Source organism: Equus caballus, chromosome 19 (assembly GCF_041296265.1).
Source record: "Equus caballus isolate H_3958 breed thoroughbred chromosome 19, TB-T2T, whole genome shotgun sequence".
Classification (NCBI taxonomy): Eukaryota; Metazoa; Chordata; class Mammalia; order Perissodactyla; family Equidae; genus Equus; species Equus caballus.
Window position 1 is genome coordinate 10,669,436 of NC_091702.1, and position 72,089 is coordinate 10,741,524.

General features: G+C 44.8%; 1 long non-coding RNA gene across 1 annotated transcript; it reads left to right on the plus strand.

Moving 5' to 3' along the window:
• Positions 1–2,217: 2,217 nt before the first annotated feature.
• Positions 2,218–29,726, plus strand: LOC138918951 (uncharacterized). Its single transcript, XR_011428730.1, has 5 exons — positions 2,218–4,752; positions 5,089–5,280; positions 5,576–5,668; positions 19,992–20,088; positions 29,363–29,726. It is a non-coding gene; the product is annotated as an uncharacterized lncRNA (long non-coding RNA).
• Positions 29,727–72,089: the final 42,363 nt, after the last annotated feature.

The window sequence follows — 72,089 nt, forward strand, 5'->3', positions numbered from 1 at the left end:
GGGAACCTATAAAGTGTTATACCTGTCTAGAAAAGTCATCTGTTTATAAAGTATTGTAGAAAGGTACAGAACATAGTCAGTCCTCAGATGCATTGGAAATCTGAAACACAAGAAAATGCATTTTGAAGATCACGTTATTCTACCATTCACCACCGCCTCCTGGAGGAACGCCTCAGCTCTGGGGTTCACGGTCTCAGACCTGGGTGCCGGGGACATCCACTCTCGGGCAGTTCACGTGGTACTGAAAGACAGCGGGAGGCGGGAGACCGGGGCCGACGGCCAGCTCTACCACTAGCTTGTGATTGTCATCATTTAATCTGACTTTTTAGATGCTGAGGTTCCGAGAGGTGAAGTGTCTGATTTCCCATAGGTGAAAGTCATGGTTTTTGGTCTTTCAGACCCCAGAGCCCCAGCTTTTGTTTTACTATTCTGGGTCAAACGGATTTTCACATTTATTTCCCTAATTATGCCAGTGCACACGGGCAATTTGATTAGAAGTGATTTTGTTTAGAAAAGATGCTGGTTTACAATCTAACCACTGGTAAAAATTTGAACCCGTGATCTTATTTATGTTTCAGTGATATGTCTAGTTTGTCTAATTACCTGGCTTAACATCTTCCCCCACTATGAGGCCAAGAAAACATAGCACATACTGAGGACACGTATATGAATTTCCATTCAAATGGTTAAAGAAAAGCAGAGAGAATAGGCAAATTAATGTTTTAGGATTGCCACGGTGCTTCCTTTAGCTCTTAAATCTGTTAGCTGCTTGCCGTAAATGAAGGTCAAAGAACAGTCCTAGAGCCTCGGCTGGGGTGAACGGGATGTTCGCTGCTGTCCGGCATCCGCTTTGTTTGTAGTTGGTACTGAGTTGCCTCATTAAGTTCTGTACTCTGCGTGTTTATTTGTTACATAGCTTTGCAGCTGTTTCTACGTGGCCTACAGAAATGGACAAGTGGAGGAAGCACTTTCTCTGGGCTTTCTGCTGTGCTGTGTCGGTGGGGACCTGACAGATTTCATAGGCTGCTACTTGACTAGGCAACTGCCTATTCGGGTGAAACTTCTCGGGATTTATCTTCAAAGAGTGAAGGTTCTGTGATAGGTATGCATGGAGGGCTTCACGGGTAGGCTTGCCAGATTCAGCAAATGAAAACACAGGATACCCAGTTAAATGTGACTTTCAGATAAGCAGTGACTAACTTCTTAGTATAGGCATGAACATGATGTGTAGCCATGAGGGGCTGGCTTAGCCTCTTCTGCACCGAGGCTGAAGAATGACCCAGCAATACTGACGGACGGTCACAATGAGAGTAATCATTAAAAATAGAACAGTGGCTATAGACAAACATCTCTGGGTCAGTATTCAAATGGAAAAAAAATAAAGTGAAGATTTGCAAGCTTTTAAGATGTTTTGTTGTATTTAATCATGTAAATGACTTCGTCACCTTCATCCAACATATTGTAGATATATCTAATATCATATAGCTATATAATATGAAGGTGGCTTTGGATTTACATTCGCGGATGTCCATCTCTAGGTACCTCTCCAATTTTTACAGCTGTCTTCTACAGGAACATGGATATCACCAACTCTCACAATTCACGTACCACAAGTTAAAAAATCAGAAGAAAAATGTAAGATCAGGGACAGTTCAGTCTAATATTTCTACTTGTAATTGACATTTTCTCATTTAACGACCAATAGAACACTTTAGAGTTATTGTCAATGAGATAAGCCTTATCATTGTAAGTCATAACATTTCCTTGATCATCCCAACGAGTCCTTTGAGAATTTTTGGATGGGGCACATTTAGATTCCATGTTACTACTTTTTATTTTAGTTGGTCTGTGTGATTGAAAAATAAACAGAAATCATAAATCAGAGAAACTTTTGTCTCTCTAGATAAGAGAGATTGGCAAGAAAAGTCAAATACCCTTAAGAGATTTCTGTAGATGGTAAACAGCACCACTTTTTCTCTCTTGGCCGCTCTGAAAACAGGTCCTCCCCAAAGTCATAACTGCCAGTAGCTCTAAGTGCCGACTGTCGTCAGCGCTGCCATGACTCACACCTCCACCCCACCCCAGAGGGCACCCGCTATTTTTGTCTTGAGAGGCTGGCACAGAATAGGCGCTCGGCATACGATTGATGACTGAATACCAGTTTTACTTTTCTTTGATTACTGTTTTTTTAAATGACTGTTTAATTTGTTTCTCCAGGAGCCAGCACAAAAATGGGAATTGGTTTCAGCTCTATATGGATGAAAGTGGCCCCATTTCCCCCTCCAGACCAATCGGGCACGTTCCCTGCTGCCCCCTGGCTGCTGTCACGAGTACAGGGCGAGTCCAGCTCTTAGATCCGCAGAATCGACCGCAGAGCCCACTACGGATGTGGTGAGGAAGGTGGGGACGCCTCCTCGCTGTGTGCCAGGCACTGTGCTGGGCCTGTCACATGTGCTCTTCGCTCTCATTTATTCCTCATAGCAACCTCCATTTTACAGATGAGGAAACTGAGGCGTCAATGCATTGGACCAAGCTCACACTGCTAGTAAGTGGAGGCATTAGATTTCAAAATCCACATCTGGTGATGTCAGGACTTTATCTGATGGATTCACAGTTTAAATGGTGTCACGTGCATCATAACCGTCATAAGAGGTTATAACCTGCCTCTGTTCAGTATTGAGTCCTGAGCACCCAGCCTCTAGCAGGCTTTGGTGAACAGTGGTGGATGGGGTGAATCATAAAATATGTTTTATGTCCCCAGGAATGCCCGTGGTGCTTAGAGGGCACTCAATCGGTTTCCTCCCCTGTACTCCCGTCCCCCCGACACCAAATCCACTTTAGATATATTAAATGAAGCATGGCATCCAGAACTAAGTTAAAGGGACTACTGGGTTAAAAAATCACTAAAATAGTGAGATATGTGTGTGTGGATGTGTATATATGTATATGCATAGTCACCACGAGAACTAGTTTAGTCATTCTAGAACTAATCTTGAGTTTCTGCAGCCAGCAGTCTAAAATGCTATGTCAGGCTAGCTCTCTTCAGTTTACTCCCTCAGGCCTAAATTGAGCAGCTCATACAATTTATGAGGTTTCCGGAACAGAGTTTTGCTTAGCTGCAATATCTTGTGTGGGCAAAATAGACTGAATTTGGAGTGATGTTAAACATAGGGTCAGTGCAGGGTTCAAAAGAAAATTAAGTTTTGCAGAGGAACATGTGCTCGATAGTCTCCCTCACTGGAGTGTTATGGGATGGAGCCAATCCTCCAAGTACGCAATGCGTTTTCAAGGTAATTTTTTATTGATGTCTGTTGTCTTAACATGTGGCTGTAATATGGAAAAAAACGTGCATTCTACCTTTGCAGTTATAACTCCACAAACGTTTTTAAATGTTTCATCAGTTTGATGTTAAACAAGTGGGAATGATTTACTCAGAATCTTGCAATCAGATGTCTGTGTGTCTGGTGTCTCTGGATGCTGACCCTAAGTTAAAAATGGAATGCAGAGGTTAAAACCGCATGGACTTACTCACGGTGGACAGTGGTCTGACTTACAAGGGACCGAGTTTTCTACTTAAACGTAAGTTTCTGTATGTTTGTGTTTGCTTTTTGGCTTTGCCTTTCACATTTGCTGAGTCCACATCCCAGCATTTCCTGGGCCCGTAAATCAGAGTGTTCAATTTGATCATCACTCATGGAAGTTCTCGTGCTTTTATTGTCACCTGATGGAGTAAGAACGTAGCCAGCCAGTGCCCGTGGAGAAGGAGTCCTTCTGTCCTGTGTATTTAATGGTTTATGGACAGCTGCTTTTTGTTTTTGCCTTGGAGAGCTTTCCAAAGTATACTTTGACTGGCACTGCTGACAGTTTGAGCGATGCAGATGCAGATGCAGATATAGGAGACGTGGTCCTTAGGATGCAATGACTTAATTTATGGCATCTTGGAGCACTAGCATGAATTATTCAGTTTTACATTCCTGTCCCCTAGAAATGTAGGTTTTATTAAAATTTGTTGTTTGGCGACTTCTCTTTCCCCATTGAAGGACTGCCGTTCGACATGTTCCACTGGGGCCTGGGTTTCTCTTCGTCACGTTGCTCTTTATCTGTCTCAAGTGCAGGGCTCTTTGCTGCCTCTCTGCTTCTCTCAGAGGCCTGGATCACCCTCCCTGGTACTGCTTTTAATTTCTGTTGGCTACTGCTGCCACTAACACCACTTGTCATCTCCTCTGTCCTATTCTGCACTGTCTTTCTACTTCCTCTCTGTAGTGTTCGTCTTTCTTGTCTGCTATCTCCTCCCAAGGGCTGTCAGCGCTAGTGTGGAGGCACTGAGCTTAAAAATGTGTAGCTAGGCAATTGAAACAGCACTTTCTTTTCCTCTGATTGATCCAGGCAATCACCACAGTCCATCCATCGCTCCCTGTGGCTGTCCTCTCCTCAGATGCACTTAGAGATACTGACTTCTGAGGAAAGGACATATTTTTTTTCTGGATACCTTTTCTTGTCGAGCCGTTCCAGAAACACAAGTAATCTGGAGATTAAATACCTGCTAAGTGCTCTTCCGCTGCAGTACCTCCTTTCGGCAGTCTGTGGCGCTAGTTCTCTGTTGCCTTGTCTGTTTTTAAGCACTAGGGAGCGAAGCCTGCAGCAGGTGTGTGTGACGGGGGCAGGGACAACTGGTGCTCACTGTGGCGTCAGTGGCAACACCCAGTCTCTTATTGATGAAGAATCAACGTGACTTCAACAGAAGTGAAAAAGGTAATTTCATTTGAAAGCCATAAGCTCTTTCTTTTAGACCCATTTTTTGGGTTACTTGAGAAATATTTTTGCAGAGCTTTTCATTGTTGTTAATCTCATAACCTCCACAAAGGTATTATTGATGTACAGAGCTAGTGTGGGAAATATTTTATTTCAAAAAAGAAATGAGAATGTGCTGGGAACGATTCCCACCCCTCCATGGTCTCCCAATAAAAAAATTTCAGAAAGAATTTTTACTAACTTTTTGAAATACCCCCAAGAAACTTCAAGCCTTTGGGATTGCATAGATAGTGAATGTTGGTATCCCACAATTGATCAGGGCTTGGTATGATGCAGATATGTGAAAATCCAGAGAACAACTTCTCCCCCAACCGGACAGAGGCTGGCATGTATGAGGGCCTGACACAACACGAAGAGACCCATCCTGCTGGGGAACTGCCCACGTGGCCCCTCCTACTGGCAGAGGACTTTATATTGATCAGAGAAGGGGTTCTGTGGGGCTGAACCACAAATCCAGATGGAAATCAGGTAAATACATTTATGTTGAAGTTATTTTTTAAAAAATCTTAAGTTGCCGTTATTCAAAACAACTTAGCACATCCAAGTGGATAGATAAGTGATTTTGCTACCGGATTAGGAAATACTACTCATCCTAGAAAGAGATACTTAATATTCTTTGGTCCAAAATAATAAGGACACAGAGAAAAAAGCTCCCATCTCAGTTTTCTCTAATGGCTCCCAGTTTCCCATAAAATATTGAGATCCTAATGTATGTGTAGATTGCCTCTTCATGCTACTGTTCTTTCTGCGTTACTGCTTTTAGGATCCTCTTGGCATGACCCAAGTGTCAGGCTTTATTTGTGGCCATATGTCTTGTACATTCTACTGGGGATCTCCATCCTCAACTACAGGAAATGTAAGTACATCGTTTGCTCAGTGGGCTCTGATCAGTCAAACATGCTGCTTCTCTCTTTTTTCCACCTTTGGAAGTTGCCTTGGAATTCTGAGGCGTGCTTTTGGGACCGACAACGTGGGAGTCACAGTGCTGAATTGATTCTTGCTCGGATTTTTGTTGTTGTTTATTAAGCTCCTTTCAACTTGCGCAGCAGAATATAGATCAGCCAGAATTGTAGCCTAACTCTGTTTTGCTGGGCTTGCGTATTAACACCGAGGTAATGAAGTCACAATAAATTGTACGAAGCATTTGTGTATGGATATGGACATCGTGGTTGTTTCACCTAGTGAAAAAGTCACCACTCCCTTGCACTTTGCCCCTAGTATACTTCACTGTGGCCACTTAGAAAGGACCCAATTTGGAGATGTGCACTTTATCTTGTTGATTTTTTAACCATCCATGGTTTATTTGAATTTCCAGTTGTGCATTCTCTCATTCTGTCAGGTCCTGGAAATTGAAACTGCTAAGTTTCTGAATGCTTAATGGGAGTAAAATAATATTTTTCTCTAAGTAATGCGTTTGATGTCCACATCGTCCACATTTCTTAGATATTTGCCAGTATCTTGAAACGAAGTATTGCAAAAGGTTGAATGTGTGTCTGTGTGTATATATATGTATATATATATATACATATACATCAAGAGGAATAAATAAACCAGTAATCTGCAACAAGGAAGCACATGGCAGGCTCTGAACAAAGAAGCTTCATGGAAACAGCGCTTTCTTCAGGGGCGATTATGATGGTCCCTCCCTCAGAATTGCCTAGCGAATGAGCCCAGGAGGCAGCCGTAGGTGAGCGTTCCCAGCCGGTAAGCGTTGACTGACCACAGGCCCATATTGAAGCTAAGCGACAGGTGCTAAATGATGCTTAAATGGGCATTAACTGACACCAGTATCAAACATAGAAGGCATTTTAAATGTTGAAATCTTAGCACTTTCTAATCTCGAAAGAAATGGATGAGAAGGGAAAAGATTTATAGAATTAATGTAAATATTTGACATGTCTGGACATGAGATACATATAAAACATGCAAATACAGACAATACAACCAAAACGTAAAGGACACGTTAGGAATTACATGTGGTGAATAAGAAGGCTGTTAATAAGAATCTCCATAAACTGAGAGGGAAAAAGTCAAATAGAAAAATGTACTAGGACTAAAAACAGATAATTAAAGAAGAAATAGAAATAATTAGAAAATACATGAAAAATAATTTAACCTCTCTAGAAACTGAATAAATGCAAAATGAACAGACTAAAACAAAATTGACCTTTTTAGTCCATCAAATTAGCAAATATAAGGAAATTGTGGGAGTCAGAGCGGATGAGAGCAGGGCTCGTTTGCACAGGCGTACGATGGGCGCCGAGGAGATGTGTGAGCTGCTACAGCCTTTCTGGAAGACGTTCTGGCAGCTTGCATCAAGAGACTTGAAAGTAGGAATCTCATGTCTAGATATCTATGCCAAGGATACTACCAGGAAAACATAAAAAAGATGTATGTACTCAGACATTTGACACAACGCTGTCTGTAAGATTGGGGACAACCTGAATGCCCAATACAATGAAATATTCTGAAACAATTTAAAAATGTGGATGAAGAATCTTTAATGACATGAAGAAATTCTTACAATATATAATAATGGAGAAAAGAGCAGGATAAAATATTATATCTGCTGTATATATAGTCATGTACCTTGCATTAAAAGACAGAAAGGAATAAACCAGAACGTTATCCCTAAGTATTGAGATTATGGGTGATATTTTAGGCTTCATGGTTTCTACACCTCCCAACATTTCCATGATGACCATGTATTATTTTTATAATCAGAAGATGTCATAAATGCTAAAGAAATACAATTTGAAACTTTGGTGATCTGTGAAGATATGTATTGTGTAATGAAAAGAAAGGATCGTCCCTGCTTCTCTTGTTAGTCCCACAGAAGGTCTCCCGGAGGGCCTCAATTTTGCTATCTGCACTGGTCATGACGGGAGCTGCACGTGTGCACCTGGTGTGGTTTTCAAGGCACCAGCGGCCGCGCGGCCCTGGAGCAGCTACTCTGTGCATTGTCTTCCTCGGCTTATGGGAAGTTGTGGCATCTTACTTCTTGACTCTGTTGTCTCCTTCGCCATCAGAATGCCATTTTGGGGATAAACATGTGCTTCATATTGCCTCTTCCAATAAGTGTAAATAGCTAATGGTATAGCCATTTCCTTATTGTATTGAGACACATTTATAAGGAAAGCTCTCTCTTTTCCAAAATCTCCTAGGTTGTGAGCATTCAGCAGGGGATCAAATTCAAACACAGCTTCCTCGGTCATCTTTGGTTCACCAGATAAAAAATTTTGAGCCAAAATTAAATACTCAAATGGATGTATCTTAGATGTTAAGTTCTAGTTAGATTATAAAGGCACGTTTTAAGAAGAAGAGCTGCACCATCTCTGAAAATCTCTGCAGGGAACACTTGAAACATTTGCTAAAACGGTAACTGGACTCTGCCTTGCGTCAATAAAAGTGAATCTTACGAATTAATAGTTTATGGTGAATAAACCATATGGAATAACTGGCTAATGAATTTAATGAAAATTAACAGCAGTGTTTAAACCTACAACCCTTGGATATGGGGAACACAGGAGGGCGCTCTGTTCTCAGCATCTTAGCTTATTAAATTTATAATCGTTATGCAGGCAAGTGAAATATTATCTTTCTTTGTTCTTTTACTCATTGGTACTTTGAGTTTCCAAAAACACAGTGGTGCTTCTTGTTGATGAGCTTGATAAAATTGTTACCGGCTGTCGTTCAGAATTGCACAGTGACAGGTCTCAGGCTCATGTTCTGGATTGTCACGGTATCAGATAATCACTTAAGAGTTCTCGGCAGGAATTTTACTTTTATTCTTTGGACTCAGCCATTAAGGAAAATCCAAACAACTTCTTGCACTTTAGCAGCTCTTTTATGATTTAAAAATCATACTTTGCCATCGATCAGTGAGTATTCCCAAAACGTTTTTGTGAAGCAGAAAAATAAGAGCTTCATTTAAAATTGGATGCTTAGAGGCAGAGAGCCTAGGAAGATACCATGAGTGGGTGGCAAGGTTGGGACCATCTCCCGAGCCCGTGTCCTCAGCAGTCCCAGAGTGTGGATGGCAGTCCCAGGCCCCATACGAAGGGGGTTCCTGCACTGCCCTCCTTTGTCGCCCTCCTAGAAGGCAGATGGCAGAGAAGAGCTCCGTGCCACTGCGAGACTGTTGCAGGGAAATAGTGGTTAAGTGACAGTGTATTTGTTTCAATTTCTTTCAAATTAGGAGGGTAGGGTGAATTTATGATCTCCAATGAACAATGAAAAGTACTGTTTTTATTTTGATTTGATCATATGAATGCTTAATCTCCTGTTCCATGTGTTGGAATGCACGGGAGGGTATTGTCCTCCAACTGACCTTTCCCCAAATCGAATCCTGAGTCTAAAAGCTGTAACCTAAAACCCAAAATCACTGGCCTTAAGGAAATTTCCCTGAGAGAATTAGGCCATTCCTTTTTCATTGCTAAATGTATGTGCCCCGTGCATGCATTCAGAAAGTCTGGTATCCTTGGCCTCAAGCCTCTTGGAATTTTGGGATGCTTGGGGAAGCAATAATCTCTTAGTTCCAACTTGATTGGAGCCTGAACCAAATCTGACCCAAAATTAGTTTTCAAATCCAAATGCAATTAAAAACAGATGTTTCTATGTAGACTGAAAAAGACTGTGAAAAAAAAAATCAGGGTCACTGCCTTTAGAATTGGTTGCATTTTCCAGGTCTCTGTGATCAACAGAAGGGAGAAGAAACAAGAGTTGTTCCCAGAGGGTTTTCTCTCCTTTCCTTCCTCCACGCTGAACCCTGTGAGCGCTCAGAGTCAGTGCCTCTCAAGGAGGTGTGTTAGGATTTGCCAGGCTGGGCTGTTCTGCCTGATCCACTTTCTAATCTCTTCCCGGTCAGGACAAATATGCATCTTGGGTTAGGCCCCTAATAATTCTTATTGCTGAGACTTAATTGCTACCAATAAAGGAAAGAACACATGAAAAATAACTTGTTCTCCAAAGTACTAGGATATTAAAGACTCTTACACAGAAAGTTTCATTTAGCACATGCTTTCAAACTCCTAAAGCTAGCATAGTGGGAATTCAAGAAACGTTAGTGAGTTTTGGAAGGTTTTGTTCCCCGTTGAATCAAAACCCCATTAAATTGTGCATGGTGGGGAGGGGAGGAGAAAGCTTACTTGTGGACAAATAGTACCCATGAACTCGAATGCATTAAAATGGATTCATAAGTTCCTGTAAGATGAGAAACATGTGTCCAATTACTGTGAGATTCTCCACTCCCTACAAGTTCAGAGCAGACAGGCCTCATCTCCTTGTCTCAAAGCGAGTATGTCTATTTTCAGAATAACTTTCAGCATGGAGTCTGGTCCACCATTTGATTTTTAATCTCTTCTTTTATCCCTGGAATTTTGCATTCCTGATGCATTTCATCTTTTTTGTGTGGAATAATATCCTTCAGAAATCTTTGATGCATTGGTGAATTAAAAGAAAAAAATGAGATGTAAGTGCTTGCTCTATTTGTCATTTTTAATATGTTTGGAGCCACGTGATTTATGACGAAGCATTTCTTGGGAGAAGCGAACGTTTAAGGTGGTGTTTTGAGCTCCATTTAAGGCAATTTAGTTGTCATCAGGCCTCCTCACCCCATAACCTTCGTAAGACCTTGCTTCATAAATTGGACCCAAACAATTGGCTTGTGTTTCGAGTAGACAAAGCCTTATGGAAATGATACTCGCTAAGTGTTTTTATTGGACATCTGGGTAAGAGTCAGCCTTTGTTAGACCAGTCACAGCCTGTAGCTAGCCCAACTCCTACACCCTTGGCAGCAGTTTCTACTCTTAGAAAACTCTTTTAAAATTCTTTTAAATTGAGAGGGAATGAGATTTGGATCCATTTTTCCCCCAGCTTTCTGCTTTGATTCCAGATTCAGTGGCTGGGATTAAGGATGCTCACCCCATTCCTCTCTCATCTTCAGGTCAGATCTCTGCATTGAGCGCCTCTCTTGGCCTCCATCCATTCTGTGGCAGTGTGCCCTCCCAGCGGTGGAATCTATGTAGCCCATGTTGTGCCCGTGTCATAGCAGGATGCTGTGGCTCTGCTAAGGAATGGCAGAGCGATTTCAGGCCCTGGAGGGGCTAAGTTGAGTTCAGCCAGCTTGAAGGAGTGACTGGGAGTGTCTCTACCCTCACTTCTTCCTCTCAATGAGTCGTCTTCATCCATCGGAACTAACGTTGGATGCCAGTGGCATAGAATCTCCTCATTGTCTATTTGACCCTAGATGAGAGAGAAAAAGTTAGTACAATTTCACTCCATTTCTTAATAGCAAAATTTATCCTTTACTTAAAAGAAATAAAAGCAATAAATATAGTATCCCTTAAGAGTGATTACCAGTTAAAAAAGATTGAGGCGCTCTCTGTAGTATTTTTCGTTGTTTGTACCATAATATAGAATTTTATGTTTAGGAAACACTTCACAACCGTGAAATTAATTCTAGAAATTCCTAGGCCAAAGGAAGAATATCTCTTAGATGAGAAATTCAGAGACAAAGGCAGGAGATGATTTGGCCACATAGGAAGCAAAAACGAATGAATAAATAGAGGAGGAGAAATGTTCAGAGTATTCAAAAGATGAATTTTATTCTTGTTTAAACAATAATTCTCAAAAGAGAATGGGTTTGCGCACGATTCAGTGTGCTGACAAGAGTAACACATAGTCCTGGGGGTACTCTCCATCTTTTTATTGTTGCTCTCCTGAGAGTTGTGGGGCTATTCTGAATGTGAGAATTTAAGAAGTATGCATCCTATGGAGGTGTTCCTCTAACCCCTCCCAGTGAGGAAACGCAACAGAGAGCTTACTAAATGAAGTCTTCACACAAGCCCTCGCTGTGCCTAGGTGTGACTTCAGCTTTGAGGAGATGTAAATTGCAGGAGGTGTAAGTGCAGTATACCAATGATAAACAGTGTTTGTGGAATGTTTTCCAGTTGACGGAGCCATCTCACACATGGCGTCTCAGACTTGCCGTTCTTTGGAGGGAGGGCTCTCAGCAAAGTCAAAGAGCACAATGTGGTCTTCGCTTTACCAAGTCCCTGTACTAGTACCAACTGGAGGGCTGCAGCCATGACCGCCTAGAGCCAGAGAATTCTGCCCTAGCCAGCTTTTGTCTCTTTGCACCTCAGTCTGCTTGTCAAAAATGGAAGGGATCAAATTACATCCTTAATGGCCTTTCCAGCTTTGGAGTTCTTTGTCTCTTCTCTATAGTGAACTCCAGAGTTTTACTCGTTGGTTCATTTTAATTCCTCTGGGTGTACGACATAAAGGAAAGCAGCCAAGCCAGAGAAGGAGACGAGGGAGGCAAAGATCAGGAAAGGGAAACAGGAGTGAGAAAGAACTTGGAGAAGAATGAAAGGAAATAGGCTTATAGATAAGTAATGGGGCGAGAGATCTGTGGGAGGCAGGTTAATTTCCTGTATCTCAGATTTAATATGCGGGGGAAATAGCTGATGATTTGCAGTATAATTCTGTAAGTAGTGTCAGAGTTAATAATCCTTTAACTTTTTCCATAAGAAAAAAAAAGTTATACCGGGTGACTGCGCAGTTCATTCTGTACTGCAGGCAGAGAGCATGGCAGCCCAGTTCGGCGGTGCTAGAAGGGGAGCCGTTACTGGTTACTGAAGAGGAGTGCTGGAGCCTCTGCCCACAGAGTGGGGAGGACCTTCGTTCTGCTGATGCTCTTTGGGTGCAGGGAGGAGCTGCTGCCTTGTGCTCCCTGCAGTATGTCCATCCCATCACATTCTGCCCCAGCCAGGTCCATGGAGCATCCAACACAAAGTAAATAATGTGTTTCCCATCAAGGTCTTGTGCAACTGGCTACATTGTAGCTGAACTGAAAACCTGCAGGAACTACCATCTCTGTTTCCAACTTTATTCAGTTGTCAGCAGGGGTTCTTATTTTCTTATGTACAGAATAACAAAAACACCGAGGTGTGTGCTGTGTGGCACCCTGGGGTCCTAAAGCAGACAGGGGTTGAGTGGGGATTAGGTGTCCCTTCTCCTGTGGGTAAATGTAAAATGTTTCATTTCCTAGAGAGCTGTTAGTGACGTTGACAAACTGTGGAGTCACTGGTTCTGGAAAAGATCGCAAAGCATCCTCCAGGTGCAGTTGCCTCTTGTGAGCAGGTGTCCATAAACATTGGATCAGATGCTGCAGAGTGGACTGACCTGTGCGTGTGGGTGGGGCTGGCAGAGGACCCCTGTGCAGAAGTCCCTCTCCAGGCCAATGAGGTGATGGGGCTGTGACGACAATTGCAGCCACTCTCCAGACAGTGTTTCCCTGTTTAGAGCCCGGCTTCTGAGCCAGTTGCCCTGAGCTCTTTGTTTGGAAAGAAACCATTTCCTCAAGCCTTAGGTCTGGCAGCTGCTGCCCAGAGCTTAGCAAATCCTACAGGCGGCTCTTGTGCCTTCTTTGTTTATGAAAACCACCCCTCAGGGCAATCCTTCCTTGACGTGGCAGCTGATTCGGGGTTCCTCTGAGCTTATGCAAGAGCGCTGGGCAGTTGGATCATCAAGTGGAAAAGGTAAATAAAATGAAGAGTCGTTTTTAAAAAAACTAATACATACATACCATAAACACTTTCTTTTAACTTAAAACATAAAATTGTGTATCCATGCAAGAATCATCTGATGTAGGAGGGCAAAAGTCTTTTCTTTGAATCTGGGTTTGATTTTCCTGTCGCCTTTCACAAACCACATTTATAATGCATCATCTACAAATCCCAGTTTTTGGTTTCTTTAAAGTTATGGCTTAATTAGAGGAGAGCAAGAACTTAAAGACACCTGTAGAGTAATCTGAGAGCAGAGGCCTCCAAGTCATAATTGTGGTTTTTTCCCTGACTTTTCCCGTTGTCTCATTTGCACATAATCTAGCAATACTTTGGGAGCTCCCTTTTGGCAAGACTTTCCATCTTCACTTCCATGTAAATGGTCCTTCCTTTTGCACTCATATTTCATTGCTTCATATAATAGTTAAATTGTGTAAGTACATAAAGTCCAACAAATTATAGACAAGTGTGGGATCAAGAACAACCGATTCTTGGTGAACTTACAACTCCGCTGGTCAGAGCAGGGAGGGGCCTGCTCTCAGTTTGCCCCCAGCTTTAGGGGCGAGGAGAAGGGAGGCTTACGGAGGGCCCGAGGGACCACTCCTGCAGAATTTGTGGGTGGGAGTCATTAAGCAGTTTCTCCTCTAATACATTGTTCCCACATAGAGTGCAATGTGGCAGTCCTACTGGGGAACAAAGACAGAAGGCCAGTTGCAGCTGTGCTCTGTGCGGCGGAGGCACCAGCACAGAGAAGAGATCACTTGTGGCTGAGATGAGCAACCGGAAGGCAGCTGCTATGGGCTGAATTGTATCCCCCAAAAGTTCGTGTGTTGAAGTCCTAACCCCTAGTACCTTTGAATGTAACCGTATTTGGAGATAGGGTGAGTAAGGAGGTAATTAAATGAAAACAAGGTCATTAGGGTGGGCTCTAATCCAATATGGCTGGTCTTCTTATAAGAAGAGGAGATCTGGACACAGATACAGCAGAGGGAGGATGATGTGAAGACACAGGGAGAAAATAGCCATCTGCAAGCCAAGGAGAGCGGCCTTGCGTAGAACCTCTCCTCACAGCCCTTAGAAGGAACCAACTCTGCTGACACCTTGCTCTTGGACTTACAACCTCCAGAACTGTGAGAAAATAGTTATCTGTTGTTTAAGCCCCACAGTCCATGGTACTTTGTTACGGCTGCGCTAGCAGATTAAAACAGAAGGCCGTATGAAGGAGGGAGCATTTGATGTGGGCTTGAAAGGATGGGTAGGTTATCAGTAGGCCAAGAGAGACGAAGGAAATTCCAGGCAGATGGAAGAGCAAGGCTTAGAGGTGGGTAAGGGCTTGAGATGGAAGAGGACTGTCTGGCTGGAGGAGAGTTGCTGTGGGGCAGGAGTAGTAGAAAAGGCTAGAAGAGGCCAGGGGGCCGTCTGTGGGTAGGGGACCACTGAAGGCTTTGGAACAGTGACATGGTCAAAGCAGCATTCTAGAAGTGTTATCGTGTGTGGAGTTGTCAGAGAAGGCTGCTTGCTGAAGTCCCTCGTGGCTGTCCCCACCGTGAGCGTGACTGGGTCCCAGGAGGCTGACAACACTGCTCGCGAGTCGGGTGAACAGAATTGGGAGAGTCAGGACTCACTGCTAAGTAAGGGTAAGGAAGCGTCACCACCTTACTAAGCTTCCATCCCTTACGAGCACACCCTCCTCACGAGAAACAGGAGACTTGTCGGGCTTCTTGATGTGGTGTGCTGCTTCTAGTTGAGCAGGGAGTGGACGATGTGAGTGGCAGGATTCGGGGCGCGTGCTTAGCTCTGGGCTTCTGATCAAAGCCCCAGCTCAGCTCAAGGGGGAGGAACTAGGCTGTAGGTCGTCTTTGGGTTTATGTGACGCCTCTCACATTGAGGTGTTGAAGCTGAAACAGCATTTTATCTCTCATGCAAGTCTTAAAAGGCTATTTATCTGTATATAGTAACTCCTAGAGAGCCCATCAAATCATTGGTGCTTAGTATTTTTGAATAAATGCAGTAACAACCATTTCCATGGCTTTTAATAATGCCCGTAGCCTGTTGCATTAGAAGAGGTTTCTCAGACCTCTGTCAACACCAGCTGTTCCAGGGCCTTGTAACATTTAAAAAAATGATTGCCGGGGGCCGGCCGCATGGCTGAGTGGTTAAAGTTCCACGTGCTTTCTTTCTAAGTTCCAGTTCCACAGGTTCGGATCCTGGGTGCAGACCTGCTCCACTCATCAGCCATGTTGTGGTGGTGTCCCAGATACAAAGCAGAGGAAGATTGGCACAGATGTTAGCTCAGGGCTAATCTTCCTCACAAAAAAAAAAAGAAAAAGAAAAAAATGATTGCCCAGAAATGGCTGTTCAGAACAAGGCCCCACCAGGAGAGATTCGATTGGGTAGGTTGGGCATAAGCCTGGGTATATCTATCCACAAAAAGTTCTGCAGATGATTTGACATATAGCCAGGGCTGAAAAATCACTGATTACATTAAGCTTTTCAAACATTTTTTTTTTTATGTTCTTTTTTTGAGGAAGATTAGTCCTGAGCTAACTACTGCCAATCCTTCTCTTTTTGCTGAGGAAGACTGGCCCTGAGCTAACATCCATGCCCATCTTCCTCTACTTTATATGTGGGACGCCTACCACAGCATGGCTTTTGCCAAGCAGTGCCGTGTCCTTACCCAGGATCTGAACCGGCGAACCCGTGGCCACTGAGAAGCGGAACATGTGAACTTAATCGCTGCGCCACGGGGCCGGCCCAGCTTTTCAAACTTTTATACCAGCTTTGAGAGCAAGGTTAAATTTGATACCAAGGAATTTTAATCCTGATGCTTCTAAGTTTATCACACTTTATTAACTTATCTAGAAAAAGTCTTTGCCGGTCCAAGACTCAAACTAGTGACTTCAAATCAACCACTTCTGCTTTCCACTCTAATTTGAGGGGATCGCCTTCTCTTCCTCCTGACTCCCTCAAACCAAAGAACAAAACCAAACCACCTGAACGAAAGACAGAATCTCTGTGTACCTGAACAAGCTCCTGCCCAGGACCACCCCAACTAACCTCGGTTACGCTGCAAAACCAGACTCTTCACACAAACAAAGCAGGTGGGAATATTGTCCATAAACTTAGGTGTGCAAGAAATGGAAATTTATTTTTCTATAACTCAGCTTAATTTCTACTTCAAGCTCCTTCCTACCCCATAGGAGGCAAAAATCTTAGTTTTGGTCAATAAAGAGTATCTCCTGCCTCCTTCCCAGGGGCTGCACTAAGTTACTGGGAATTTAAGTGATAGCGAGGCACAAGGGTGCAGGGGTAGTGGAGAGGTGGTCCTTCTGATCTGAGCCGGCACCTGTTCCTGCTGGCATCCCTGAAATGTCCTCCATTCTCTCTGGTCCCTACTATCTGTCAAGCCTTTAGGTCTCCTCTAATTCTCAGGAATCTCCTGGGGGCAAGAAGATGAGTCTGCGGTTTCTGCCCCACCCTGGCAGAGGGAAACTGTATGGTTGCCTCTGGCAAATTTATCTTGCTACAAGAGCTAGCCGTTTCTACCCTGGCATCTTGCCTCTCCCCACAGCCTGCCCAGGAAAGAAGGGTGAGTTCTCCCAGTCCACTGTGTTTGCAGTTGCAGGCCCTGGCCCTCGAGCCCCCCAGCACCTGCTCCTCACTGCCCCTCCCTCTGCCCTGGGGAATCCTCTCTAATCTCCGGGGCCGCAAGCCGTGCACTCCCGTGATCAAGCTTGCTCACAAATCTGTTATGCTGTTTCTGCACAAGCATCCTTTCAGTTTTCCTTAGAGGATTGGACTTTTGAACAAATGAGAGGAAATGCCTTGTTTCCTCTTTAGGCCCCATCACTGTTCCCCGAGGCGGGAAGCACCCAGCATCAGGTGGTACTAAGGACTCATGGAAACAGAGAGTTAGACCTTCTTGGAATCGTGTTTGGTTCAGCCTTGGCTGACGCTGTGAACAAAGCTTCAGTGATCAGTTTAATGAAGAACTTTGAGGAATGTTGGCATGGAGCTTGGTGAGTACAAAGCACTGAGTTCGCCCGAACATCTTAATGTATAAGAGCTGGAAAATATAAGATGTTCACTTTAAACACACTAAGAATATAAACAGAAAGTTTGAGGTGAAGGTCTTTTTTCCCCCGTGTTTATATTTATTCTGTATCTTGTTGTCATTAAATCATACTCTGACTAGTTTGCAGGAATTTCCTTGGAGAAATACTGACTCTAAACTTTATTGTTGTGTCCTATGGACTATATCCTTAATCTTAGAGACATGCTCGCTTGGAATGGGAAATTGCATTTACTCACTATAAGTTTCTGAAAGTAAACTGAATTTGATGGAATGTTTATTGCTGGAAATCAAGTTCACTCACCTGAAGTTGTGGTGCACACACCAGCTCTGTGGCCTCTCTAACTTCATTCTGTGCTTCACTCTTAGGTAAGGGCCTTGCCTGCATTTAGTTAAGAAGCATCAAGCCCTTTACTTAGCTTTCTCCCTATAAGCCTGTTTGAGAAACTCCAAGACTCTAACAGAGGTAATTTTAACGAATAATATGAATTTAGCTTTTTCTCTACTAGTATAAGAAGGAAATAGCAAGGGAGGAAAACATTGATTAATACTTGGCACTATTATTCTGCCACAAAAGTTTAAACATCTTTCTAGCATGTCTTAGTGGCAGATACACAGCTTTAGAGTGATACTATTGAAGAGGAAATAGAGAGATCGGAGCGAAGTCTAGAAGTTAGGACACAGATAGATTCAGTCTCCCAGGTCAAGTGCCCAGTTCTGTCTTGGTACCCAAGGTGCTGATACCAAGAAGAAATTAACTTGGTAAAACTCACTCACGTGAATGCATTGGTTATGTCCCATACTACCTTTGTCTCCCCCATTGTCATATAAGTTTCATGAGGGCAGAAACACTGTCTATTTATGGTATCCCCAGGACATTCTACTAGGAGAATGGTAGGCAGTCAGTAAATATTTGTTGAAATAAAAAGTGAATGAGTGAATGGATTCTCCCAGGATTCTGGGCAGACTTTCATCCTCTATTTTTGAAGGTACTGTTAGAAAAATGTCATTTTAGTCCATAGGCGTTAATATGGTTGGCGTGCCCACATTAGCCATGGCCACCCTCAGAGCAAGAGTGCTTCTCAGATCCCTCAAACTCAACCCCTGACTGGTCTGAAATGATAATTCTATGGAAAGCGTGCTCTGCGTCTGCCCATCTTTGAGTAGATGGGCACAATCCCTCTGTCTGGTAGGACACACTTGCATATTTGCAAATAGCTATTTTCCATGAACAGTTGATGTAGTTTTAGTGTGTGGATGGGCAATGAATGATGTGGGTGGGTCCTCAAGGAAAGGAGCGAGAAAACACCCTATCCACTTGTATTCCTTTTGTAGTGTATCTCTGCAAGGTCACCTGTCGGCCAGGGGCTGAAGAAGATGAGGACACAGCTGTATCGGGTCATGATAAAATGACCCACTTCTACCTTAATATCTTTCCTTCCTTACTCCATCATTGCCCTGAGACTTTCAGGCCTCAATATGAATTGACAAGTTTAAAATTTATTCTTTAGATTTTCAAATGTTTAAAAGTAATGGAAAGAATAACAGTAACTCTAGCCTTTTTCCTTTTCATTATACCACAACTTTGAACCTAGGTAGTTAAGCTTAATGTTTGCTGGGGGAGGCACCTGAGCACTCCTGCATTATGTGGGCATTGCTTTTGGCTTAATAAAATTTTGAAATTAAATTAACACTGATGATCTAAAATGCCTTCTCTAAGTATGGAACTTCGCATCTTTCCATGACTAAGAAGTTGAGCTCCACAATCTTTAGTTTTTGTTTTGTTCTGTTTCTTTAGTGTAAAAAGTAGTTACAATTTGGAGTGGAACTTTCAAATTTTTTAACGTACTGTATCTACAACACATTTTTTTAATTCATGGTGAAAATTTGGGTTGAAATCATCATATGAGTTTATAATTCTTTATAACTTGTTATTCAATTTACCTTTTAAGGATCAAAAAGTTTCCATTACAACATGTTGGCTACCATAAATACCTCAAATGTGCACAGTTATCTGGTCTTGTCTAGCTGTGTGCTGGTTGCCTCAAGCACACATTATAAGTGGATAGAGTGCAGATGCCAAAAAGGTCACAAAAGGGTGAGATCTTTTGGACTTCAGCAAATTTAGTTCATCAAATTTTCCATGGAATATTTGCAAGATGGTATTCTGTTCTGGGATGGAAACCAGCATTCACTGAAATTGAAATGTAGACATTGGGTAATATTTTATTATCAATGTTCCCTTTCTCAGGATGTTCTAATCTTATTTATACAAAGATCCCAGCACTAGGAAGAAGGTTGGACTGCCACTCCTGGGGGCCCTGTGCCCTTTGTATGTCTCATATTCCTTCAGGTAACTGAAATTAGCATATCTGGGTATTACCTGTGTTTATACCCTGTTACAATGAATATGTCTAAAAGGATATTTTCCTTATAAGTCACTTCAAAGATTTGTTTTGATCCTTGACACTTGCAATCTTGCTAACTTGATGTATCAATTCTCTATGACCATAACACAACTGTGATTTCTATATTGGCAGAGTCAAGCAGTGTATATGAAAGAAATTGCAGCTTCTGGGGCATTCTACACTGAAGTGTGCAGATATGAAAAAGAACTTCCTGTTTTCCAGTAGTGTGGTGAGTATAAAGTACTTAGCGTTTTGCTTGGCACATTGTGTATCCTCAATGAAAGTTTGCTGTTATCGTTATAAACCACAGAAGCTCCTGCTGTTTGGAGGTTTGTGTCTTTCTCCTGACTAGTGGAAGCACTCTGCCGGTGCTACATCACACAATCTAGAAAGCTAGAGCTGAAAGGAATGAACCAATCTCCCACATTTTATAGACGAGGACGCTGAGGCCCCAGGGAGTTAGATGACTTAGACAAAGTTATACGGGTAAAGTGGAGGGTCTGAGAGGAACCCCCAGGCCCTCAGCCTTGCTGTGATTCCTGCCAGCCAAGGTCGAGAACTTTTCAGACAGGTAGAGCCTCCAGGTGTGTCTGAGCGGAGCCTCTAGCACTGCTCTATCATCTCCAGACACCAGGGAAGAGCAAGATTGGGTGAAACAGCTTAAACGAAGAGGGAAGCATCTCATCCCATGAGACCCAGAGAAAGCTCCACATTCATTTGGAGCTCAATTTTAAAGCCTGAATGAAAGTACAGTCTTTGTGAGTCACTTAGTTTGGGGTGGTGTCAGATAGGAACAATTCATTGATTTAGATGTATGAATTGCCAAAGGTCTGTTTTGTCTGTAACTTCAAGTAAATTGAATAACAAGTCATTGTGAAATGTAAACACAAAATAATGTCCCCTGTTGTATTTTCTTTTTTCCTGAAAACGTAGGTGACAGAGATCTTTACATCCAGCGTTACTTTTGGAAAAAAAATTAAATTAGCCAGCGTTTCTTGTGAAGAGACCTATTTCTCCCACTCTGTCGATCTGATCTAGGGAAATCGAGGGCCAGGGAGATTATGTCCTGAGGTTGATTTTTCTTCCACTTTTGTTCCTGCTGTGGTTCACGCTGAAAACTGTAAATCTGTTTAAGTTTTGATACTCATCAGGTGCTCTATTTTTAAACCAGCATCTCTTCAGAATATCCTTTCACATCGAGGGAAATGAAAATGTATGTTGCCTTTGCTCCTTACCCTGGGATTTGGAGTTTGGCTGGGAGCTTTTCTTTTCAGAATATGTGGTTGGTCCTAATCTGACTCCTCACTTGGGCAGAATAAATTGAGACAGAACCCAGCAGATGACCAGCGAACATGTCTCTGCCATTTCAGGGGACAGCAACACGTCCAGGCTTTAGACAGGGCCTTGTCGGAAGAGCACGGTCAGGACGGCTCTGGAATGTTTTGATTTTTTAATTATTTTTGTTTTGAAATTAGAACTACGTAGGTGTTTGGTTTAGAATGGTTTGCCTTGGCTTTTAGATGAGATTTTTATAAAAAAGTAATCAAATTTACTTTTGCTCACCAAACTTCTAAGTGGCTCAGTTTTGGGCCGTACAATAATTTGATTATGAGGTCACATATGACAAATGGATTTCCAGGAGGAATTTCTGGAAAACAATGGGTAAAAACCTTCAGCAGGCCACTAATGCCAGGAGAAGTTATAATAATTGGTGAAGAACTTGTCTGATGCCCTATAATGACTTGTAGAGCAAATCACCAAGTCCTCTGTTATGCTTTTTTTTTTTTGCTCACAAACTGTTGACAGATGTTGGAGAAACATATGCTTCCTATGGTTTTCCTCGTCTTTAAAAATTTTGGTGTAAGTGTAAAAATAATGACTGTCACAAAAACCAGCAGAAGAACCCTACTTTATTTTATATTTTAAAAGGCTATCCTAGATTTCCCAGACTATCAGATTCCAATTTCTGTCACCTATATTCTGCTTGGGAGGTCTCATTATTGCAAAAATGACTGTTGGGTTTCTTTTGAATTTGGATTCTATGAATCTTTCTAATCAATTCTTTTTTGACGTTGCAAATACTAAAGGCCTCTATATTATCCAGAAAGGGAAATCCAATGTTTCCTTTTAAGCTGTTTTTTGTTGTTGTTGTTAGAAGTACCTACAAGTGGATTATTATCTTAGTCTACCTTTCAATCTATTTCTTAACAGTTAACGTAAAATGTTTATGAAACGTTGCTGATGCTTTTCTAAACCAGATTGCTGATTAAACAACCTCTCCTTTAACACACAACTTTTCAATCCTCAAAAAAAACTAAGATCAATGTCTGAGAAAGATGGCATTAAGATTCGATACCAGTATCATTAAGAATGATACCAATCATTAAAATAAGCCTAACCTGAAGGAGTCATGAAAATTTCCAAATACTGTATGTTTGCAGTAGAACGATAGAGGTGGCCTTAATTTTCCCTCAGCAGACACTTACCAAGTGCTGTCATTCACAAGAAACTGGGAAGGGTTGAAGAACATACATCATTGCTTCTGAGCATCTCAAAGTGGGGTCTGCAGAACACGTTCAACAAGGCTTCATTGAAAATCAAGGTCCCTACCCAGACCTATTGACTCAGAACATCTAGGGTGAAGCCCAGGAACCTGCATTTAGCAATAGTCGCATGCATTAAAATTTTAGAATGAGTAAGCGAGGGTTCACGTTTTCTACATGGGGAAACAGACTTGTGGTCAAATAATGCAGATTCTCTAAAGGCAGGCAGATGAACTGAGGAATAATAAAGTTACAGAACTCTTTAGGACAGAACAACTCAAGAGAAGAGAGAGCATGGTTCCACATAAACCGCTCTCGGAGAACTGAAAGGTGAGGCTTTATCCAGGTGGAGGTAGGTTATCACAGTCAATGTTAAGCTGTATCTGGAAGTGAGTATTGTAGACCCAGGAGGATGGTAGATCTCCAAAATCATCCGGCCGGGGTACCTACATGAACTCTGAGCCACACAATTCTCCTTTCTATCAGTGACACTGGCAGCCCACTGCTTCCAGGCTGAGGCTTCACACCACCAGAATCTCCCCTTCCCAGTCCAGACCCGTGGCAGTAAGAGGGTGGAGAATGGGAAAGGGAAAAGCGGTTCATTGGGGATAATTTAGGCACATGTGATATACGTGTTATCTGCGTGTGACCTGTACCATGGTGCAGGCGGATGGAGACCTGGTTTCTGGGTCCAGCAGTAGCTGTGTGCTCGTTGGTGCAGCAGCTTCTCGGGGCCTCTGCTCCCTCCCCTGTGGAGGCAAAAGTTCTCCGTGATTCCTCTGCTGCATTTCAGCTCTGAGACTGATTGGATTTGTGAGCGTCAGTGTCTTATCTAATTGCACAGTTGTTTAGACAAGCAAAATCTAGAATCTCGCTGGCCTTAAGCCTCCCCTGTGACCTACTCAGGAATTGAAATGTCAGCATCAGCGTCCCCTTTTTTGATGGCGCCGCAGTTAAGAGACAAGCTTTAGGACCAGGAATCCAGCGTTAGCCCCAGCTCTGCCACGCACTAGCTGTGTGACCTGGAGCAAACTTCTCCAGCCTTGGCTTCTTCATCCTTTAAATCAGGGTAATACCCATCTCATTGTATTGTTGAGGCTACTAAATAATGTTTGTAAGATGCAAGCTCCATGCCTGATACATACTGTTAAAAAATGATTAAGGAAGACAATTTAGGTGAGAAAAGAAACTAACACTTCTTGAAGAGGTCTCCCTTCGGAGAACTACAAAATGAGGCAGAAGCCAGGAAGCTTTTATAGGATAAAGAATAAGGAACAAGGACGCAAAGAACAGAAAATATTTGATTGGCTGGGCCACATGTCAACCTTGTTTGGAGTGAGAAGGGACAAGGCAATAAGCAGAGAGCCCAGGCTTGGCTTGGCGTTTGGGGATTGGCTGAGCGGACGTTCTGCAGTTCTGGTTAAACGGAGCGTTGACAGAGACTCGGAAGCTGCCTACGCTTCAGTTTGCTGACGTGGCAGCCCCAGCAGGAGCCTCTCCATCTTGGGCCTAGAAAGTTGTTTCAACAACATGAACGGCCCAATAAGAGCAGCTACTATTATTTTTTAAAGCCGCAGAATCAGATCTTCAGAAAGACTACAGACAGTTCTATATTAACTTCTGCTTAGTCAGAGGAGTGCCGTGTATGTCAATCACATTTATGTCAATCACAGTTTTTCAAAAACATATCGTGTCATCCATTGCAGTGACCTATCTCAAATTTTTGACATCATTTTTTAACATTTCCTCTGCTATATGATAAAACTATTTTCACTAACTATCACATAATAATCGGTAATAGTCATTATTTTTTGGATCCATCCTTTAGTTTTAAAACAAATAATTAACAATTTAAAAAGCAGTGCAAATTGTAACTTTAAAGATATTCAAATTCAGTAAAACATTTCACATATGAACTAAAATGTGCACCTGCCAAACAAAAATTATACCCTGCAGTTCGGTTTCAAACTTGTTTTAAATTTGAAACACAAAACCTCCAAGCTGTTACCCAGAAATGACAGAATCCAAGATGTAATTTCAAGATCATTCAAGATCGTTGTGTCTTTGTTTTTACAATCGCTGAGCCACTCTTGTTTATTTTGAATCTACTGTTTAAACGCAAGAAGAAGTGGTCCCACCAGGGCTAGAGGCAAAACCCGTACCAGAACCAACTGCTCTGAAGATTTCCACTGCGTGCAAACTTGCTCTCCAACAAACTCCTGTGGCTGCCTCTGCGCCAGCTGGAGGAGGGGGCGGCAGGCCCGTTGTATAGCGGAGAAGTCTTCAGTGTAAGTGTAGAACTTAAACCAATAAGAGATTTTTTGGGGAAGAGTATTTTAACACTGACATAGTTCAGAATTGTTGGCATATATTGATGATAAAAAGCAAGTCAACTTTTAGTCAGTTTTATTGTTTCTAAATCCTCTACAGGCAATGCCCCCTACTGCCTGAGCTGGGTGGGCGCTCCCTGTCTCACCCTGGCAGACTATTGATCCGTTTGCTTCCTTCACCTATGAGTTTCCAGAACCCTCTGCATCCCTGGCACCCAGTGCCGCCTTTCCACATAGTAGGTGCATAATAATTATTTGTTGAATTATGAGTGCTCTTTATTTTAAAAATGCCCAGGGGCAAGTTTTATTATCTCCCTTTTACAATCAGGCTTTCAGGAATTATACAACCAGTTCAAGTTCATGCAGCTTGTTAGTGGCTGAGCTCGGATTCGAACCCAGGGCTCTCTGGCTCCTGTGCATTCAGCACACCACCATGTACACAGCTTCCTTTCTGTGCCATAATTTGCTGACACCTGACTACTGACTTTAAAATTTATAGTGCATAATTAGGGAAGTAAACTTTGTAGGTACTCTTCTTGTTTTCATCCTAAATGCAAGTTGCAAAAATATTTGGCACTGGTGACTGTTGCCTTCATTAGGAGCCTTAAACCCATCCACAGCTCCATTGATATTCATCAGCCCTGCTAAATCATTTACACCATCAGGAAATTAGTCTAGAAGGACACTCCCTTTCAGAGAAAGGAACCAGGAAAAGCCAGAGAAAAGAAACTGATGGCTGGTGAAACATAGCAGGTACCTGCGCCAGGCCCGACAGCCACGGGGACCAGGGAGCCGCTGCCTTCCGTGAGTGGAGAAATAAAAACCCAGCCGGGGTGGGATTTGCATTCCTATGCCAACAGGATCCAGGGCCGGGCAAGTTACTGAGCCAGCACAGCCAAGCATCTGTTTCAAAGCCTCCTGCATTTTCCCATTCATGTAGCCATTAAATCTGCCCATGGCTGGATTGAAAATAAAATTGGGGCGACTCGCTGAGAAACGTATGGCCCAGGGAAACCCTGACTGAGATAAATTCAGGCCTAGCACGCTGGGACCACTGCAGTAAGCAGCACAAAGCCCACCTGGCACGTGCTTCCTTCTCTAATCAGAAATTATCCCATGTGCCGTCACCAGGGGGAGCTCTCACAGGAAACAGCTGGCCTGCAACAGTCCCCAGAGATGGTTCCAGGACCTCCCAGAACTTCTGGTTCAGTGATTTGTTTTGCTGTTGTGATTGGAAAGGGAAGGGAGATGTGAACGTTTTCTTGTTTGGGCTGGAAGTGGTATCAAGGAGGGGAAATCAGCTTGCACCACTGAGTTCCCTTACCGCATCTTCTGTTTGAGGGCTCAAGAGTTAAGAGAACACCAGATTGGGAATTTAGAGCATGACGTCTGTTTCATAATTTCCACTCATCAACCAAGAATCTTTTTTTTTTTTAACAACAACTTAAAAACATCAAAATATCTCTAGAAATGCTGTCATCATTAAATTTCCTTGTAGCAGAGCACAAACCCTCACGCCCCCTACATAGTTATAAATCAAAAGATTCAACCTTTCATAAATTCTCTGAAATCGCTGGTTCCCAGATCCTGAGGCGCATCCAAGTGACCTATGGGACCTTAAAAAAATATGTAGATATAGCTAAGTGAGTGGAAGTTGAGGTCTGGGAAACTGTGAGAAAGATAGATAAATGAGGTGATTCTAATGATCAGCCAGGTTTCAGAGGAGCTGCTTGAAAACAGCCCCCACAGCACGATTGTATCTGCCTAAACCACAGGGCCCTGAGTTCCATTTTGCTGATGATAAATAAATAAAGCACTTGGTTCTCCTAATTAGGCTTTTCTCCCTGAACCTGTATTCCCCAGACTTGCCTGATTTACAAATTACCTAGGCATTGGGTCTCAAACTTGACTGCACGTTGGCATCACCTGCGCTCTTTGGGAAAGCCCAGTGCCTGGCTCCCAAACCCGGTGACTGATTTCTTTGTTCTGGGCTGGGGCCTGGACTTCAGGGTACTTGCAAGCTCCTGGCTGACTCTAATGCACAGCGTGACGTGAGAACCATTGACCAAAGGAAGCTGTGAAAGCACAGACACCCAGGCTCCAAGCTGGAGCCTTTAGGGCAGGAGCTAGGCCGTCCGAAGTGCTAACACACGACCAGGAGGCCATATGGCCTGGCAAGTCTGCAAACTGGAAGGACCGCCCCTTTCTTTTTCCCAGTAGTCTGTGGCCCTTGCCTGTCCCTGCGGTAGAGGGACAGCCGTCGTTCTGCTATGAGCTGTGGCTGAGGCAGCCAGTGACTGGTCAGAGCAGAGATGTGCAGAGTCGTGGCGAGGTCTGGGGCCAACCCGAGGCTCCCTCCCTCCGTCTGCCACCATCCACACATGTGGATGTTTCTATAAATCACTGCTGCTATGTGGTTCGTACTCAGGAAGCGTTCTGACTGCTTACCCGTGTAATGATGGAGTGGAGGAAAGGTCTAATTTTGGAATGACTGTGGCTGAGGCAGCGCCGTGTTCCCTGCAAGTCTGAGTTTGCTCAGCACAGTGGCTCCGCCGTGCCGCCTGCTCACAACAATTACACAGGCAGTTGGAGGCACACTATCCATCACAGCAAATTACTGGTGTGATCCACTCAAGAATAAGGCTGGACGGCCTTGCTGATGGCAATCTTTGCAAAACCTTCTTGATAACCAAGGGAAAGACAAAGCCGGAGGAAGAGCTTAAGCAGGTCAAGGCTGCCGGATCAATTAAGATCTCCGCCAACTTACAGCCTGTGAGAGACGGGCCGTGAAAGCTACTAGTACACAGACGGCACTATGCCAGGTGCACGTCCTTGTCCCCTTGGTTTGGCTGGTACATTACAAGCGGGAAGGGGAATTAGCATTCGTGGAGTGGTCTACCTACTGCCACACACAGGGCTAGGCCTAATATTACTGCATGTCATTCACTCAATGGCCCCGTGGGGCAGCATTGCTCTGTTTTCCAGGTGAGGAAACCAAGGCTCAGTCTGTCCAGGATCACATAGGTAGGCGGAGGCAGAGCAGGCTTAAGACCAGATTACTCTGGCTTCAAAGCCCTTACCTTCCCAATATCTTAGGCCAGGTGAAACCCCACAGGCCCTGAGATGCAGCTCCTCGGAGGTCAGCTCCCAGAGAGCCAGTAAGGTCAGTGCTGACGCATTGGCAGTGATAACCTGTGAGTGGATGCAGGGTTGCCTTCCAGAAGGACGGGACAGGAAGTGGAATTCCATTCTCCTCTATGAACTCAGAGCACTGGCTCGTCCAGTCAGGGCTCCTGGCCTGGTAAACTGGTAACAGAGGACAGCAGTGCTGAGCACTTCTCCCAGGAGGGTCTCCTTGGCTTCAAAGGGCTTTCTCTTTCTGCTGCTGGGTCTTCACAGATCTCAGCAGCCAGCGTGTTAGGACTCCTGACCTCACCTCTGGGTTCCTTGTTCTATATCTTCTGGGAGGTGCCCTCCAAGTTTAACCCTGATGATTTGTGGGGGCTGAGGTGGCTGGAGAGACTGTAGTGAGAGAAAGGACATTGAGCTCTGTCTTAGGTGGGGACGCCATGGAAGCCGACCACGGCTCAGGGATCTGGGTACAGAGAGTTTATTTGGGAGGAGGCCCAGGAAGCACTGGTAGGAGAGTGGGAAAGTGAGACAGAGAAGGGAAGAGAAGCCAGTACAGGTGCATTGTTACCCATTACCACCAGGGGCGCTGGGGGCTCAGTCTCACTGTGGAACCCGGGACAGTGCAGAAGAGAACACGCACCTCTGATTTCTCACCTCCTCCCCCAGGGGTGAGAGAGCTGAGGTATTGATCCTCTAACTCCCACTCATCACTGGCTGAGGGCTGTTCTTGGGGGGCGGGGAGCCAACTCACTGCATGATAGGAGCCCACGGGATGAGAGGCAGCCCTCAGCTGTTGGCATGTCCTAACCAGGGGACGAATAATAGAGGAGGTCTGAGCAAGGCCTCCCAACATCTGTGACAAACCCTGAACCTGCTCAGGGTTGGGGAGAGTTTTACCATTCATTGGCTCCCATGGCACTGTCCTTGTCCTGAGGACGTCTGACCCATCACCTACATGATGCGGACACACTGTGTGCCTAGGGGCGACATGGAATAGACGACGCCCAGTTAAGACTGAATTTCAGATGAGCAATGAGTCATTTTTAATTATAAGAATGTCCCAGGCAATTATTTATTATTCATCTGAAATTCAGATTGAACTGGGTGTCCTGTATTTGTATTTGCTAAATGTGACAACACTCCCTATGTGTCCTCTGTGAGTCGGGGTAGGTGTGGGGAGAGGCCACTCTGGGCTCCAGTGCACTAGTGTCTCTGGCACAAAGCAAAGCGTGTAAGACTTAAGGCAGCAGGAACATTCCTCAGTTATGTGAGGAGGAGCAGGGGATGTCTAAAGGTGAGAGAGAGGCTTTGAATGGGGAAAGATAACGGTCTTTGGAAAGAGGAAGAGAGTAATTGCAGAGCTGCACTCCCAATAGATAACCTTTGGAGCTCCCAGCATCACTTCCTATTCCTTCTGGAATTCATATTCAACTAACAGTTCTTGAATACCTGCTACAATGAGGTTCTTTCCAATGATTGTGTCACTTCATCTTCCCAGCCATTCTCTTTCTACACTTGATGAAAACGGAGTCTCCCAGAGGACGGCAGTGTCCAAGGTGGACCAACCAACAGTGGAACCCAGACTTCTGGTCCCAAGACCCAGCATCCTCTTTGCCGTGGCATGGCTGCAGGTGACAAGGGCGTATCTGACCCACAGCCCTACACAGCCAGCAGTTGTTTATACCAAGCATAAGGCAGAGGCTTGGCTCAGCCAGTAGGAAGTTTGGGCCCACGTACAAAACTGGATTGCAGACAGCTTTCAGCCCACTAATGGATTGCCATTTAGACCATTCCACAGATATCCTACTATATAGCTGAACTATATTCCTCATATTAATAAACACCACACATTCTTTTGAAAACATTGCCTCTCTGAGAGACCTGGGAGTGCAGGCCCACTGGCTCCTTACCTCCTCCTGTAAGATAAGACTATCTCATCTCACAAGGCAGGCTCATCCAGGGATTCCTGCAGGCAAGAGGTGAGGAACTGGGCCCTTGCCTGATAAAGGCTCCTGCAGTAGGGCTGGAGGTGTGTGGGCTGGAGGCCCCAGGGTGTGAAGTTTCGGGAGGCAGGGACATGGGCAAGAATGTTGGTGACTCTAGACTCAGCGTCTGTGGGATGACAAGGGCTGGGGAAAGCACAGACCTGGCGTCCAGGCTCTGCCAATGACAAGGAAGTCATCATTGCTGTGGGCCTGCGGGTTCTCACCTGGAACCTTCAGAATTCTGTGGCTTTCTGTGGGAAGGGGCAAGGAGAGAGAGCTGAGACAGATGAAGGACCCTCTGGCAATGGCTGTTCCTGCTAAGAGTAGAGGGATGGACATTTCCAGAAAGGAAAGGGAGCAACAGCCTTGCGACAGCCCCCAGACACACAGCAGCCTGACCCTGTGAAGGGGAGGTGGGAGCGCTGGTTTGGAGGCGCAGTGGCCATGTTCATGGCTCATTCCCAGGCCACTGCTGTTCCCCCAGGAATTTGCAAGGACTGACTATACCTAATGTTGAGGGTCGTTCCTGGATCCTGGATAAACTGATGGGCTCAAAGAGCCTGATGTCAAAAAAAATTTTGCAACCATTCCTATGACCCTAAACCAAAACCTGAAATTAACCAACCAGTCAATGATGTGGTGCCTAATGGGGACAAGGGCAGCCCTGTGTCAGGTACTGATGAATTCAGAGAGTCACTTTGTATCAGAGAAGGATGAGTCATGAGCTCAGCCTTCCAAGAAGGTTTGTGAAGGGGGAGCCTGGGAGGGCGAATGTAATTATCTAATGCAATGGCAGTCTCAATAAAAGATGACAAGGGGTGAGCAATAAAAGAAAGATGCCGGAGCAGCTGATTAAGCCCCCAAATGTAAAAACAATAGTGATCACTCTCTGGAGAGCAGAGACAGTGCCTTCTTCCAGGGGATTGGAGTGACACTCCCTATGCCTGTCTCACTGTCCTGACTGAGGCCTCTATGAACTCACCCCAAAAGAAGCTATGCTGAACTTTAAATCCAGTATCAGGCTTGCATGAAGGACAGACACTGGCTCAAAGTCATGTGATTAAGGGGTCAAGATTTTGATTTGGCAAATCAGGTAGAATATTTATCCTGAAGGAGGAAATAGCACCAGATGTCTTTCTTCTTGAGGGCAATCCAGGTAAGGCTGGTGACAGCTTCTTGTTCAATGAGCCATCCTTGAAGGAGAAAGAAAAGCGAAAGGAAGCTCTCCTAATCTTCCTGGCACCCTCTCAGGTCTGATACTTGGAAAACAGGCTTATTTGCAGAAGCGGATCAATACCCGAAAGGAGCATGAGTAGCAGGGGCCTTCTGCTCATCCGGGCCCAGGCTGCGTGTGGACGGCTGACACAGCCTCCTCTCTGCCTGTCACAGCCCATGGACTTGGCTGCGTCTGCTCTGTGCTGCAAGGAGCAACAGTGCCCCAGGGAGCCTTTCCCCCATCTCTCACTTAGGCCTGCTGAGGGCTCGGAGCATGGGCCACGGTTCCAGGCCAGGACGGGCCCAAAAGCTGAGGGGCTGCTGCAGAGTCAGTGGGAGGGCCTGCGGGACATTCACCCGGCCAGCTCCCCCATGGGCTCAGGCAGGGTGGCAGGTGCTCAGTGGGCGCTGTGTGGGCTGTGGAAGGACCGTGGCTATTTTGACGAGTGTGGATTTGAATCCTCCTTGTTGAAGGGCAGGAGTGAGTGCCTTTGCTAGTGAGTGGGCCTAGCTGGCTGCCCAGCATTGTGTCCCAATGGGTGGTTTTCTCTGCTGAGGTGCAGGGCGGGCGGTATGGAAATGTATGTCCGGGAATGTGCCATGTTCTGGGAAAGCATCCCTCAGGCCAAGCGCCCACTGCAATTCCCTAAGGATTCTAAGACTGAGGCCTGGTTCCCACCGCTTCAGAGGCGACCAGCTAAGGGTGTCGAGGCACAGACGCCTCTGTTCTCAGCCCCCATAAAGAGCTCCTGGCACCACCGTCCACATATTCACGTAAGTCTAATGAGACAGAGATTTGAAAAAATGGTCTCTTTATTTAATAAAGATGTTGATGATGATGATAATTGTCCTTGAAAACAATTTTCCAAAGAGTCTTAAGGTTTATTTTTTCTGTGGTTTGGGGACCAAGCAGAGAGAAATCACATCTGACCAAGAGCTGCCCCCATGGGGTGTCAGCCCCAGACGGGCTGAGGGGCAGCTCCTGGCTCCAAGCCAGCCTGGTCTCTTGCCTCGTGATTTTCTTTCTCCTAGCCCCAAATTTGTTCTCCTATCAGTGAGGGAAAAGAATTGGTTAATGAAACTAAAACTGACTATATGACTATTCTGACATTTGCTTTGTCTAAGACTGGAATTGAATTTTAGACTGTAAGGGGCTCCTGACCCCGTCATCATGCAAATGAGGAAATGAGAACTAGGGAGGTAAAATGGCTTGACGAGGGGCACGCATCACCTTACTCCCAGCTCTGTGTCCAGTGGCCCCTCCGTGGCTACACCAGGTGGTGGTGCATTTCTCTTATTTGATTCTACTGGACAGAAACCAGGGGAGGAGGGAATTAAGGTAGTCACTGACCGTCATTTTTCATATCTAGGATCCCAAGACTCTAAAAGGAGGAATTGATGCTCTTCCAAGTGAAAATAACGTGAAGGTGGATATTTGGGCTTTAGGTGTTTCCTACCCTACTCCATTCCTGAGCCACATTAGAATCATTGAGCATCTACCCAAGCATTGTAACAGATCCTGTCAAGAGACTCATCCCCTATGTCGTAGCCATATTAGGGTTAGGGGGAGACCTGTAGACTTTCCAGAGGAGAAGATGGTCGGGCAACTGGGAGGGGAGACAGCTCTGGGGCTGGCCTCTCCTGAAGTCCCTCTCCAGCCCCCCATGATGGGGTTGGAAGGTTGCTTGTCCAACCAGCCATGTCTCAGGCTGCACCCACCCATCACAAGCCTGGTGAAAGGAGAGAAGGGGGGTCTCCTAAGACAGGCTGCCCACAAACCAGGTCCTGGTTTATACTGCAATCCTCGTTGCATTTGGAAAGGTCACCAGTGCTCTACAAACTTTCATCCAAACTTGCCTCTAGGAAAGACTAAGAGGCACCATCTGAGAGGGAATGGACTTGGGTTTTCATTCAGTTTCTCCTGTGTGGAGCCTTGGGCGATGGGCACATGAATCCAGCTTCTGATGATGAGGGCTCCTGTTGCTCCATTTCAGTGGAAGCCACACTGAATTCCCTGGATTTTCTCTTCCCTGTCCTCCTGACACAAGGGCCAACTTCATTTCACCCCATCGAAAGGCTTCAGTGTGGGTCTCCGCTGCTTACCACTTCCTTCAAACTCCTTGCCTCAGAACTGCGGGCCCCCACCCGCGGGCTCGCACCCCTCCACAGACCTGCCCTCCTGCCATATTCTTAGAGTTCCCTGAACGTCCCCTTCCTCTTTTGAGCTTTCTCAGCTCCCTGCTTTTTTTTTTTCCAGATGAGCTCCCTCACCTGGATTGCCACTCCGCTCTCCCCTGAATCTCTACTTGCCAAATCCAGCCATCAAAGCTCACCCCAAATGTCACCCAGAGTCCAACACTTTCATTTTCCAAGTGACAGTGAGGAGGATGTTGGTGTGTAGCGTTTGTTCTTACGGCCGGGTTGTGTGTCAGGTGTGTGAGTGTTTCTGCTGGACCTTCAAAACCACCCGACGAGGCGGATGGCATTATTATCGCCATTTTACAGAGAAGAAAAAGATGAAGATGCAAAGCGGTGACATGACGCCTTGCTCCACCTTGTATTGTAGGAAGTCGGATCCATTTCCCTAGTGGGTCTTGAGAGCAGCAAGAGGGTCCTATTCATCTTTTTCTGCCCACCCTGCCAGCACAGTGCCTCATGCACAGTACCCACTTAGTATGGAGGGCATCATTTCACGAGAATCCAGCTGCTCGTCATGCTGTCTTGCACTTGGCTATTCTCACCTGGTGGCTTATTTTTATATTTCATAGCTCAGGTCTGAAGTCAAGGGAGGACACCCAGCTGCCCTTGCAAAAGGAAGCGTCATGGAGGGTCCTAAGGGAGACAGGGCAGAAGGGGCGAGACCCATTCTTCTCCTTATGGGATGTGGGGCAGTCCCCCATGTGTCCATCTGTGACCTAGGACAGCATGTAATTGAGTGGCCCCAGCTCCTTGAGCCTAGGCAGGACTGGCCACCTTTCTGATGGGAGTGAGCGGGCAGAGGTGGGTCAGGAGGAGGAAAACGAAAGGTGGTAGTTTACACATCTGGGCATCACAGCAGGAATACTAGAGACCGCGGGCTGATGAAAAGACCATCAGGCAGAATCAGGACCGAGTAGCTTCAGCAGTCATCCCCCAGAGAAGTGAAAAGACATCCTCTCGGGACCCCAGTGCCTCTGTCTGTCATGGAGAAGACAGGGAGGCACAGCTCCCCTGTGGAGCCCAGGCCTCCTGTGCCAGCTGGCGGTGGACTCAATGTTCCCAGGATCACAGACAGACCTGCACTCAGACTTGGTGTTGCCACTCATAATCCAGGTGACCTCTGGCAAAGAACTTACTGGTTCTGAGTCCCAGTTTCCACCTCTGTTAACACAAGGTAACATACTTGCATTGCAGGGCTGGTGTCAGCCCTGGACAAGATGGTGGACGTAGACCAGGAACCTAGGACCCGGCCCCCAGTGCTCGGTCGACCCCGGCCTGCTGGCAGCTCAGTGAAGGGAGAAGGAGCCCCGTCTCAGACCCCAGAAGCCCTTGTGAACACCCCTGGGTACTTCCCTGCTCACACGTGCTTCTCTGCCGTGAAGGCCTCAAGCTCCTGGGCTCAGACCCAGCTGGTCCCCTCAGACCCAGCTCTCCCCAGCACGGTCTCGCTCTGCACCAAGAAAGGCCGCCTGAAGGGGCGGGATGGTGCATGCCATTCCCACTGGACAGTCTCTCGCATGCCTGTAAGGGGCAGGATATTGCTCCTTTCCTGATACCCTATAATAAGAAATAATATATTTTGATAGTTCTTTGATCTGATGGGTCTTTAGTGTGCATGAGCTAGAATCTGGAGAACATGACTGTGATTTGGGGCTCGTGGCTCAGATGTTGGATGTGATTCACCACCACTCTGTCCTCTCGGCTCCTCCCTGTGCCCGCCTCGTTCCTTCATGAAGGTTTTCTTAGGATGTTGTTTCCTTCCTTATCTCCCTACCCATCTTCTGAAGTCGGGCAAGGAAGAATCCCACTTTAAAAATTGCTCTCAAAAGCTCTAGTTTGATTGGCGTCTTTGAGCTCATCTAAACCCAAAGCTTCACTCTCCAGGGGAGGAGAATGGAGGTCAAAGAGATCAAGTGACACACCTAGGTAACTAGAAAGGGCAGGTGGCAGATCCAGATGAGACAACAGGCCCAGGGTTCCCAGAACACCGTCTGTGCTCATGCTGTGTTCCAGTCTTCCTGCATCCATGTCCATCTTCAGGATTTTTCCTATATCCTTATGCCTCCTATACTATTGTTTATCCAATGCATTTTCTTTAAATTGACTCACATTTTTATTTAAATACATTTATTTTGAAGGAAAACTTTATATCATTACCTAATGAAACAGCAGTATCACTTGCCATTGATAGAAATTTATAACTAAAGTCAATGTGGAATATAATTACATGCAATTCTAACTAGATGTTATTGCCTGGACACAGAAAACAAGCTGGAAGCCTGTTCTCTTTGATTATAAAGGACAACTGGCAAGTTTCAGATGTATTACAGACCTGGTAGGACTAAGTGAAGATGGATTCTGGACCTGATTCCAAAGTTACCCAAGGCATCTTTGTATCATTGAGAAGAATTTTCCTCAAATATGATCAGTAGGGCATTCTCACACTGTGAGACCACCGCAGTCCACCACGCTACCACACCAGGTCCCTGTGTGTCCTTGGAGGCCAACAGACTCCTCCTCCTGTACAGCAAAACCTTCCAAAGACATGACACTGAAAGAGCTTCACACACATTTGATTTGGTCACCAGACGCCAGATGAGTGCCCGACTCGCCTTCATTTTCACATTAGAATACATGTTGAATTTAAGCATTAATTTTAGTAAATTTTCTGAGGGACTATCTTGTTCACCCCAGAAACAATGTCAAGATAATTAAATGTTAGATACTAATGAATCAGGGAAGTTGATCTCAGCAGTGGAAGAATGCTGTGATTTTAATTGCCAATATACAGATACTTTTAGTTCTTGGAAGCCACTGCCAACTGTTCCTGCTGGAAGTTAAATTCTCAATAGCTTGCTATGATTGATGCAGGCATTAGCCTTTTAAAAAAAATCTTGAACTAAATAATTTGCATCCAAAGGATGACATCGGTAACACCATGAGCTTGTCGTTTCAGAAAGTGACCACTAGATGGAGCACTTGCGATTCAAAAGTAAAAGTCTCAGCCCCTGAGGTCCAGGCACTTCACGAGAAGACCTATTGTACTTAGGAACCTGCAGCGACGCCGGCGAGAACACGGCTGGCCCTGAAGATGGCCTTCGCTTCTTCCCTCCCAGACTGTGGTGTGCCTCTCCCTCTTTCCTCCGGACGGGTCACTTCTCCCTACAGGCTGTCTCTCTAAAGAGTTCACCTTTTAAAACTTCCGGCATGTCATTATTCTATTCCTAGCGCTGTGACTGAGTAGAAAAATGTGTTCCTTAAGATGTGGTTTCTTTCTTTCTCCTCCTTTGACACTACTCACTCCTGAGCCCCGAGGCACCGCCTCCTCAAGTCCCGGGCCTGGGCGCTAATCCGAGGCAGCCAGCAAAGCACCGTGGTTTCTAGGACCTTCATTCTTCTCCACAAACTACACTCCACCTTTATTCTCCCCATGATGACAGCAATAAATTTTCTTTAAAGTTTTTTTTTTTTTTTTTTTTAAGAAAGCTCATATCAATGGAGCGTTGTTCCTGCACCAACTCTTTAAATACGGCCACAATGAGGTCTAGGAGCCCAGGGCTCCGAGTGAGGACCAGGACGAGGGACACCTCCCAGCCACAGCGTCTAAACAATAGAATTGTTTTAACAGTGCAACACATTGAGGCCATTCAGCAAATCAGGGAGTGTATTTGCAAGTTCTCATCCAGGCTCTCCTTTCCCCCCAGGCTAATAGCGTTGTGCGTGCCTGCCTGCGTGCGTGTGTGTGTGTGTGTGTGTGTGTGTGTGTGTGTGTTGGTGTGGCACAAAGAGCAGAAGAGCTGAAACGTTTACTTATTCTCTGCACAAATAGGTATGTCAACAAAATCAAGCCCCAAGGGCGTCCTTGCGGCCGGGGTTTCCTGGCTGCAGCCCCCGACCTGAGGCCCCGAGCTCGGTCCGGGCATCCTCCCCTCGCGCTCAGTAACCTCGGCAAGACCCAGTCGCTTCGCCGTCTCAAAGCTCGGCCGCTGCCGGCGCAGAAGGAGGGTGCCCAGAGCTGTCTCCTCTCTTCTCTGGGAAGCTGTGTGCATTAACAACGAGAGAAAGGCAGTCAAGGCCTGGAGTTTCTTTAAGAAGGGTGCTGCTTACCCTTGGAGTGGAGTCATAAAAATAAATCGAATAAATCCACACCGGCAATCCAGGCCAGAGTCCTGAGGCCTCTGTGTCCTGTGGGTTTCCACATTTTCCATTCCTCAAAGAGGGTTGGCAGGAACAGAACAAAACAAAAATACCGAACACAGCCTTTGTTTGAGAAAATTCTCGCTGGATTTGTATCTGATTAGTCTGTGTCTATACATGAGAGGATTTTAAACATCCTGAAAGAACTGAAAGGAAAAAATGGTTCTGCCAGAAGATGCCGGCCCTCCCACCCAGCCCTTGGTCAGAGGGGACCATCTTGCCGCCCAGAGAGGACAGAACTCCTCTGACAATTAGCCTTCTGGTTTGGTGACAGTAATTATCACCATTAGGGGCCTCTCCTTCCCTCTTATGATGAAATATGCATTCACGCTGCAGAGGCCCCAGTCTGAGGACTGGTTGGGCAGAACCCAAAATGCGAGGAAAGGATCGATTTTAACCTATTTTAAAACATTTGATCTAATTTGATATTTCTAGTTTTCAGCAGCTTACAGCAAATAGATGAAAATAAATGTCTTGTCACATGTTGTGCTGCGGACTATGTCTGTTGGTTTTCAAAGACTCCTGAAAACAGGCAGAGAATCCGCTATTAGCTGTGTCTGATGCTGCAGGATTTTCCAGCTGTCATTGTTCAAAGGTCTATTTTCTGGAGCCTTGAGGAATGACCAAGTGGATTATTTGCTCTAAAATGCTGTGAGTGATCTGTTTCTCTGAGCCCTTCGGCTCTCAAAATGGAAAGGGACAGGGCAGAGGGCGAGGAGCAGGGCCTCTCAACCGTATGCGGAGCATTATGCATTTCTGTGTGTATTTTCAGGGCTAGAAATCTACTTCTGGGATTTGAAGAGGAAGAAGGACAAAGAATCATGGATTGTGTTGGCTGTCTCTTCTGAAGTTTGGTTACTGTAGTGGCTCGCTACCTCGATTAAACCTTTCCTCCCTAAATAATCAACTTGCCTTTATGCAAGTGTATTTGCCTTGTACAAATCTTAACACATAACACTGAGCACTCAGGTTCGGCAAACCCACTTTCAAGCCGTAAATAATTGCCTTGGAGTAATGGACAGTTAACTTTGGGAAAGGAGGGCTAGACATTAGTAAACTATATTAATTCAATGCAGATATTAGCTGGTTGGTGTTAGAAAATGTCAAAAACACATAGGCATTTATAAACTGCATGGTTGATAAGTTTAGTTAGCTGGAATATGTTAACTAGTTCAAAGGAATAGTTTGAATGTAAATATTTAACCAATTTGTTTCAACCTATTTCATAAGCATCTATGCCAACCAGACATTTTTTTTAAAATGAAGGCCCCAGAATCAAGAAGAGCTGGAATTGAGAGTATAAATGGATAATGGGGGTTTCTTGCCCCATCTGTAGCAAAAACTCAACACACATGGTCTGTAGGCAGTGGCTGGGTAGCATCTTCTTCATCTGTCAAGCATTTGGGTGTGAAATACACAAGAGCACAATCCCACCCACTGGGCTGCTGGATTCCTGACGAGTAGGGCTTTTGTGAAGGAATATACTGAGAGGAATCTTTAATTTCCTAGCACTTGTCTTTCTCTGCCACCATTCTCAACGGGAAACAGAATCTTAGATGTTGTGTGCACCCTCCTTACTGTGCGGATGGAGATGGGGATGGGGTTCCCTCCTCAACCTCATTCTCACTCCTGTGTCTCCTCCATTTTCATATATCACTTCATTCCCTTTCAACTCAGTCAAGTAAGTTTGGGATGGAGTGGGAAAGGGCAAGAGTGCGCTCCCACCAAGGGGGTTAGGAAGTGTCCTTCCATCTGGGGTGTCCCCAAGCCCATGGCCAGGGTCCTAAGACTGACTCTTCACACCAACTCTCTCTGACCAGGAGTTTGACTGCAACATCTTCTGATACTGGGTTGTTTTTTTTTTTTTTTGATTTATTTTTTGAGGAAGATTAGTTCTGAGCTAACATCTGCTGCCAATCCTCTTCTTTTTGCTGAGGAAGACTGGTTCTGAGCTAACATTCATGCCCATCTTCCCCTACTTTCTATGTGGGATGCCTGCCACAGCGTGACTTGACAAGTGGTGCATAGGTCCACACCTGTGATCCAAACTGGCGAACCCTGGGCCACCAAAGCAGAGCATGCGAACTTAACTGCTGTGCCACCAGGCTGGCCCCTGATACTGTTCTTTTAATCCTCATAGGTTTTCTGATGTCTTGGGGTTCAGCTTTGTCAGGACCTTGTTGTCAGCTCCGATTTGAGGGTATGGTACCCGAAAGGCTGTATCTGCTGGAATTGTTCTATGCCGTACATTCAAGGGAGAGAAGTTTCCAGTCACAGCTGGGGCAGCTGATCAAGGCCAGTCCCTTCCCAACGAGTTGCTGAACAGCTGGCCTCAGATGAGCTGTCCTGCTGTTTGGGATTTCTACTCTTGTCTAGAAGAGACTCATTTTTCCTGCCTGTACAAAGTCAGGTGATGCCTCTGTGCATGCCACATTTTTTTTGTGGTGGTGGATTTGGTCTGTTCTTTTCTCCTTCTGTTCTGTCGTTGTTGATGTTGTCCTTATGAACTGAAATCCCAGAGCAGTGTGTACCAGGCAGAGTCACGGACCAGTGCCTTCAAAAAGCCCACATGGGCCTTTTTTCTGCAGAATTTCCTTTCTGCCATTGCATTCAACCCTTAAAGACAAGGACGGGAGCATCAGGGTAAACCATGACGCGGACCAACTTCTCGTGTTGGCTATATTTCCTATACTCCAAAATTTTTCAACAGGTCGGCTCTCAGGAAGCCCTTGTCTTAGAATGCCTGGTAAACTCACCACTATTCTTAAATTGATTTTAGCTGGTCTTTGTCAAGAGCGGGGCAAGGAGAGAGGCCGAATAAATTTCCCCTGGATGGACTGTATCCTGAAGCAGTGTCCCCAGCAAGAGAAAAGGACAAACAGGAAGAGTCAGGAGTCACCAGGATTGATAAGTGGTATTGATTGTGTGTCTACCTGGTGCTGGACAGCGAAGGAACAGGGTGAAGATCAGAATGCAAAGGGATTGGTTAGTTTGGAAACTTTATAAATGGTTGTGTTAAATGGAGGTAGCTCGTGAGCCTGGAGAATGGTGGAAGGGGCAGGTGGACTCTCCCAGGCCCATAATTTCAAGGTGTGCCTTGAATAACTGGACTGATGGAGGAAGGAAGGAGTTGGAGAGTGTGGAATAAGAGTGTATTTGCTGCTAGTTTGCCTACTGTAAGAGAGAGCAGTCTTTTTGTTGTTTATTTGCTTCCTTTTTTTTTTTTTCCAGATCGCATGTTTGAAATTTTCTTCTTTGATCTTTAAATAGTCCTGGGGGAAACACTTATAAGGCAGACAAGATGTTTGCAAACTTTTGGTGTATTTCATTAAAAATAAATATTACTGACACGATTGTAGACCGGCTCAGTTGTTGTAGTGTAATTAGCTAAGCAAATCCACTGCCCTCTGCGTGATTAGAGTGAGGTCATTCACCTTAGTTTTTCTGTCAGTAAATTGCAGATGCTACATTTTACCAACTAGCTGAGTTGGTATTTAAAAGAATTTTAAGCATTTCTGGAAGTCTCTGTTATATTATAATAAGATTTATAGCTCTGTACATTTTGTGCGGTGATAGAAAGTTACTTCTCTATATCATAATTATTCTGAAATCTTGAGGTCTTTGCAATAATTCAAGACTTTGACAATGAAGGATTTAGCGAAAGAATCTGGCATATTGCTCTATTCTCATTCTGGGTAAGGTTTTGAATTAATCCAATTGAAATTTTAAGAAAAGATGCCTATATTTTTCCAATATCAAGTGTGATTATTACATTTTTAAACTTCTGCTATATCTCTTAACCCTTTCTGAACATTTAAAAGTCTACTTTTTCTGTGGTTTCTCCTCAGTAGGTTTTTGTGACTATTATTAAGGCACCATTGGTCTCATTGACTAACTGCCATTCAATATTTACCAATAAGTAGGCAGACATGAAAGGCCAGATTTGTTCCACCACACAGATGGTTGTGTGATAAACACTTGTAGCACATTGTGTTTTCAGGTTGAAAGCAATTTCACTTCCACTAGAAGGAATAGCTGAGTCTGAGATATTTCTTTAAATCTTAGTGTAGTGGTCCCATTACGTCCTTAAATAAGATGAAAAAATACTTTGGAAATCCATAGATTTCCACTCAAATAATGGTTTTATGGCTGTGATTTGGAAACACAATCTGCTGGCTATGCTGATTACTGAACAGATCAAAGAAGCACTTTTTAAAAAACATCGTATTATTAGGGGAAGGGAAGTAGCATTTATTGAATACTTATTATAAGCCAGGCACTGTGTTAAATGCTTCCCTAAATCATCAAATAAAATGCTAATTACAAGTCTATAGCATGGTGTAGTGGGTTAAATTGCATCCCCACCCCCCAACCCCCGCCCAAAAGATATGTTCAAGTCCTAACCCCCCTGTCCCTGTGAATATGACCTAATTTGGCAATAGGCTCTTTGCAGATGTAATCAAGTAAAGATGGGGCCATACCGGATTAGGGTGGGCCCTAAATCCAATGACCGGTGTCCTTATAAGAACAAAGAGAGGGAGATTGGATACAGAGACACCAAAGACACACACAGGGAAGAAGGTCCTGGGATGACAGAGGCAGAGAGCGGAAGCCGTGGCTACAAGCCCAGGAACGCCAGAGATTACCAGCAACCGCGAAAAGCTGGGAGAGAGGCATGGAACTGTCTACCTCAGAGCCTCGGGAAGGCGCCAGCTCTGCCTACACCTTGATTTTGGACACTTGGCTTCCTGAACGGTGGGAGACTACGCTTCTGCTGTTTTACGCCCCCCAGTTTGTGGTGCTTTGTTACAGCAGCCCTAGGAAGCGAATGCACGTGGGTGCCATGAGAGTACCTCTACTTCATACAAGACACTTGCCCGTGATCATCTCATTAGTAACGATGAGATGGGGGTGGGTTCAAACCCAGGCCCGATGCCAGGGCCCTCATGCTTTTCCCACACTTGCCAGATCACAGCACACGTGACTTCGCAAACTTGATTTCTTCTCCTTTAGTCGAAACTCTGCGGGGATAAATGTTGTAGCCTCATGTCCATGGGTGGGAGACCATGCTGTAACACACTGAGCTGGTTTCAGTTCTTGAAATAACAGACCCCACGTAGTGCAGGCGATTCCTGGCATATCATAGATTGTCCCTGATGTCAGCACAGTGAAGTGAAATTATGCATGAATCGGTTAAATATTTGAAACATGCCAGCCAGCCTAATTGAATTCCATCTTTGATAAGGTCTATAAAGATGTTTGTTACTGTCATTAATCCAGATACCCATTGAGTTCCTACAACAAATAGCAGACCTGGGGAAAACTACTCCTATATAGATGTCAGATTTTTTGTTTTCAGTGTATACTGCCTCTCCCAAAAGATTTAGTTCTTGTTCCTACGGCATATGGTAGACAGTTAATGTGCAATTAAGGCCTCTGAACTTGTGCATGATATTAGTTTATTTAGAAGCAGCTATACATAAAATAATAAATTAGTGTGGACCTTTTTGATATTATCATTCACTTTTCCAAATTTGATTAAATTCAGAGCATTTGATCTTGACAAATAGGACTAAGTTTCTGGTTTCTGGAGGTGTTGCTACAGGCAGCTGTTTTTGCTCTAAATGAGTGGACCGTACATAGTGCCACGAGCTCAGACCCACAGGGCATGAGGAAAGCACATGCAGACTTCAGGGCCAGTGGAGACAGAAGAGGGCGACCTGGCACCAAACCACTCTTGCAGGTGTGCTTTCTCTCCACCTGGGCAGGGGGACAGGCATGATGTAGGAGGGCAGGTGAGGTGGAGCCCTGCCTGCAGCTTCATGACCTCCCAGAATACCAGGTCCTTCCTTTCCCGCTAGCGAGGCTCAGAGGGAACCAGGATTCTTAGGCCAAAATGAATCCCAGTCCTTCAAAAGATAACTAACTTGTCAAGCATGACAACTAGCTTCAAACTAGTGTATTATAATCAGGTTGTATCAGCAAGTTACTTCTTTTAGGTCCCTAAGTTTCAGTCACTTTAGGAGACAGGCAAGTTACCAAAAGAGAAAGTCTTGGAACAGAATGGCACTTGCTTGGAGAATCTGAGGTTCCAGGAAAGGAGCTTCCTGAAGGTCCCCCCAGAACCCTGGAGGGATGGGGCTTTCATCTTCTAGTCCCCAGACCCAGCTCATCCTTAGGTGCCCCATGACTCCCTGCCACTGCGCACTGGACCAGATGGTCTCTCTTTTCAGATAGCTTCCCCTGTGGCACCATTTCCTCGTGCTCCCCCATGTTCCCCAGCAGGAGGGCAGGCAGACTGTCCTTTTCTCCAGCAGTCTGTGGACCAGTCTTTGGCATTCTGAGCTGAGGGTCACTGAAGTGTCGCTCTAGATCAGGGACACTCCATGGGGCAGAGGTGGGAATGGTGATGTCAGAGTTCCCAGGAAGAGCATTTGTGGGGCACCTCGGAATCCCGGCAGGAGGGGGCAGTGAACGTGTGACTGCAGCAGCACCTTCCAGGTGCTTCGGACCCACTTTCCCCTCTCCTGCCAGCTGAGAAGGACTCCCACTCCCGTCATAGCAAACCTTGTCAGACAAGGAGCTCCAGAAAACAGACCCTAGCTGCTTAGCGCCTTTCCAGTCCAAGGAAAAAGCCAAGGAGAAATACAGCCTTTCTTGGTCAATATTTTCTTCCCTTACCGTTTCGAGATAAACATTGCGTGAGCAAACGGTTTGCTTAAAGACGCACATGCATTTCCAGTGCAGCAAGGGGAAAACACTGCTGTTGGAGTTCCCTCATCTTGAATGTTTATTTACATTCTCTTTCTGATATCATTCTCCCCCCATGCGCTTCTTGTCCTCTGTTTTTTGATTTAGAAAAATGTTTTTGAACATTTAGACAAGTACAGAGAACACAAAAACAAACACTTCTTATACCCATTTCCAAGGATTAATAAACATTTTGCCATATTTCCTTCAGGTCTTTCTTCAAAACTTTTACTGGGCTATAATTCACATACCATATAATTCACTCATTTAAAGTGTACAATTCAATTGTACTTGGTACATTATGTTATTAATTTTTTTAAATTGTGGTAAAATATGTAACATAAAATTTGCCATTTTAACTATTTTTTTTTAAGATTTTATTTTTTTCCTTTTTCTCCCCAAAGCCCCCAGGTACATAGTTGTGTATTCTTAGTTGCGGGTCCTTCTAGTTGTGGCATGTGGGACGCCGCCTCAGCGTGGCTTGATGAGTGGTGCCATGTCCTCACCCAGGATTCAAACCAGTGAAACCCTGGGCCACCTGCAGCGGAATGTGCGAACTTAACCCTCAGCCACGGGGCCAGCCCCCCTTAACCATTTTTAAGTGTACAATTCAGTGGCATTAATGACATTCACACTGTTGTACAATTGTCACCGCTATCTATATCCAAAACTCTTTCATTGCCCTGAAAAGAAACTCCGTACGCATTGAACGAGAACTCTCATTTCCCAGGTCCCCAGACCCTGTCACTTCTAATCTACTTCCTGTCTCCATGAATTTGCCTAGTCTGGACGTTTCATATAAGTGAATTATATAATGTTTGTTCTTTTTGTGTCTGGTTTATTTCACTTAGGAAAATGTTTCCAAGGTTCATCCATGTTGTAGCATGTATAGGAACTTCATTCCTTTTAATGGCTAAACAATATTTCCACCTATGTATATACCCTATTTTTTTGATCCATTCATCTGTTGCTGGACTCTTAGGGTGTTTCTATCTTCTGCTGTTGTGAGCAATGCTGTAACAAACATTGACATATAGTTATCTCCTCAAATCCCTGCTTTCAGTTCTTTTCAGTGTATAACTAGGAATGGAATTGTTGGGTTACACGGTGAAGTCTATGTATAGCTTTTTGAGGAACTGCCCAAACCATTTTCCATAGTAGATATACCATTTTACATTCCCGTGAGCAATGTATGGGAGTGCCAATTTCTCCACATCGTTGCCAACACTTGTCATTTTCCTTTTTTTAAAAAACAGTAGTGTGAAGTGAAGTATCTCATTGTGGTCTTTGTTTGCATTTCTCTAATGACTGGTGATGTTGAGCATCTTTTCCTGTGTCTATTGGTCATTTGCATATCTTCTTTGGAGAAATGTTTATTCAAGTTCTTTGCCTGTTTAAAGTTGAGTTGTTTGTCTATTTATTGTTGAGTTGTGGAAGTTCTTTGTATATTATGGACGTCAAACCTTTATTAGATACATGCTTTCCAAGTATTTTCTCTCATTCTCTAGGGATGTTTTTTCCACTTTCTTGATAATATTCTTTAAAGCACAAGAGTTTTTAATTTTGATGAAGTCTACTTTATCTATTTTTCTTTTGTTGTTCTTACTTCTGGCATCCAGATCTTTTTTAAGATAAGAAATAGAAGATAACTGATAAAGATGCTGCCTCCTCTCTACTCTTCCCCAGTCCAGCTTCCCTCCCTCCCCAGAGACTACCACCATCATGAATTTGGTGTTCCATTTCCTATCCATGTTTTATACCATATATACAATAAATAGCATTCTTCTGTGTGCTTTCAAAATTGTATATAAAAGGCATCGTTTTTCTTTGTGTATTTTTCCCTTGAGCCTACATTTACGATCTATCCGTGCTGCTCCATGCTTACCTAGTTCATTCATTTTCATTGCAATGATTGTATTCAATCAAATGATCAGGGAATGATATTCACAATATTTAACAAGTGGAATGGCTGCATCACCAACCAACACACATGGGTGCTCTTGATAAACAGCAGCACCTCTGGGCACCTGTGCATACCTAAGTGTGCCTGTGCACACCGGGCTGAACACCCAACCAGTTTCCACATTTTATTTACCCATTCCATTATTGTGCAATTTAGATTGTTTTCGATTTGTCACTATTATAAACAATACTGCTAGAAATATTCTTGTAGCTGTCTCTTCACGCACATCTGTGAGAACTTGTCTAGGATACAAACTTAGGAGTAGAATTGATGGGTGGTCTGCTACACATATGTTCTGTTTTATTTTTCCTGTTGTATCAGAATTGTGGGTAAGGCCTACAGCTGAGGACAAAAGATGTTAAGTGCTCACATTCCATATAACCACCGTGATATCATAGCAGTTGTGACCAGCGACCTCCCAGGAAGGCATATTGAGGGGCACCAATGCTGAGAACAGGTCTTTTCTTCAACCATCCCCACCCCAGCCAACCTAAGGGGGGAATAGGAACAAGGGGGTGGGTCTTTTGGAGAATGCCAACTTCGCAAAAAAAGGATATTCTCTCTCTTCACACTTCCGCAATATCCACCATGAAAGCCAAGGAAAGAAGAACAAAGACAATCAATGATAAAGGTTTTCTGGGCATCTATCAGAATTGTTCTCCTTCCTTTCCATACATAAACTAAGTCAGAGTCTGGTGGTCTTCTCTTACAGAAATTGGGTGAGAGCTTGGATTCAGAGAGTACCTAATGCTGCCAGGGTATAGAGAAAGAGGCATCCGGCATTCCCAGCATGTGGCATGACAAATATACCACTGTTGGTCACATGGATTGAAGGGACATCATAGAGGGTAGTAGTGCTTGTGCCATCTCGGTGGTACTTCCACAAAAGTGCCATCCTCTGGCAGAAGGTCATGTTCTGTGGAGGCACTGAGGCAGGGTGGAAGAAGTTCAGGCAGATTAAATCTCACCTCAGGCAACTACTCAGGACACGGGGCCCCATGGAGCCCTTCAGGGAATCCACACGTGTGCCCTATGAGAGCCCAGAGTTTGGATCTTGCTCTGTGAAAGAGGAGATCAACAGCCCATCAGTGCGGGCCAGAGAAGGAGCGGAAACCACAGGGAGAAGTCTGCAGAGAGAAGACTGCACCCTCGCCCAACGACATGGGAAAGAACGTCACTGTCTTCCTTTTCCTCTTCCCACCCACCTCAAGAGGAGGAAGAAGAGAGGGGGAAGGTGGCGTCTGAGTCTCCGTGACCCCACCTCCCTAACAGGAGCTTCTGCTGAAACAGAGGAGGAAAAGAGCTTTGGCTCAGATAAGAGATCGAAACTTTAAAACAGCAGAACTGAGTTTTTAACACATCAATGAGACTGTCTTAATAAGTAAAAGTGGCCAAAAGCTGTAGAAACTGGGCCACAGGCTATTAAGGGAGTCTGTTCCTCAGCTGGCAGGCAGGCTCAACAGGGGGCGTTGGTTGGGTGGAGTGCAGTCTCATCATGTTTATAACCCAGTGAGACTAGACTGCTGAATAAACTGGTGAAAGTCCACGAACTAGCGGTAATGGGAACTGCCAACGTGCCCTCCCCGTGAGGAGCTCATTCTGTTCCCTGAGCAGGGGTGAGAGCTCCACTGCCAATCTGATGGGTCTTCAGTGAGAGCTGTGTTGTTTCTATGTGTTCGTGTCTTCTTTTCATTCAGAAAAGTGATCACTTTTGAGCAAAAAAACAAGAAAACAAAGCCATTTTGACCAAAACCTAAGAAAATTGCCAAGAGTCCTCACTATATAAATGGGTCCATTTTCATTTTCACGACAAGAAATGAGCTAGCTCCCAAATATCAGCATTGAAGCAGCCAAGAAAGCTCAGTTCGGTATTTTCCCTGCCTCAGAATCCTAGCTTCCCCAGGGCCCTTCAAAGCTCTCCCTCCCTCACTTTCTGCCTCTTTCCTCTCAGTGGTGGTCAGAGGCATTGGTGATATGAGGCTATGGCCCTGGGGGTCTCAGAGGCTCAGGAAACTAGACCAGGCTCTACCTTTGGCCTTTTGTTCAGAACCTTCTTGCTCAGGTCTCCAGCTCTCAATTTTCCATCCTTTGCCTCACCCAGTCCAGGTGTCTCGGCCGGCGCTTAGTTTCTTCATGGACAGCCGCCTGGTGTGTCAGCCTGGCATTCAACTGCAGATCTGCCTCCATGTGGATGGCTCATAGCTGCAGCCCATAGGCTGGGTCTGCATTCTGCCTCTTCCCCTCCACCACCAAACCCCAAAGTCCAGCCTCCTGGGATCCTGTGTTTGGGAATGGTTGGGTGGGGGCCGGACACACCCTCAATCCACCAGAAGGGAGTTTGAACACAGCCTGCATGCATTCCCCCTGCATTTTATTTTTAATTTAAGTGGATAGACTTGCAGGCTAATTGCTATCCTGCCACCCTTAGCTGACAGAATGTATAAGAGGAATGGCCCTTGAAAGAAAAGAGCATTACAGCTGGATTTAAGTAATAATGCCTCTCTCACAAACCTGCACGAGTTGCAGTTTGATGAAAATTACAGTCAAACCTTGTGTTGTAAACTGCTATTTATTGGAGAAAAGAAAAAAAATCCTGTAAGATATAGAAATAGTGTCTGAGACAACCCGGCAGGGCGCTTAGAATCGTTATGATGTGTAAAGAATTCTTGACAATGACGGATAACCACAGAACGTCGAGCTGGCCTTTCGTTGATCTGCACTTGCCTTTGCATCTATGTCATGTCTTTCCCTGGGGGGTGAGATTTTGTCTTTGAAAGTTGAAACGATTTTTAACTCAAGAAAGAGGTTTACTGGGTTTTTCATGGACGTGTTTCTCCTGTTCCCCTCCACATTTCTCCTCCCTCCCTCCCAGCCTGTCTCCTCCCTTCCAGCTGGGCTGTGTCAGTCCTGGGTGCCAGATGCAAAATGATCAAGCCGGTGCAGTTCCCGAAGTGGAACTCATTATTGATTAGCACTTCCTAAATCAAACAGAATTGCTGATCGCTATTGCGGGGCAGCCGCCGATGGCTGGGAATCCAAGGGCTTCTAGAGTGTTCGTGCCTGGGCAGGCGGAGGGGTGTCATCCCACTTAATCACTGCTGTTGCCTGCAAGGAAGAATAGCAACTTCCATCGCCAATTCGTGTTTCTTAAGCACCGGCTGGGTCTGTGGAAGTGTGCAGAGAGGGGAATTTGACAATTAGCAGGAGCTGCTGTCGCTACTCTCCTTTGCTGTGATAATTAGTGCCTTAGGACACTTTTATGGGTGGGTATGTGCCTGGCACATGACACATGGTACTGAGAGCATCAATTGATCTGACCCTTTAAAAAAAAGGGGAATTCAACAAACAGGCCATTTTGTCTGTTTGGTTCATAGATATTCTAGCAGGTAATTTGAAATATTAGTGACATAAAATTAGAGGAGAGGGTCCATTTGCAAATCAGCCACTACCCAGTCATCCATCTAAGGCATGAGGAGCAACTTCACTCTTGTGCTACCTCCCCGTAATGCCTTCTCTTGCTGATGTGTCAAGACGCAAGTCAGTGGTTTCCAGGTGTACACGTGTCTTTTCATCTCCCCACACAATCCACCCTCCTTCCCTCTATATGCATATATGCGCGCGCACACGCACACACACGCAGAATTGCTTTGCTTCACCATTTGAGAGTAAGTTGTGTACCCCAAGCCCTTTTGTCCCTAAATACTTCAACAGGTATTACCTCCGAAGAATATTCTTTTCCATCATCATAGTATGATTAATAAATTTAAGACATTTAACATTGATACAATACTATTATGTAATCTTAGCTTACATTAAAATTTCATCAATTGTCCCAATAATGTCCTTTATAGTATTGTTCAGCCCAAGATCTAATCATGAATCATGGATTACTTAGTTACCATGTCTCTTTAGTCTTTTAATTTGGAACAATTCCTCAGCCTTTTAATATTTTGTCTTTTATGACATTGGAATTTTTGAAAACTACAGGTCAGTTGTTTCATATATTATTCCTCAATTTGGGTTTATCTGATGTTTCTTCATGATTAGATTCAGGTTATGCATTTGGGGCAGGAATTCTATGGCATAGCATAGAATTACGTCCATCTGAGGGCATCAATCAGGAGACACCATGGGTTTGTCTTATTTTTACAATGTTATCTAAGACAAGTTTTTAAAAGAGTTTGTAAACCTACCTTTTAAAAGGGTTAAAGAGCAATTAGCAATATGTGGTGTTGGGCCTGCACTTGAGATTGACACAAAGTGCTGGAAAGTGACCTCTTTGGCTCCTAACTGCAGCGCAAATCCAATAACTCACAAATCGGACCACTGAGTGTGACCAATGGTTCCTCAGCATAGGGAAAGCCTGAGCAGAGAATAGCAGTCATCTTTCTGTCAACATGTACTGAGTATTATTATTGCTGTTGTTATTAAATCTGGGCTTCAGCTTCCTCGTCTTTAAGGTAATGGGGCTGGACTCAGTGATTCAGAAAGGTCTCCCAGGGTCTATGTTTTAATAACTCAGGCAAAGCACCTGGAATTTGCAAAACATAGAGCAGAGGATTTGGGAAATAAAAAATATGCTTGCAAGAAATAAACGATAGAGAAGAACTTTCCCCCAGTGTTTATCAGCCAGGCAGGGAGGGCTCCAAGTCAAAGGTGCCCCTGACACGATTTGGAATGTTCTTATCTGTTTCTCTGCTTTCTTGGCCACCAGAATATCTCACAGGAGATGAACCTTATGCTTAGAAGGGCATGGAAGTTCTCATTTCATGAAATTTCAAAGATAGCTACTTCTAGAATGCAGAAAATAAAAAATCTAAGTTGTTTTTTATTCTTATTGGAGATGATCTGAAATATCCTTTATATCTTCTATTAGTAGAAATGCTTGATGTCTGAAGTTTTTTGTTTATTTATTTGGTGTTTTAATTTTTTCTTTTGTCATAAATCTTTGATTTATTCACTTTAAATCGGAGCCTGACTTCCTTTCCCAGGCTTATGCCGAGTTTTCTAGGCAGTTTTGGGGGGATAGCTGGCCAAAGGGTGGTTTCCGGGTGACTGCCAGGTTTGCAGATAAGGAAGAACTTGACCTCCATTTTATCCCAGTACTGCCCCAGCTCAGGGCAGACCAGGGATAAGGAAGGAGAACCACTTCGCTCAGAAGAGGTTCTAGAATATCTTCTCCGTGTGTCGCCGGAATGGAGCAGAGAGACTAATGGTAGGCACTTGTGCAAGTTTATTGCCTTTGTAGAACTTTAGCAAGGGGTCTTACAAATAACCATATTACAGATAAGTCAACTGAAGGCCAGGAGGTTTTCTTGCCCAAGATCCAACAGCTAGTAACAATAATAGCTACTGCTCTAAGCACCTGCTCTGTGCCTTGCACTTTCCCTACGGTATCTCTAACTCTCGTAGGACTCCTAGGATGTATTCTGACTCTTCTTTAGATGTTAAAAGTCAGGCTGAGAAAAGTTACCTTGCCCGTGCTGATACAGCAGGCAGGTAGCGGGGCCTGGCCTTGAGGACCGGCTTGTCGGACAGGAAACTGCCTGCCTGTTTCTGCCCCACATCGGGTGCTGCCTCGGAGAGGCTGCCAGTGCCTCTTCCTTCCTCACGTCTCTTACCCTCCCGTGAGAGGTGTGTGAAGCTTGTATGGGTTGAGGCTATCTGAGTTCTTCAAATGTACTTCCCCTGTCACCGCACTTATTCTATATTATCATTTATCGGATTTTCTCTCTGCCCCCGGCCTGATCACAGGGTCTACTGAGGCAAGAATCCTGCCTGTTGTTCACAATTACACCTTACGCACGAGCACGGTGGCTGGAACACAGAAGGTGTTCAATAAATGCTTACTGGGAAGAAGGAAAGAAGGAGGAGGGAGGAAGACAAAGGAGAATGAAAAACACAGAAGGAGAAAATGAAAGGAGGAAATAAAGGAGGAAAATTATAGAGCAAACAAGTGGAGCTCTGACTTTATAACATCATTAAGGTTTTTACCCTTGTTGCAAAACTGCAAAGGAACCTAATCTCAACACACACACACACACTCAGATACACAAACACACAAGTACACACACACACAAGCTCACATGCATGCACACATACATGCTCATATACACACACATGCACGCTCACATACATGCACACAAACACACACATGCATATAGTATTACCTTTTGGTTTTATCTCAGCAAAGAAAATTGCAAACAACCTAATTACTCAAAATTTAGTGCGTGAGTAAGTAAATTAGGTCCATGCACTCAATGGAAGAATATGCAAATATGAAAAATAATTGCTGCAAAGCCTATGAGGAAATGTGGGAAAATATGTTGGGTAGGATTACTGGTTTAAAAAGCAAGCAGAATACAAAAATGTAGGGAGGTGCAGAAGGATAAAGACGAAGAGCACACGCAGATAAGAGAGTATCCAGTTTTATCATGTACTGTTCTGGATCCATAGGGCCTAACACAGTGTTTGGACATAGAGTAAAAAATAAGAATAACCATGATTTGGTGCATCGCTATGAAAAACAGTACAGACGTTCCTCAAAAATTTAAAAATAGAAAATATCATATGATCCAGCTATTCCACTCCTGATTCTATAGCCAAAGGAAGTGAAATCAGCATCTTTAAGAGGCATCTGCACTCCCATGTTCACTGTAGCATTATTCACGGTAGCCGAAACATACAAACAACCTAAGTGTTCATTGACAGATAAATGGACAAAGAAATGTGATATATGTATCTATATTCCATATTCCATGCATAATGGAATATTATTCAGCCTGAAACAGAAAGGAAATCCTGCCATTTGCAACAACACAGATGAACCTGGAGGACATTGCGCTGTGTGAAATGAGTCAGTCACGGGAAGACAGATGCTGTGTGAGCTCACTTATATGTGGAATCTAAAAAAGTAAAACACAGAAACAGAGAACAGAATGGTGTTACCAGGGGCTGGGGGGGAGGGGGTGGAAGAAATGGGGATATATTTGTCAAAGGTGAACAAGTTCTGGAGACCTAATATACAGCATCGTGACCATAGTTAACAAGCTATTATATACTTGAAATTTGCTAAGAGAGTAAATCTCAAGCATTCTCACTACAAAAAATAATTGTAACTATGTGAGGTGATGGATACACTAATTAGCTTGATTGTGGTAAACATTTCACAATGTATACATATATCAAAACCTCACATTGTACACACTAAATATATACAATTTGCATTTGCCAATTATCCTTTAATGATGCTGGAAAAAAATTTTAAACACACAGGGGCCAGCCTGGTGGTGCAGTGCAGTGGTTAAGTTTGCATGTTCTGCTTCTACAGCCTGGGGTCCACTGGTTTGGATCCCAGGTGTGGACTTACACACCGCTTGTCAAGCATGCTGTGACAGGCATCCCACATATAAAGTAGAGGAAGATGGGCATGGATGTTAGCTCAGGGCCAGTCTTCCGCAGCAAAAAGAGGAGGATTGGCAGCAGATGTTAGCTCAGAGCTAATCTTCCTCAAAAAGAAAAAAAAATCTTAAACAACAAAAATTCAAAACAAAAAATGAATATTGTGATTTATTGAGCATTTACATGGATTTCCAAGCTGGAATAATAGGGACCAGGTTTACCCTACTGCCTTAAACAACTAATGAAACAAACAAAATATGTGAAACAATGATTTTCAGAGATTGGGCACAGGCTGCACAGCCCAACAATCCCTGAGAGAAGGGGAACAAGCCAGGGGAGCCATATGACTGCCCCAGCTCACTGCCTGCAGAGTTTCCAGGCCACAGGGCAGGGAGGGAGAACCTGGGGTCCCTCTCTGAGTTGAGGAGACAGGGTGAGAATTAGGGAAGGCCAAAGCAACTCTAACTTTCAGGGCAGGGTCACTAAGAGAAGCAAGCTGCACTGAAAGGGAGCCCTGGAGGCTGTGGACAATTCCCCTAGAATCTTCAGCTGGGGACCGATCACGCACACAGTGAGGAACCCACCCAAGGCAGGCAAAGAGCCACCGGAAAGGAAGAGACCGGGAACACCTTCACGTTCTCACTGGTCGAGTGGAAAGACATTGTCATTCATGGGGCATTCAGAGCGGTGTTGCCTCAGGAGCGGGGAAATTAGCTCTAGACTGAAGGCCGTTCTAACCCACCTAACAGACCTTAAAGGCAAGCTTTGAAAGGATCAAACTGCTTCCAAGTAACTCCACTGCATCTCAGAAAAGAAAAGCGCAAGAAGGTTTAGGGGAATATAAGCTATCTTGCCCCTGCAAGGTCAACTTCACAATGTTTGGTATCCAACTAGCCATTACCAGGCATGCAAAGAAGAGGAAAATAGGACTCATAATAAGGACAAAAACAGGGGTTGGCCCAGTGGTGCAGGGGTTAAGCGTGCATGTTCCGCTTCGGCGGCCCGGGGTTCGCCGGTTCGGATCCTGGGTGTGGACATGGCGCGGCTTGGCATGCCACGCTGTGGCAAGCGTCCCACATATAAAGTAGAGGAAGATGGGCACGATGTTAGCTCAGGGCCAGTCTTCCTCAGCAAAAAGAGGAGGATTGGCAGCTGTCAGCTCAGGGCTAATCTTCCTAAAAAAAAAAAAAGAACAAAAACAATCAATAGAAAAAACTCAGATGTGACACAGATGATAGAATTAGCAAACAAAGATTTTAAAACAATTATTATAACTAAAGTCCATATGTTCAAAAAGATAGATGAAAGCATAAGCATGTTAAGTACAGGAAGATGTAAAAAAGGTGCAATTTCAGCTTCTAGAAATTAAAACAATGTCTGATAGGACAGGCCACTGGATAGAATTAACAGCAGTCTAGACCCTGCTAATGCAAGGATTAATCAACTTGGGACAATGGCCATAGAAACTATTCAAAATGAAATACTAAACAAAATAAATAGGGCCTCAGTGGGCAGTGGAGCAGCTTCAAGGAGGCTGATACACAGGTAACTGGTGTCCCTGAAGGAGGGATAGGGATAAAAAATATTTGAAGAAATAATGGTCAAAAATTTTCCAAATTTTAACCTATTAACCTGCAGATCCAAGAAGCTCAATTGAACTTCAAACCCAAAAAACCTGAAGAAAACTACTCCAAGGCATGTAATAATCAAATTGCTTTAAAATAAGGATAAAGAGAATGTTACAAGCAACCAGAGGAAAAAAAGACATGTTCAGTACAAAGGAACAAAGATAAGAATGACAGCAAACTTCTTATTGGATATAATGCAAGCAAGAAGACAGTGGATTGACGTCTATTAGTACTAACAGGAAAAAAGAAATCATTCTAGAGTCTTATACCCACCAATGTCTTTCATAAACGAAGGTGAAATAAAGATTTTTTTCAAACATACAAAAGCTGAAAGAATTCATTACCAGCATACCAGCTCTATAAGAAATGTTAAAGGAAGTCCTTCAGGCAGAAGGAAAATTATACCAGATGGAAACCTAGTTGCACAAAATGGGATGAGCAGCACTGAAACAGGTAAATACGTGAGTAAAAAATGTAACATCCGGGTGCCAGCCCTGTGACAGAGCGGTTAAAGTTCCACGTGCTACACTTTGGCGGCCCGGGGTTTGCACGTTCGGATCCCAGGTGTGGACCTGCTCCACTGATCAGCCATGCTGTGGAGGCGTCCCACACACAAAGCAGAGGAAGACTGGCACAGATGGTGGCTCAGAGCTAATCTTCCTCAAGCGAAAAAAGAGGAGGATTGGCAATGGATGTTAGCTCAGGTCAAATTCTCCTCACAAGAAATAAATAAAGTCCTTTTTCTTTTTTTTTTTTTTGTCTGAGCATTTACTGTGTGGCAGGCCCTGCTAGTTGTTTTGCATACATCATAACTCATATCCTTACATTAACCTACAAGGTGGGAATTACCATGCCAGTTTCACTGAAGAGAAACGTTAGACTTAATGAGCTCAAAGCCACACATCCTAGTTAGTGTGGGAGCCAGCCAAGAATGATTCCAAAACACATGGCAGGCCTTCAATAAGTGGGTGTTGTTTGAAACTGTGAATGAACGCCATAGCAGAAACCGAACCTGAAAGATGACCACAGTATTTAACAACCTCGACGGCAAGCCTTAAATAAAATTTTTTTTCTACAATTCCTTACGTAATATTTCCCAGGGAAGTAAGAGCGTGCATGAAATTAACTCTTGGTTTAAGGACAAGATGGTAGACTGGGCACACACTACACGATATGCCCCTAGACACGCAAACAAAATGGGGGCTGTCGGCCGACCAGAGACTAGAAAAGTCTCTAAGAAAAAATATCAAGGTTACATGGCTATGAATACAAAGCTTTCATTCTGGTGGTCACTGGAGTGATCTATTGCAAAAAAATGAGTATACAACCAAGAATCATCAGCATTTGAGGAGAGTCGATGTCTTGAAAAAAGAGAATAGCCAGAATAAATAAACAAAAGAACCCACATGCAAGGAAACAGAGTTATTGAAGCAGTCTGAACAGGTTTTTAATTAGATTCAATATCCCCAGCGAGATAAGGGCAAGACTTGCATCTGTGAAACAAGAAGAGGAGGCTGTAAAACAAGAACAGGATGTGAGGAAGAAGAATAAATCAGTGATCTCGGCAAGGGAAGGAATTCCTAATTTATAGGGAAGAAAAGCTGTTTAGGTGCTAAGGGGTAGTGTTCTGTAATTTTACAATGGAAAAGAAAACTGCTCTAGTAGCTATAGCTGGTCTGATGAAAAATCTGCAAACTGTAAAGTCAAAATGATAATATTTCACCAGAACCAAATAGCTGATGAGGCTTCTGCAGGGCTGCCTTTTAACCTTCTGTCCAATGTGCAAAAAAAAAAAAAAAAAAAAAACCGCCACAAGTGATTTTCCTAAGTGTACAGTGTTCTCTTTAATAGCTGACACAAAATGTGGCAAGAGACAGAAGCATGGTGCCAGTGGTGTCATGGGCCCCCCCAGCTGATCCGACCTATTCAGTAGCAACGGATAGGAGTGAAATGCTGTGTGAAGTAGTTCCGTGTTTTCCTTAACCTCTTACTATGATGGACCAAGCAAATTAATGAAGGAACAAGAAAATGAAAGACCTCCTAGAATTTGAATGAGCCCTCAAAAGAAGGCCTTTGAGGAGGTCATTTCACATCTCAAATCTAGCAAGAAGGAAAACAGTGCAAAAAACTAAAGATTCAGATTAAGCAGCTGGATTTAAACATGCTGAGACATAAGACAGTCAGCACTTTGAATTTCTATTGGCTCCGAGGCAACAACTTCCCCCCGTCTGAACTGCACAAATATCACTGAGGATGCACCCTGGAGCCAGTTATGTGGTCGCAGGAAAGCGCTAGAATGCTAAGGGCGACCTGACCACAAGGTGGGCGGGACGGCGTGTGCAGTCCAGGCTGCAACACCCCTCACACTGACATGGCCCAGAGCCTCCCAGGGGGTGGGACCTCACACCCCGCCTGCTGTCCTTGAAATGTGATTTTGATAAAGTTTCAGCAACTTACTGAAAGAAGACGATCCAAAAATCTGGAGAAAACATCTTATTTCCGTGAGATTGGGTCAATTTCTTGTCAAAATAAAACAAAGTTTTTGAAGAATTAAGGATAGATCCTTGTAGGACTCTGTAAGCAAGTCTTCCCTCTGTAGTCTTGATATTAAAATGTTGTTATGTCTGCATAATGATAATCATATTCTAACTAATCTGGATAACAAAGACAAGAAACAACCAGAAATGAGCAAAATGCATTTTTTCCATCTATACCTGCCAAACACTGGTCCCCATAAAATGCTCAAAAGAAAATAGAATTTTGCAAACCAATAATTTTGAGCAGTGCAATATAACATAAATTTCTCCTAAAGATTCAGAATTCATGTTTGAATGTTACTGAGATGGCCTACAGTAAAGAAATTTGTGGACTTTGTTAATTCAGCATTTCCAAAACTTATTTGCCCATGGATTGGTTTGTCCATCTGCCCTTCCATCCATCTATCCATCCATCTACACTCACAAAGATTCCACCTCGTGGAACTGGTGCTCCACGGGGCTCCCTCGGCAAGCATGATGCACTAGACACATTTCCACTGCTTCTTCTCGCCTCTGTGAGGCTTCTCTCAGTGCCCGGCCAGAATGACCCACGTGGCGCTCTGCATTCTCACAGAACTTTCCACAAACCGCTTAACAGATGCGTAATGAAATTAAACAAAAGTTCGAGGAATGAATTTGATGAATATAATAGCTAATAGTATATATGAGTCTCCTCAGACTATACCCTCCTCCAGGCATGAGGTATTTTCTTATTCATTTTGATATTCTTGCACATAGTAGATTGTTAAATATTTGTTCACTCATGTGGCTACATCGTCTCTCATCTTTGCTTTTCTCTGTATTTCTGCTCCATTCTCTTGATGACTGCTTTCCTCTGCAGGACTCATAGTTTCTGCTTCCCCATGACTTCAGCTCATGCTGTGACTTAGACTGGAGTCAACTTTGGCCCTGATTCTATGTGACTTTTGAGATCTAGAAAATGCCACTCTTTGATTACTGTCTCTGTGTCTCTTGGTTCAAATTATAAAGAAAAATCTGGTTTAACTCGACCAATGTTTTGGCTCCCCTTTAATCAGCTGCCTACCCTTGGTCTAATCAACGGTGGCCTGGCCACGGATAATGAAAGGCTGATCCCCTGCATGTGTGAACAAGGTAGTTTGGGTGAGAAGTCAAGCATGGCTGGAAAATTGAAGAGTCTACCCCATGCCGCCACCACATGTGTGCCAGGCACACTTGCTATGGAGATGCCCACGAGTATCAACGTGGATGCAGTCAGTCTCTTTTCAGGTTTATGCCACCACTTCTCAGAAAGAAGTGAAATAGTGAAGCCCCACAGTGCTTAAAAGACAACAGCCAGATAAGGTTTGAGGGAAGCAGGAGTCTCTGGTGTTCATCAAATGAAATAATTAGCCATTGAGTAATCAAAAGTTAACATAGGACCAAAAAATATTACATAATGCGTATTTTTGGTTTGTTTGACATCTACTCCAGTGGCTTAAGATGAGTAGACAAAAGGGTTTCAGCTGAAAACACAATGCTTTTTCCACATATGAAGGATTCTCTGAGTGCCCTGTCTAAAACAGCACACACTTCTGGTTCCTGAAATGTTCCCTCCCATGACCGCAGTTGGTTTTGAGCATTTTAAAGCATATTTATTGGTTAAAACAAATTCTATAATTTTTCTTTAATATTGATCCCACTTCTTCACCAACATGAATTTTTTAAAATGCCTCCATTCTATTTATATTTTAAAGTGATAAAATTTTTCTTTTTTTGTGTTAGAAGAATCTGAGAACTAATTCAGCAGTCCCAGCCATCAGTTCCCATCCTCTCATTTCAAAGCTAGTCACGGGATCTATGAGCTATTTACACTGTTTTAAAAAGCCTAACAAAATCAGCAGTCATCCCTCTTAAGACCTCGGGGCTGGCTAACACACCAGTTTTCTTTGCTTTAGGCTTAAACATTATTTGCCCAATGATAACACTGACAAGTTTACATTAATCAGAGGATCTGATGGGCAGTTATAAACACAGAAGTCCAGTTGTTCTTTCCTTCCCAGATTCTTGCTCAGTCTTCAAAGAAAGCCCTTCTGCTAGGGGCGGCTCTCCTGCGGCAGGCTGTGGAGGCATCTTCCATCACTCCTCTGTCCTCTTGCTTAGCCTTCTCCACAGAAAGAGTGAGGGGAATCTGCTTGATGAGGTTGGCTAGAACCTGACAGTCCCCGGGGCTTCTTCTCTCTGTTGGCCAGGTTAGCGCGTTGAATGTTGTCTTGTTGGACGCAAGACCTCGTGTCAAGTGCTTCCTCCCAGAGCTGCCTGAGCTTATCCCAAGAGGTAAGAGCAGTCCCGCTGTTCTTAGGCTTCCGTGATGGTCACTGGCAGAGGCTTCTGTGGGGAGGGGGATGGAAAGGGAAGACAGCCCAGTCACACCCAGCTCCCAGGCGAGAGGTGAGCATCCCAGTCATATTTTCTAAGATGAATAAAGGGTACCATTTGATGCCCACGTAACTCAGTACTTTGCATTTATCCAGGGTCAGCCAAAATGTGGAGAAGGACAGCGGTGTATAATGGAGTTTAAACACCAGACCCCTTCTTTAAACTTCTGCCAATATCTTCAATTTATTTAATTGGGGGAGAGGAAATTAACACTTAATAAATGGAGTTAGAGAGATGAATTTTTTTTCCCTTTTCTTTTTTTAACTAAGACTTCCAGGCTGAGGACATATGTTAAGGTGTGTGGCACAATGGCAGAACTAGTCCTCTCTCTCTTTTTTTTGCTGCCGACAAAGATCTGCCCTGAGCTAATGTCTGTTGCCAATCTTCCTGTCTTGTTTTCCCCTCCCCAGAGCCCCAGCACATAGTTGTATATCCTCGTTGTAGGTCCATCTAGTTCTTCTGTGTGAGCCGCCACCACAGCATGGCCACTGACTGACGAGTGGTGTGGTTCTGTGCTCAGGAACCAAACCCAGGCCACTGAAGCAGAGTGTGCCAAACTTGAGCCACTAGGCCATCAGAGCTGGCTCTAGATGAAGTTTTTTAAAACATTATATCCATTTGGGAAGAGGGGGCTTAAAAGATGGTAGTTCATGATAAAAGTTTGGAAAATACTGATCTTACCTAATTCTTTCTTTCTCAAATCCCAGAAAGCTGAGATCCAGAGCACTCAAGTCAAGTAGGTCACGTTTTTAGTGAGCAGCAGAGCCGGATCTGGAGCCCAGATCTCTTGACCACCCTCTGTGGGGTCTCTTTGCACCCCACCACTCTGTCTCAAATCCAGCTGGTGAATTGGGTCAAGAGGATCTTGGGAATGCAACATCATTTGAACCAATGATGCTCTGATCACTGGTCCTTTTGTGGCGGGACTCCTGAACACAGTGCTTTGTACACTTGCCTGTGCATATGATCCACTTAGGGAACTTTTAAAACTCCCAACGTCCAGGTGACATCCCAGACCAATTAAATGAGAACGCAGGAGGTGGGACTCAGGCACCACTGGTTTTAAAAGCTCCCCAGGTGATTCCAGTGTGCAGCCAAGTAGAGAAGCATTGCCCTGACATTGTCCTCAGCAAAGACAGATGCAAAGGTTTTGATTAAGAATTATTTTAACCTCAGCCAGCCAGAGGGCAATTAGGAAGCACTTAGAATTAACTCAATTCCCACCAGCACAATGCCTTGTGTATAGAGACAATCAATAAATATTTGTTGCTGTAAGAAGATGTGACACTTAAATATCAGCTTTGACTTAAATAAACCACCAAAAATGAGTCACTTTTTATTGAAATTTCAAGAGAATTTGGATTGGTGAGGCAGACTGGAGACTTCTCTTGAACGCAACCTTTGTGGAGAACAAAAGACCTCATTCACTCTGTGGGAGCTCAGAATTTGTTCCTGGAATCTACAAAGACCAGACAGGAACTAAATTTGGGTGATTCTCTCTTCCTTTCTCTTCTTTAAATGGTCCCTTTTTAAAACAGAGAAGACATTTTAGCTAACTGCTCCCCTTAATCCCAAAGAAAGGGAGGATGGATTCAACGCCTCTCCCGGCAGAGTGGTCCTGGTGAGCAGATGAAAGCTGGCACCAAGGAGGCTTGGGTGAAGAGCAATAGTTACTTTCTGTCTTCTCTGGGATTAGAGACAAGGACAGGTTGGAAAGGAACACTGAACTGGCACCAGAAAGTCAAAGCTTTCATTCCTTCTTTGCTTCTAAATAGCTCTGTAATCTTAGAAGTAAAAATGTCTTTGGCATCAGTTTTCTCATTTATAAAATGGTGATATCTTGTTATTTTACAGAATCTTGTGTGAAAATCGAATCAAGTAGAAAAGGGGAATTTTGCGTGAAAAGCATAATGTTTTCTAACGATATAACCAATGCGGACTTTGGAAAAGTTGGTATGCAATCTAGTATTCAGGAAAGCAAAAGGTGCCCACCCGCACAGTCATTGAACAGACTTAATGAGGAATGGCCAGTGCTGAGAGCCGCTCCTGGAACTGGCGATACAAGGTGGATTAGATAGACAGGCTCCTGGCCTCGGGTGGCTTACTGTCTAAGGAATAAAGGAGATTACACAGCCGTCAGCCTTCACTGGGTTGTCCTGCAGTAACGACCCCCAAGTCTCAGGAGGCTTACAATCACAACAGCTGTTTTGCATCTGTGTTATACGATGTGGTTGTGACTTTGCCTACATGTCTTTTCATTCTGAGAGCCAGGCTGAAGGAGAAGATTGTACGTGGGATATGCTGTTCCTGTGGCCAAGGCAAAGCAATTGGGCTGCTGCAGACACACCAAGGCTCGTAAAAGCGTCCATCAGACACGTGTGCACGTTGTATTCCCTCCACTGACCACAGCAACTCACGTGGCCAAATCTGCCATCAGTGGGCAGGCAAGGGTCCTCCTCCATGAGGCCCTGCAAGTTCATGTCAATAGGCAAGGATACAGAGCCCATGTGCAGAAGCAGCCGAATAACCGTGAGGGAAAACAATCTGTGCCGCAGCAGGCAGTCTCAAGGCGGTGTGATAAACCAAGGGAAGAAGAGTTTAGGGCATGATGGGAGGTCGAAGGAAGCCCAACTAACTCTGATAGAACTGGGGATTCTGGGAAGGCTTCTCAGAATAAGTGGGGATTAGTCAAGTGAACAGGGTTGGAGGAAAGGGCAATGATTTAGGCAAGAAAAAAAGGCATCTACGAAATGTCCTAGGCAAGGGGAAATGTGGCATATTTGTACTCTGGAGCATGGAACTGAAGGCTGGGGTGGGGCTAAGACTGCAGGGCTTGGGGTCTTATAAATAGGCTGTCCGCATAATTTATCTCCCACTGTGTCTTCCAACTCTAACTACCTTTGAGAGTGGAAGGAGGCACCGTTAATAAACACACTGGGACAATAGGAATGAATCAGGACTAGCCCAGGCAAACCAGCGAGGAGGTCATCCGACAAACACGCCCTGCGCGGCTTGGACTTTGTCCTGCGGACGAGTCTTCAAAGGGCTCTACACGGGGAAGAGGCAGGTTTACACTTTAGGATCCATATTCTGACTGCAATGAGGAGAATGGATTGGGAGGGGGAAGAACAGAGTCATGGAGACCACAGATCCTAGTAATGATCCAGGTGAGAGAAGATGGAGGGCTGGACACAGATATGCACACACACACTCACACACACACACTCACTCACACACACACACACATTCTCTCACACACACACACTCACACACACTCACTCACACACACACACTCACTCACACACACACACACCCTCACACACACACTCTCACACACACACACACACACACTCACACACACACACACACACACACACACACGTCTTGTTTATTATATAGAAAAGATGAACTCACTTCTGCCAAATGAAATACTCCTGGCCTACAACTGTCCCATAAAGTCATAGGTTTTTTCCCCAGAGTCCTCAGGAACAAAAGGAGAGACTAACATCTTCAGATCATCACATATAGCCTAAGGAATATTTTGGCGATTAGGGGAGTCCTTCCAGTCACTAACCACGTGAGGAAGACTCAAAAATGTGTAAACACATACGACTCTTGGCTCCAGGAAACTGGCTTTCCCTGAGGATTTCTAAGGTAAAATGCGATTGCTATGTACATCCAGTAGAAATACCATCATGCCTTGTGCCCAAGACAGCTCAGAATGGGGTGGGTTCTGACTGCCTGGCTTGGTAGCATTATTGATTCACGTCTGGGTTCTGCTGGGTGCATGTGCTGAGAGCCCTACAGGGAGAGGGCTCAGCATGACCAGCTGGACCCTCCTGCCTGTGGCCTCTTTCAGACAAACACGTGCTTCTCTGTGGTTCCAGGTAAGCTGCCAAGGTTGCGATGTTGCGCTGTATTCTGGGTGAGAACCTGGTGGTGAGTAGAAATTTCTAACCGAGCAATTCTGATCAGGGAGAATTACCCCTAACTGTTGGCAGAACCGACAAGGAATGATTCCAAGGCTCGAGGAGGCCTCCCCGCAACCTAGATGGTGTCATTCCTCTCACGTCAGGCTTGGCTTCCTTTCTCTCTCTGTTTCTGGGGGGCTTTCCCGTTTGGGGAGGTTTTTTTTTTTTGCATTTTTCAAGCACATATTCCATTCTATCAGCCGTATACAGAAGTCTTTGAAATAAAAGTATAGCAGGAACATTCAGCCACTCATCCCTTTCTCTACCTGCTGCAGCAGCCGCATTCCTTCCGGGTCCTGTTCCCATCCACCGCCACATTATACAGCATGCCCTCTTGCTTGTCTGCAATTTTGGAGCTCCATCTGACATGCTCACCATGCTATGCTACGTGCCTCTCTCCCTTGCCTCTGCCATTCTCCTCCTCTTTTCCTCCCAGGACCTTCCCAGGCAGGCTTTGTAGCTGTTACAATCTCATGCAGCTTCCTAGTCCAGTGCTCTCGTCTTCTTGCCACCAGCAGCTTCATTGCTGACCCTCTTGCTCCTTTTTCTTTCCACCAGGCAGCCTCATACAGTTCCCAAAATGTTTTAAAAGCAAATGCCTTTGAATAATAATGATAGCTACCACTTTCTGACAGCTTACAATGTGACAGGATGAGCAATGAGCTCTTTGCTCATTTCATCCTCACCACAGTCAATGAGGAAGGTGCTTTTATTAGCTTTGTTTTATAGAATTGGAAACTAAAGTCAAGTACACAGCCAGAAAGTGTAGAACTGGGTAGGCAAATCACCAATTTCAGTGCCTGATGTAGAGTATGCGTGTGAGTTAGAATTGCGTATGGCTGCAAGTAATAGGAAGAAAACAACAGCTCCAATGTTTTCAAGAGTGGCATCCTCTTCTCACATTGCAAGAAACCCAGCGATAAGAATTGGTTCACCGAGAAAACAATGCCAGGAGTGATGTCTCCCAAGATGGCTGCACAGCTCAGTGACACATCGACCTTCGGAGCTGGAAGAAAAAGGACTTGCCCATAACAGTCTTTGTCTTTTGGGGAGGGGTACTGTGCACACCCCACCCGCAGCCACTACCACCACCAGCAAACTTCCCTTACTTCTCATTGGCTGGAACTGGCCACACCATCTGCCACCAAAGATCATTTACCGTCCAGTGGTAATGGGTTGACCAGGTCTGATTTAGATGGACCATAACTTGTTCCTTGGAGCTCGGGTGGATACCTAGGCTCTGTGAGCTTAAGTTGTCTTTACTCAGTAACTGAATGAACTGGAATTATGTTGCTGGGAAGAAGGGAGAAAGATAGCCATTGGGGAGGCAATTACAGCATCTGCCGACTTAACAGATTTTCGTTCCCATCCCTGCCCCCTTTAGGGTAGAGAGGAATCAACCCGGGTGTGCTCTCCATGGTAAGTTTTCACTATAGCAGCTGGATCCAGGTCGCTGGCCTTTGTAGATGGCACCAGATAAGTCTGAATCCTGGGGAAGGTCAGTCAAATTCTCAGAAAACAGCTAACAACGTCCCTCCATCCCTCCCAATATCTGAGAGTGTCTGACCCCAAGGTCATTCAGGAACATATTTTAAAACTCTAAGTATTTTGTGGGATTCAATGCAAATTGTCTGCTAATTTGAAACACCAAAGACTAAATATATTCCCTAACACATTTTGATCTCTGATTATCTGATATGTTTATTAACAAGTGATTTGTCATCTTGTCAGCTGAATGACTGGCTGTCATTTTTGTGGCTCCCTCCCCAATAGCTGCTTTCCTCTTTTGCCTTGGGTGGTAAAAGTCGTAATGAAAAGATTCACTCTTCCAGCGTCCGTTCGAGGCTGCCAGGCTGTGGATGTGGCTCCTAGAGATGCAGCAACCAACTTGCAACCGCAAAGCAGCAGGCGCGTGGGAGGAGCCAGTGCCGAGGGGACAGAGCAGAGAACTGGAAGGAGACTGGGACATGGAGACATCACGGAGCTGCTGACCAGGCCTGGACCACCTGACCCCTGCACTTCCTGAGAGCTGAAAGAATTCGGTAGTTAAAGCCCTGTCCCCAGCAGCCTGATAGAGCTGCAAGGGATGTCGTTTCCAATGGTGTGGAAGTTAAAATAATTGCCATGTGGGTGGAGGTGGAATTTCAGAACCTTTGGGGTGCAAAACACCTTGCACCTCACCCTATGAAGTAATTTTCATTTACAATTTGTCCCTAGCCCAGAGTAGAGGTGGTCAGCCCTAAACGTCCTCCTGGGCCCTCCCTCCTCCTTTTGCCTCTCCTCCTTAATAAAGAGAGAATCACTGAAAATCCCTTAGCTTAGTGTCTGACCTGAGTAAGCACTCAGAAAATAGTATCGATTATTAAGTTATTTAGGTAATTTCATTTCATTTTCACTATCTTTAAAATAATTGGAATAGTATTCTGCTGAATTGTCAGGATTAATTGAAGTGACATACGTGAAGCAGCCAGAACGTTCAGTCACGTACTCGGCAAACAGTCACCGAGTGTCCTCTGCGAGCCGGCACTGTGCTAGACACCGGGATACAGCAGCAAACGGACAGACAGAGACTGTTCTCCTGGTGGAGCAGACAGACCGTCAACTACAAACAGCTGAGCCACCCAGATCCTGTCTGCTGGTGGTCGGCGCCGCCGAGAAACCAGAACAGGTGCTGGGAGAGAGGCATAAGCAGGGGTGGATTTTAGTCCCTGTCAGGGAAGGCTTCACGGAGGAGGCGACATCTGAGCTAAAACTGAACAACAAGAGAGTGCAAAGGGAGGCATAGAACTTGATACATAATCATTCTACTATTTATTTACACTGTCTTCTCACTTAAGTCTCGCAACAACTTCATTCTATTATTCCCATTTTACAAATAGAGAAAATTGAGGTCTAGTGAGGTTAAATAACTTGGTTGAGATTACAAAGCAAATACATGGCACAGAGGCAGCATTTGAACACCAATTTAACCTGAAATGAGACCTGGACTCCAACACTCTGGAAGGGAGAGCCCCAAGGCCCAGACGTTGGGTGCTGCTGCAGGTCCAAGCACACGAGAGGGAGCTCTCGGGCTGGCGGGCCTCAGCGAGGGTTGGGACCGAGCCTTAGACATAACTGAGCTGAGCAGCCAGAGGACAGGGGCCTTGCCTGGCCATGTGGGTCCCTCTGGTCTCTGGATGCCTGACAGACAGGGTTGGGAGCTTAATGAGACGCCCAACGTCACCAAGATGGCCTGCATCTCCGGAAACTCTGGAAAGATAGGCCATCGGTTCCATCCCAATTGCCAGTCCCACGCTAGACTCACCAGTGCCGTATCAACGGTGCCACCAGCCGTGTTCTCAGGGGACTTGAAGGCTGGTCCTGCCTGGTAAACAGGTAATGAGGAGAAAGGAAGCTTGAGAAGGACATCTTGATGTCACCGCACCCCTTCCAAACTCTAACATTCCTTTCTTCATTCAACAAATATTTATTAGCACCAAATATTTATTGAGCACCTACAATGTGTCAAATACAGTGATGAAAAGACAGTCCAGTTCTGTGTTTTCATCCCGAATAGGGGAAAGGAGATGAGAAATAAGAAACAAATTAACAAGAGAAGCTCAGCAATAAAGTGCTAGGAGGAAAATAAAGTCAGGAAACGAGAGGGGTGGGAGGACTCCATCAGAGAAGGCGGCCAGGGAGGACATGCGACCTGAGGCCTGGGGACCAAGATGACAAGGAGGAACCAGCCGTGAGAACATTCGAGCAAAGAATATGCCACAGTCCTTCCCAACCTCAGCACAGCCTGAGGAAAGAGAAAGCTGGTCACAGTCAAGGAACATAAAGGACAGGCCAGTGGACGGACCGTAAGAGCTCGGGGTGGAGGACTGAGATGAGGTTGAAGAGACAGATTGGGGCCAGCTCATGTGGGGCCTTGCTGGTTGCAGTGAGAAAGTGGAACTGACTCTTAGTCTGGTGAAAAGCCCCTGGGTGCCACTGTGCCACACACTCATGTGCTCCCTTGTTTGTGCTGGGAGAGTTTGGGGGACCCCAGGCCCACCCTCCACTTACGCCCTGAGGGGCCTCCATGAGTCCCTCGGTGTCCACTAAGATAATTGGAAGATGACTGAAGCTCTCCGGGTGATATGGAGCTCCATCTTCCTGCCTGTGTGACCATCCATCACTTGGAGGTGACAGCCACTCCAGGAGGCTCAAAGCCAAGGAAAATATATTCCTGTATTTCTTTCTGCACTTCAGCATTTATAATTCAAGAAGCAAGCATTTGCCTCACCAGCCTGTCCTGCAGCCATCCTGAGCTTCTCTGGGGTGAAGGGCGTGGGTTTCCATGCTAAGCTGGCAGAGCACACTGACTACTGACGAAGCATGTCCCGGTCAAGCCCGTGGAATCATTTGTCGAGAATATCTTTGGGTAGAAAATGTCCTTCTTAGGCTATTTATCTCTTATCTGAGGTTATCCCAAAGATACTCTCAAGAACCCAGAAATGTCAGGTATTTTAGTCCAAGCCCATCTCTAATTAATTGCAGTATTTATGTTGAAATAGATCAATAGCCAAGTTTGACCTCAATGTGCAACGTGAGCTATTACAGTATCACTGCACTGTGAAGGGAGCTGCAATACGTGGGCCAGCCAAACCACTTCTATTGAACGCAGCAACGCAGGCGAGCAGTTTTCGTTCCAGTGAACGTTGTAGTTCAGTGTTCAAACTGAGAAGGCCGTTCTCAGGCTCCACCGCCAGCTAAGCTCCGAGCCCAAAGGGAGCAGGAAGAGCCTGGCGACAGCCTGGGCTCCTCCGAGCTGCGAGTTGACCTGGCCAACCGGAACCACAGCACAGTGCAGAGGCAGTCTGTCTGCTCACAGAGGACAAAGTAGAGACAGAGGAACAACTCCTCCATAACCTACACAGGTTATTCTTCTGTATTTCCCGATTATTGTTAAAATGCTTTTTAAATGAGCCATACTTGTGGGAAATTGGAACCCTAGCATGGTGGGTTGGGACCAGATTGGACTGAGAAGAAATGTTAACATCTTTTCAAGAATATTTACTTTGCTAGATGGTCCTAAGGACAGGAGCCCTCCCGAAAAGAGCAACAGGAAGGGCAGTGGGCAGCACAGTGTCTGATGCTCTTTCTGAAATTGCACCTTTAAAATTCTGTACTTCAAATTTTCAATTTGGTTCTGTTTCCTGGGGACATTTATTAAAATACAAATGTTCTTGGGGCTGGCCCGGTGGCATAATGGTTAAGTTGGTGCACTCCACTTGGGAACCCCGGGGTTTGCAGGTTTGGGTCCTGGGCACAGACCTACACACCACTCGTCAAGCCATGCTGTGGCAGGCGCCCCATATAAAATGGAGGAAGAAGAACATGATGTTCACTGAGCAACAACCTTCCTCAAGCGAAAAAAAAATACAAATGTTCTTAAGGAAGAGTAATCAATTTCTATCAACTACCAAGTTATTAATGAAGAATTTAGGCAAAAAATACAACTTCATACAGGAACAGGGCACTTGTATATGTGCTTGCTTGTCTGTGCATGTGTGTGTGTATCTGTGTGCATGTGTGTGTATGTCGCCATGTGGACGTGTCTCTGTGATTGTGTGTGTGCATGTGTGTGGTGCACGTGCACGTTTTGTGTAGCTCTGCAGTGGGGGGCCAGATAACAGGTATTTCTAATTGGAGCAAATCACATGCCTTCTCTGACCTCAGTTTTCTTACTTGTAAAAGGAGGAGACTGGACAGACCATTTCAGGTCTCTTCATGCTCAAACGCTCTGAGAGCCCGTGACACTATGGCAAGGGAGGTGGCAAGCCCAGAGCCCAGCTCTACTCTTTGCAATCTCACCCAGAGCCAGCCTTCCTGGCATGTGTAGTAAACTTAACTGTCTGATTTAAAATTAAGTCATCACTTCCATCTCTCACCAATAATAAGCACACATCATTAACCAATTGTGAAAAAAAAATCCATTGAGATGCTGACTTTTTTAAAGGCAGGGAGCAAAATGAGCAACATCTCACCATCATTTTTAATTTCTCTTCTGCACTTTCTGGAAGAGCTGTTGAGTATTTTTCTGAGCATAGATGCTAAACTCCTCCCTCGTATTCTGTGGTATCCCTTCAGGAAATAAATGATGTGCCAGAGCTCCGACTGGACCTCTGTCAGTGAAGGCTGCTGGACAAACACAGCACCCAGCTTCTGTAAGGAAGGCCTTCCCTGAGGAAAAGGGAAGGAGGAAGCGGGGAAATCGTTGCAGCTCCCCTCTCTACAACGTACGAAGAGCAGAATATCAGCAAATCACGCTGACCCAAGACTGGTCGGTGTTCCAATTATATTTGTCACACCACCTGTATGATTCCCAGGGCTGCCATACACTAGCTATGTGATCTTAGGCAGGCTTCTTCCTACTTGTACCTACTGTATAGGGTCAGTGTGAGGTTTAGAGGGGTTATTTTATACAAAGCCCTTAGAATAGTGCCTGGCACCTACCACACATGATATACTTGTTAGATATAGTGTCTAATTTTGGCATTCAAAATATGAGTATTTTCACACCAGTGAAGTGAACCATTGGAAAGGGTAAACCTGGGAACCAAGGGCCAGGGAATTCCAGGGACCCTTTCTCTCTGAGTTTACATCGATAAATTATAATCCTACAGAATTTTGCTAGCTGCATTTCTGTGTTATGCATAAAGTTGGGGGCCAAGTGCCAGAAAATCTGGCAACTGTGTGGTGTTTCCTGGGGTGGTTACAGCAGATGTCCATGGCCACAAGCCACACGCATGCCAGGGAAGCTTAGAATAGCCTGTGATCCTCATTGCCTCCCCCTCCCCACTGACCTGATGGAATTCAGAAATGGCGGTTCCCTGCAGCTTTTGAGCAAATAGTGCACTTAATTTTGCTAGTGTAGAAACATGAGTCTCATTTTAATGCCACGCTTGGGTTTTTGGTAGCTAGTGAAAGCGTTTTCCTGTAGGACAAAGGTGTTCTTGCTGAGCCAGGCCGTCCTGGAGGAACGGCATCCCTCCCACACTGACTGGGTGTGGCCACTTGCTGGGCTCTGCTCCACCCACTCTCAGCAGCAGGTGAAATTACACAGTCATGACATAGATGGGCCTAAATAGAAGGTTCTTTATCTTTCTATGAATCCGTTCAGTGGAGCTCTTGAAGCCACGTTTCCATGTGTAGCTAAAAATTTTATCATCAAATAACTCAGTTCCTTGGACTCAGTGATAGATCCAACTCAGAATTCTCCCTCCTTTCCTCAGGGGGTGAGTGAGTGACTACAGATCGCTGCCCTGACTTGGAGTAAGGCGTCTTACCCTTCAGTCCTCCTCAGCCACCTCGGCCGTCGCTGCAGTATGGATTGTCCCTCCTGCCCGCCTCCCTTCCGATGCCAGTCTTACTTCCGGTTCTGATGTCCCCAGCTGATGCCACTTGCGGCCTGCTGTCGCTGACCTGTCAACATGGGGATTTCTCATCCCTGCCTCAGGCGGAGAGGGGCGCATGTGCAGATCAGCTCTATGGAACCCCCACCTCTGACCTGCCCTTTGGAGCTCATTCTCTTCCTCGGCTTGGCCAAGTCCTCTGCAGCTCAGGGTGAGCCCCCCCACAGCCTGGGATGCAAGAAACCTCCGCGTAACCTCACCACCATCAGGGCTGAGCATGTTGCTCTCAGACCTCAACTACCTGCCGAGACCATCCCCAGTGGTCCCGTGAACTTTCCAGATGTTCTCCAGGGTCTGGGAATCGAGAGAGCTTGGCGAGGATAGGAGGGTGTATGCACACCTCTACCTCAGGACATCTCACATCCTCTCTGCCTGCAAACAACAGGGCCCCACTTCCACTTTAAGGCTTGTGTGGGACAAGCTGGGCTTTGTAGGGTGTAACTGAAAGCACCTTTGTTCTTTCCTCATGACTGCCCACCTGCCCATTCCACAGGCTAGTTCTTTCCCTGCCGCCTGCCAACTCGTGAGACAAGAAACAGG